Consider the following 72,089-nt stretch of genomic DNA (forward strand, 5'->3'; position numbering starts at 1 on the left):
TGGAAGGGACACTCATTTGACAAAGGGAGAAGCCTAAAATAGCAAACAACTATCCCCCCCATCGTGCTTTATGAAAATAGTGCATGTACAAGTGACTCAAAAACAATGTTTATGACCCCTGGAATGCAAGAGTGGCACTTTATCTAAGTGTGATACATAAAAGTTCTTCAAAATGATAGCTAAAATGATCAAAACTAAAAACAAGCTAATACAAAACATAGTACAGCCTAAAACAAAGGAAACCATGCTAGGAAAATAATCCTTGGGCTTAAAACACTCAAGATATCCACCATATAGCAAAAATGCCAAAACTATGATAGAAAAAGCATGGGCCAAAATCTTTAAAAAAATGACCACATTTCTAAAAAGGTGACAAAACCAGCTTTCCAAAAATATAAAGTTTTCAAAAAATAGGCATGGGATGCAAAAGATATGCTTGCCGGAGTAAAAAAAATAACTTCAAATTTTGACTAAAAAAATGAGCAATTAAAAAGCATCAAAACCTAAAAATACCTGCACCAATGTCTCCATCTTGGAACCAACTTTTTGGTGCTTCTTTTAGATTGGAAAAATACCTCCATATGCAAAAGTTATGGCCAAAAAATCAACAATAAGTCAAAAACTAACCTAGGAGAGGTGCATGCAAGGTCTGATGATGCAAGTGCTGATGTCAGCAATTTGTTGCATTAAAATTGATGGCCCAAAGCTTGTCAATGCAAAAAAGATGCCACGTGGTAGCCATGTGGCAAATAAGCTGATGTGGCAGGGGCTACATAGCAATACGCCACATGGAAACATTGCCACATTTTTCACGCAGACTAGGTTGTTGGAATTATCTGTGATTCAATTGCTACTGACTAGGCACACCTATCATTGTAGAGATGGGTGCTGATTGGATGCACCTGTCCACATGTCACTGCAGACAAGGCGAGCTACACAATTGGAGGAGCTTGGGCGAACTGGTGGCACGCCAGTTGAAAAACACCAGCTAAGCGATGATAGAAGGTTACACAACTAGAGGAGGAGGCTCGTAGGCCGAGGGTGGGCTGAGGAGGGCGGATCAGTGGCGTAGCCTGCAGCTGTTGCTGTAGGCCGCGCTCGGGTGGCTGCTCGATGGTGTGTGGGTCGCGCAGTGGCGGTGGCCGCTGGGTGGCGCACCTTGCAACAATTTTTTTTTTGATAAAATTGTCTGTACAGTCCGTACAGAAGGGCTAAAACCAAAAAAAATTTGCCTCTCGGAGCTCTGTCTCCAAAATTGAAAAGTTTTATATGAATCCTGAATGTAAATAGCCTTCCAAATCTAATGGTGACGTCCATTTGCGTTGAAAGTGCTCCAAAAATTTGCTAATCCCCCAATTTGAAGAAAAAATACACAAACAAATTAGGGTTTGTGACTTCAAATCATGACTTCAAAAAGCCTTCAACCAAGCAACAACAGAGAGGCTCTAATACCATGTTGGGGTTCATGAAATTCAACTCTGAAAATGCCCAAGATCACCTGCATATGAAAACCTGTCAAAGGAAAGCCAAGGAGAGAAGAGCGTGGAGCAAGGAAAAAATCCTAAATGGACATGAGAGACCACAAGATATTGCAAATGAGAAAATATGTATTTACAATATGCAAGAAGTGATATAAAATACAAAGAGGGAGCCTGAATATAAAGAGCTCAAAGAATCTTCCAGAACAAGCTAGAAGATGTTAGGAGATAAGTGTGACAACTAAGCATACATCCACATTAGGTGGAAAGTCCTCGAACAATGTGAGAGGATAAGTATGACTTAGAAGAGAAAAAATTTCTATATTGTCAACTTATAACAAACTCCTAGACTACAACTAATAAATGAAATGCATTTACTTAAGTAAGCTTAAGTACTAGAATAAATAATTAGTAAATTAATTATTTACTATAACAGAAATGCATTAAGAAAGATAGAATTCAAAGGGAGATATAAAAGTAAGAATGAGATATATTAGAGAGAGATTGGAAAGAAAACATTACCCTATATAGAGGAAGGACACATACTGGTAGAGGGAAAGTTTCAAAGGTATTAAGTTTCTTGTTGGTATTGTTGTTGGTATTGGTTTTCCATCAATGCTAAAGAGGGAGATTGTTGAAAAGAAGATTGTTCAAAGAATTGGAACTTATCATGGAACAATAATTATTGTGTCATTGATGTCAAACCTGCTACTTGCTAGTAAGAAAACTTATTTTTGGGTTGAATGCTATCATTTCATTGATTGATGAAGAGGATTTGAAAAGATAGGATAACAAGAGTACATAGAGAAATGTTGAGTTATATGGTGTATAAAAGAAGCACTAAAACAAGATAAAACGTTGATAATATGATGTATTATTTATCTACTTAAGGCTAAAGTAATTGGCTACTTAAGCTAAGACAAGATGAGTTTACACAAAATGTGTCTACCAAGCCTAATCAAGAAAATAGTGGAAGTTGGGTAACTTAGTTCAAGCCAAGAAGGATTCAGTATGTGTCAAGTGTCAGAAAAAGTAAGTGTTGAGAATCAAGAAAATAATAGTTATGACCAAGAAAGGAAGACTTAGTTCATGCCAAGAAACCTACTATTTGTCGAGCATCAGAGGACTATTATTTTTGAGTGAATAGTGTAGATGGCGAGTGAAAACAAAAAGAGTTTAATCAAATATTTGACTAATCTAAGCCAACAAAGTTGATTTCTTGAATTGTGTGAAGCATGTTGAAGATAAGTATGATGATTTGGTGACACAAAATTTAAGATAAACCATTTTGAGGCAAATCTAATGAGGATTATAAGATAAGTTTCTAGATGGAACCTAATAGAAAGAGGGAGGATTTGATGAATCTAACCTAACCCTAAGATGGACGATTGTGATTGAGCAGAAAAAGATCAAAATTCTCTTTATAAGGGGATACAAGACTAGAAGTAATAAGAGTTGTTGAAATTTGGAGGTGTTGCTTCATATGGTGGCCAAAGGAAAGAACTTGCTATTGGCATACTAAGAAAGAAGGCTTAAGGAGTTGAAGGTTTAAAGAGTGAACAAGAATTCAAAGATGAAGGGTATGAATGCCAAGAAAAATGGAGGATTTAATTGGAGATCTTTAATCTACAAGTGAGCTATTATTTTTATCATATCAATTCCTACTGCTACTTTCTAGCTATTGTATCAGTCTAGATAAATCATTTGGATTAAGGTTGACCTAACAATCATTTGTAAATCCTTTAACCAGGTGACATTCTAATGGAATGTTCTAAATTCATATAACAATGCTCACTCCTAATAGGGTTATTGAAATCCTTTAATCAAAGTCACATTTAATAATATGCATTGTAACCTTTAACATGGTTGGCTCCTCACAAGGATCACTTCAGAAGAGTGAAAATTGGTAGATGTTACTTGTGGTTTTTCCCAAATTGGGTTTTCACTTTAAATCCTTGTGCCAAACAATGTGAATGAGTTTGTGGTGTTTAATGTTTACATTTCTACAAAGTTATTTTGACCTAGGATAGTAACCTACTAAGTTATGGAGTTATTTGATGATCTAATCAATGCATGCACTTATATGGTTGGTCAATACTAAAAAGTTTTATTTGTACATTTGGACCTTGGATATTTGATTCACCCCCCTCTCAATTATTCTAAATATTCCAACAATGATGACCTTGAAGCTATTGAAGCCCTTCTTGCAAGAAGTTTTTCAAAAGGTGAAGGTAAATATAAATGCAATATCCCATTGATTTTCTTCTCTTGTAAATAATTTTGTCACATTGCTACAAGGTATCCAAACAAGGAAAGAAAATATAATAGAAAATCCAACAAGTTTAAACGCAAGAAATATTTCAAAGGCTAAAAAGACTACAAAGAAAAAGGTAAGAAATATGACAGCGATGATGAAGATGAAATGGTGTATATTTCTATTAAGAATGAATTAGATGATGAGGATAATGAAAAGATGACACTCATTTCTCATGTCAGTAAGAATGATACATGGATAAAGGACCATGATTATTCTCATCACATGACTGGTGATAAAAGTAAGTTTGAACAGTTGGAGCACTATGATGTTGGATGTGTTAAATTTGTAAATAATGAACTATATTGTTAGAATTATTTAGAATAACTAAGAGGGGGCGTGAATCAATTATCCAAGGTCCAATGATGTCCAATATAGCTTTTTCTTCTAATCCTTAATGGCACATAACTGAAATTATCATGCATGCAATTGAACATTAAACAATCATGAAAGGTAAACATGCATCACACCATAACACTAGGGATTTTGATGACCTAGAAACCCTCCAAGAATAAGAAGGTAAAACTAGGTTGGGGATGATACCCACTGAATAACTGTGCATTCAATTTCAAACACTTCTGATGGTTTGCCCTGTTAAAGGCTATAGCACACTGTTAAATGTGATCTTGTTAAAGAATTTCTACACCCTGTTAGAGGACTTAAGAACATTCAACTTGAAATGTCACCCTATTAAAGGATTTACATAGAACTATTAGGCTAACCCAAGTCCATGGGACTTATAGTTACGTTCTCAAAAGAATCTTTCATCCCTCTCTAAGGATCTCCTATCCTCCTCCTAAGGATCTCTTATCCTTCTCCTAAGGATCTCTTTATCCTTCTCCTGGGGATCTCTTTATCCTTTTCCTAAGGCTTATCCACCTAGTTGTTAAGATAACCTAGCAATGTAGGGTTTCAATGTCTAATACAATGGTAAGAAAGCATTAGAAAGGTTTTGACCTAATAAAGATTGCAACTTCAACCTTGCAGATTTCAGATCGCTCTTTAGTCCTTTTCTTTGCTTGGCTTTCCTCCCTTGCAGTGCTGACATCTTGTTCACCCTTCAAGATTTATCTCCTTAATTTCTTCCACTCATTATGCCAATGCATTCTATGGTCACTTGATCAACTCAGAGTCTTGATGCTTTGTTCTTACTCCTCTTGGCTTCTTTGCACGACCATACTTTATCACCAACTCCCTCTCACACATGTGCATTTGATCTCTAACCTGTAACTCCTTATAAAGAAGTTATGTACATCATTTCTTGCTCAAATATTAATTTGATCTTGAGAAAAATTTTCCTCCAAATTGTTTCTTCTAGAAACTTCATGATGAATCCATTAGCATTCACCTTGAATTGGTTTGCATGGTTTACATAAAATTCTGTGACATCTACTCATCATCCTTATCATCCAACTAATTCACAAAATTTAATGTAACAAACTTATCGCTTCTAATCTAGCAAATATTTGATTTAACAAATAATGCAGCAACTCGGCATCATTGATTTACTGATGCTTGGCTCCTTCTATGTTACTCGGCTTCTATTTTATTTTACTGGCGCTCGGCACTTGAAGAAATTTTGTGTTGCTTAGCACTTGAAGACTCGGCACTTAAATATCACTCGGCTCCTGTATCTTGCTTGGCAAATGAAGGTCACTCGGCATACACTAAATTTGAACTTGCTCAACTTCAACTGAGAATCTGTTCGACACTAACTAGCTAGCTTGGCTCTCTCCAATGAACTTAGTTAATCCTTACATCTTTGATGTGTCTCAATGTGTCCATCCTCTGTGTCTTAGAGTATGTCATCAATACACTATTTCATCAATGGATTATCTAATCCTTATACTTCATTACAACATCACAACTTCAACCTTTCTTTAGGTACTTTAGTTACATCTTATTGATTGCCACCTCCTTGTCAATCAACCAATTGATAGTATTTGGATCACTTAAAAAATTGTTATTCCTGCAAGTAGCAAGTTTGACATCAATGACAAAAAAATGATTGAAGATATTCTTTACCAGTTCCATTACTCTTCATTCAAAATTTTTTCAATCATTTCCAACAATCTCCCTCTTTGGCATTGATGGAAAACCAAACTGATCAATTGATCAACTTAGTTACCACCAAAATTACATACAAACTGATACAAACTAAATCCTTTGTTCTGCTTCTCCCTCTAAACTACTACATCCTTACTTTGTATTTCTGATCCTTCATAGCTACTTGCTAATTCTTATTTCTTCTGAATCTCCTTTTGTCATCTCTTTCTTTCATACATATACATCTCCCTCTTACCTTTCTTTGATCAGTTTCTCATATCTCCCTCTTTGACATAAATGCCAAAGATGTAGCATCTTCAACATGCGAAATATAAGCTTTGCATTTTCATGTTTTCTCCCCCTATCACCATGCTTGTGACTGATCTAAAATTTATGTTCCTGTTGTCATCCTCTGCATCACTCTTTTGATATTTCAATGTTCTACTCCTATTGATGCAAGGCAGCTTCTTTGTTCCTTTAGACTGCTTGAGTTAGGGGCATTACCCCCAACTTGCTTCTAAGGTATTCATAAGGATACTTGGGCAATGGTTTGGTGAAGATATCTGTAGTTTGTTCTTTTTTCTGAATGTACTCCATCTTCACTTATTTTTCTTCCACCAATTCTCTGATATAGTGATACTTGATTGCAATATGCTTGGTTTTTGCATGCATTACTAGATTCTTGGATATGTTTATAGCACTTGTATTATCACAATATAGTATCATAGGTTTGGTTACCTCTTCTTTCATTCCTTTCAATAGATGTTTAAGCCACACAATGTTTGTGCAATCGACTACTGCTACCACATATTCTGCTTCTGCAGTGGACTGAGATGTGCATGTTTGTTTCTTGCTAGTCTAAGTAACTAGCCTTTTACCTAAGAATAATGCTCTCCACTTGTGTTTTTCCTGTCATCAATGTTGCCTCCCCAATCTATTTTTTTGTATGCATTGAGCTCAAATTTTTCATTTTTTCTGTAATATAGGCCAAAATCATCAGTTCATTTGAGATACCTCATTATCCATTTTACTATCATGAGATGATTTTCTCTAGGATTATTAGAGAATCTAGCCACTATACCAACTGCTAATGCTATGTCTGGTCTGCTATGTACAACATATTATAGTTTTCCAATCATGGATATGTACATTATTTGATTGATTTCAGTTAATTCATCATTTTTAGATAGCTTATGTCCTGTTGCCATTGGTGTACTAACTGGTTTGGAGTCTTCCAATCCAAACTTCTTGAGTATCTCCTTGATGTATTTTGATTGTGTTACAAATATGCCTTGTTTTAGTTGATGTACTTGCAATCCTAAAAAGAACATGATTTCTCCAAACATAGACATCTCAAACTCATGTTTCATTTTGTCAGCAAAACTTTTACAAAGTACTTCCTTTCCTCCAAAAACTATGTCATCCAAAAATATTTCAGATACAAGAATATCCTTACCTTCTTCTAATTTGATGTACATGTTGCTTTTGTCATTAGTTCTTTCAAATCCTATTTGCACTAGATACTTGTGAAGTCTCTCATACCAAGCTCTAGGGGCTTGCTTTAATTCGTATAGAGCTTTGTGAAATTTGCATACCTTATTTTTGTTTTTTTCATCAACAAAACTTTATGGTTTCTCTATGTCAACTTCTTTTTCAAGTATACCATTCAAAAATGCGAACTTAACATCCATCTAATAAACTTTAAATCCTTTGAAGGTTGCATATGCCAGTAAGGTCCTTACTCCTTCCATTCTGGCAACTGGAGAAAAAGTTTCTCCATAGTCTAGTCCTTCTTGTGCATACCCTTTACAAACTATTCTTGCCTTGTTCCTTGTGATTTTTCCATTCTCATCTAACTTGTTTCTGAACACCCACTTGGTTCCAATTACATTCTTGTCAGTTGGTCTTGAGACTAAGGTCCATTTCTTGTTCTTCTCAATTTGTTCTATTTCTTCTTTCATAGCATTGTACCAATCATCATCTTTTATGGCTTCACTTACTATTTTTGGTTCCATTTTTCTAAGCAGACATGTTTCACTTCTTAGTCTATTCCTTGTCATTGGTCTTGCCTCTTTGTTTCCAATAATTTGATCTGCATGATGATGTCTTTTCACATACTTTGCCAGTACTGGTTCCTTCCTTGTTTGCATGTTGTCTCTTTCAGAATCTGATCCCTTATGCATATTTTCATCAGGTATTTGTTCATTTTCTTCATTTTGGTTGTTCTCAGAATTTGAATGAACATTCTTTGCATTCTGTAACTTGGCTTCTGAATGTGTTTGTAGTTCAGCATTCACTATCTGTGACTCGATAGATGCTGAATTTTGTTGTTGATTTTCATTCTGAGTTGCAACTTCACCATTATTAGGTATACCTTCATAAAAGAATACAAAGGTCTTGTATTCTTCTACTTTCTTGGTATTCTCAACACTTTGAACTTATGCAAGCTCATCAAACTTCACATTTGTGCTTTCTACTACTTTGTTAGTGTTAAGATTCAAACACTTATAAGCTTTGCTTCTAGTAGAATAACCAAAAAATGTGTCTTCCTCACTCTTTGCATCAAACTTTCCATTTCTAGACTCTTTATATATATATATATATATATATATATATATATATATATATATATCATTTGCACTCAAATATTTTTTACATTAGGAGAATGCCCATACCATAATTCAAAAGGTGTTGCATTTGTACATTTCTTGACTTGAACTCTTTTGAGTGTGTAGACTATAGTACTTATAGCTTCTCTCCAATACCTAAGTACAACATTTTTCTCCATCATTGAGGTCCTAGCATAGTCAATAACTGATCTATTCCTTCTCTCTGCTATACAATTCTGAGGTGGAATCCTAGCTGCTGATGTCTGCCTTTTGATTCCTCTTTAATTGCAAAACTCTTCAAATTCTCTTGATGTGAATTCTTTTCCTCTATCAGATCTGAGGCATTTTAGGCTCTTTCTAGTCTCTTTCTCTACTCTAGCCAAGTACCATTTGAACATTTGAAATGCATCTAATTTTACTTTTAGGAACATGATTGTCATCATCCTTGAATAGTCATCTACAAATAGCATTATGTATCTATCACCTTTGTAGCTTTGTACTTCAATAGGACCACACAAGTTAGTATGAACTAGCTCTAATATTTTATTAGAAGTATAAGTCTTGCTTTTGAAAGTTGACTCGGTCATCTTCCCTAGTTGGCATTTTTTGCACATGGTGTTATCAGGTTTCTTCAACTTTGGTAGACCTTTGACTTTCTTTATTTTGTTGATGCTTATCAAATTGTCAAAATTTACATGACATGGCCTCTTGTGCCATAACCATATGTCATAAGTTTGAACAATGAGACAAGAAGCATCTTCCATGTCAAGGTAAAACAAATTACTCTTAGTTTGATCACCTTTTCCTATTAGACTTCCTTGAGAATCATAGATCTTAGCAACTCCTTTTTCAAATTCAACCTTACATCCTATGTTGCCTAACTATGAGACACTTAATAAGTTATAGTTCAAGCCTTCAACATAGTATGCATTATCACATGATATCCTTTCAGTAAGCTTGACACTACCTTTCCCTTTGATCTAACATGGTGCATTGTTACCAAATCTAACACTATTTTCTTCATATTGAGTAAAGGTAATGAACTTACTTTTGTCTCTAGTCATGTGATGAGAGCATCCACTATCTATGATCCATCTATCATTCTTGTTCATGTAGGTTACCAGGGCAGTTTCTTCATCTTCATCTAATTCATCTTTCATAGCCACATAGACTACTTCATCATCATTCTCGTCAGAGTCTTCTTCAACAATGTAGAATCTTTTGCCTTTACCTTTGTAGTCTTTGTTGTCCTCTTTCTTGTTCTTGAAGTTGCCTCCATCCTTGTAATTTTTCTTGTGTGCATTTGGCTGCAATGTGACCAACTTCATTACAATTGAAACAAATGATTGGCAACTTACTTTTGAATTTGCCTCTTCCTCTGTGAAATCCTCTTGCTAGTAATGCCTCCAATTGGTCCACATCATCTTCATTAGTGTTGATGTCACTAGATACATACTTTCCTTTTCCACTCTTCTTCTTTGTTTGCATCTCCTCATTGTCTTTTAATGTCATCTTGGCTTTGAATGCAGATTCAAAGTTTTTTGGCTTGTAGTTATCAAAGTTGGATAGCTCAAAGGTAGTGAATCTTCCAATTATTCCTTCAAATGATAATGTGTTTCCTGGTACACACCTTAGTTCTTGGATGGCTGATACTCTTATAGCATAGATGGGAAGCAAAGTTCTCAAGTATTTGCTATATACGGTTTCTTCTGCTAGCTGTCCTCCTAGGCTTCTTATGGCACTTACTACTTCCTTCATCCTTGCACCATACTGAGCAGCATTTTCTCCTTCTTCCATTTTCATGTCATCAAACTTTCCTCTTAGGCTCTCTCTGTTGGCTCTCTTGATATTGTCATCTCCTCCATAGATTCTTGACAATGTTTCCCACATCTGATGTGCAGTATCACATCCTTTGATGTCATCATATTCGGCATAGCTTAGTGCTGAAGCAATATCTAACATCACTTGATTGTGCTCCTTCTTCTTGCTCATGTCATCTGCAGTGAGGGGTCTTGCAGGGTCTACATGATCAACTGTGATTGAGGTTTGTGCATAGTCACCTATTGATCCAAGGTGTAGCTTCATCAAACTTTGCCATGCAACAAAGTTGTCTTTGTTTAGCTTGGGAACTTCTCTCTTGGACATCTTGATCTTCCTAATGCTAGTACCTTGAAACAAATCAACAACTAGCTCTGATACCAATTGTAAGAATTCTTTGAAATAACTGAGAGGGGGGGTGAATCACTTATCCAAGGTCCAATGATGTCCAATACAACTTTTTCTTCTAATCCTTAATGGCACATAACTAAAATTATCATGCATGCAATTGAACATTAAACAATCATGAAAAGTAAACATGCATCACACCATAACACTAAGGATTTTGATGACCCAGAAACCCTCCAGGAATAAGAAAGTAAAACTGGGGTGGGGATGATACCCACTAGATAACTGCGCAATTGATTTCAACCACTTCTAATGGTCTACCCTATTAAAGGCTACAACACACTATTAAATGTGACCCGTTAAAGGATTTCTACACCCTATTAGGAGTGTGCCCTATTAGAGGACTTAAGAACATTAAACTTGGAATGTCACCCTGTTAAAGGATTTACATAAAGCTGTTAGGCTCACCCAAGTCCATGGGATTTATAGTTACCTTCTCAAAAGAATCTTTCATCCCTCTCCCAATGATATCTTATCCTTCTCCTAAGGATCTCTTTATCCTTCTCCTGGGGATCTCTTTATCCTTTTCCTAAGGCTTATCCACCTAGCTGTTAAGCTAACCTAGCAATGTAGGGTTTCAATGTCTAATACAATGGTAAGAAAGTATTAGAAGGGTTTTTACCTGATACAAATTACAACTTCAACCTTGCAGATTTCAGATCCCTCTTCAGTCCTTTTCTTTGCTTGGCTTTCCTCCCTTGCAGTGCTGACAGCTTGTTCACCCTTCAAGATCTATCTCTTTGAGTTCTTCCACTCGTTATGCCAATGCATTCTATGGTCACTTGATCAACTTAGAGTCTTGATGCTCTGTTCTTACTCCTCTTGGCTTCTTCGCACGACCATACTTTATCACCAACTCCCTCTCACACATGCGCATTTGATCTCTGACCTATAACTCCTTATAAAGAAGTTTTGTACTTCATTTCCTACTCAAATCTTAATTTGATCTTAAGAAAATGATATTGTTTTCCCTCCAAATTGTTTCTTCTAAAAAATTCATGATGAATCCATTAGCATTCGCCTTGAATTGGTTTGCATGGTTTACATAAAATTCTATGACATCTATTCATCATCCTTATCATCCAACTAATTCACAAAATTTAATGTAACAAACTTATCACTACTAATTCAGCAAATCTTTGACTTAACAAATAATGCAGAAACTCGGCATCATTGATTTACTGATGCTCGGCTCCTTCTGTGTTACTCGGCTTCTATTGTTATTTTACTGGCGCTTGGCACCTAAAGAAATTATGTGTTGCTCGACACTTGAAGACTCGACACTTAAATATCACTTGGCTCCTATATCTTGCTTGGCACCTGAAGGTCACTCGGCACACACTAAAGTTGAATTTGCTTGGCTTCAACTGAGAATCTGTTCGACACTAACTAGCTAGCTCGGCTCTCTCCAATGAACTTAGTTAATCCTTACATCTTTGATGTGTCTCAGTGTGTCCATCCTCTGTGTCTTAGAGTATGTCATCAATACACTATTTCATCAATGGCTTATATGATCCTTATACTTCATTACAACATCACAACTTCAACCTATCTTTAGGTACTTTAGTTACATCTTATTGATTGCCACCTCCTTGTCAATCAACTAATTGATAGTATTTGGATCACTTAAGCAATTGTCATTCCTGCAAGTAGCAAGTTTGACATCAATGACAAAACAATGATTGAAGACATTCTTTACCAGTTCCATTACTCTTCATTCATGATCTTTTCAATCATTTCCAATAGTTATGTGAAGGGAAAGGGTTGCATGACATTAACCGATGAACTAAAAAGTGACAATGCTTACTAGGGTGAAGGACTATGACATAATCTTCAAAGTGTTGCATAGATGAAAAACATTGGATTCAAAGTAGAATTCATGAATGGGAAGACTGGGCTTCTAGATGGTAAAGGAAACCTAGTTGCAACTAGCAATCAGATAAAAGGTAACCTATTTTATCTTGGTCTAACTAAAAGTTCATGCTTTTTGGCACAAGTAGAGGAAAGTTGGTTATGGCATAAAAGAATGTGTCATGTAAAATTTGATAACTTAGTTACTATAAGTAATAATAGAAGAGTAAGAAGTATTCACAATCTAAAGAAATCAGAAATGGCCATATATAAATAATGTCAGATTGGAAAGATGGGTAAAACTAGCTTCAAAAATAAATAAAAAATCAATACTAAAAAAGTCCTTGAACTAGTACATACATATCTTTGTGGACCAATAGATATAGAGAGCTACACTAGAGATAAAATTTTTGTTTTGTTTTTTTATGATTATTCTAGAATGATGATAATAATGTTGTAAAAGAAAAATATGAAGATTTTTAAAAGTTCAAGTGGTATCTAGTTATAGTTGAGAAAGAAACATGAAGGAAGTTGAAATGTCTAAGATCAGATAGAGGAGGAGAATTCATCTCTAATGAATTCAATGAATTCTACAATGAAAGAGGAATCAAAACATAGGTATCTACACCTGATACATCCAAATAGAATGTCATAGCAGAAAGAAGGAATAGATCCACCATAGATTGTGCAAGGAAACTAATGATAGAGAAAATTTTTACAACCAAATACTAGAAGCAATCAGTGCAATAGTGCATACCCTGAACATAGTTCAACTGAAGAAAGGTACATATCAAACACCTTATGAATTATGGTATGACTATAAACCTAATGTTTACTATTTCAAAGTATTTGGAAGAAAATGTTATATCTTAAAAGAGAGAAGGAAATAAAATTTTGATGTGAAAAATGATGAAGGCATATTCCTAGGGTACTCCAATAAGAGAAAAGCTTCTAAATGTTTGAATCTTGCCTCTCACAAGATTATAGAAAGTGCACATGTACAAAATGATGAGTTTGTAGAAAAGACTGAAGAAATAAGCAACAAGGAACCTAAAGACTACAAAACCTTTATTTACTTTGATCTTGATACTCTACCTATAGCTCAAGAAAATACAATTGGAATTCAACAAAATTCACCACTCGAGTCCCCAACATCTTTAGCTCAACCTAAGTTGCAGCCTGTGCAACTTGAGTCATAGTCTCAAGAACCTGAGTCATAGATAGAGGAACTTGAGTCTCAAATAGTGGGACCCAAGCAGAGTCAATCGATCTCAAAACATTTGAGGATGGTGAATCAAGTCTAGAATTCAAAACGAAAGTACCTATACTTGCTAGATATGTAAGAAGGCATCATGCACCTAAGAAAATTATTGGATAGCAATTAGAAGGAACAAACTACAAGGTACATGTTTTCTTAATGAGTTTGAACCTAGAACTATTAAAGATGAATTAAATAATAAAATTTGGATTGAGGGAATGAATGAAGAGATTGAAAAAATTGAAAGGAACAAAACTTGGACTCTTGTTCCTAGACCCAAGGACAAAAATGTAATTGGCACAAAGTGGGTAGTCAAAAACAAGTTGAATAAAAATGGAGAAGTCTTAAGGAATAAGGCAAGGCTAGTGTGCAAGGGATATGCTCAAGAAGAAGGTATTTACTATAGAGAAAAAATTTCTCCTATTTCTATACTTGAAGGTGTAAGGACACTACTTGAATATGTTTCATTTAAAGGATTCAAAATATATTAAATGAAATGGGTGTAAAATTAGCTTTCTTGAATAGAATTCTAGAAGAGGAAGTTTAGATTGATCATCCTAAAGGTTTCTTTGATCCAAAGAAAAGAGACATGGTCTACAAATTACAAAAAGCTTCATATGGTCTAAAGAAAGATCCTAGAGCATGGTATGAGAGACTACATGGATATTTGATAAAGATTGGTTTTCAAAAAAAAAATGATATAGCAGTCTATATATCAAAGAAGGACCACAGAACAAAATTTTGTTAGCAGAAATATTTGTGGATGGTATCTTGTTCACAAGTCATGTTGACTTATGCAAGTCATTCTTTGAAGAAATGAGGAAAGAATTTGAAATGTCAATATTAGGATAAATAAAATTCTTTGTTAGCTTGCAAGTTCATCAAATGAAAGATGGAATTTTCATCACATAGTCAAAATATATTAAAGAAATAGTGAAGACCTTTGGAATGGACAATTCCAAACCAGTTGGAACACCTATGTCTATTGGACATAAACTATCCAAGGATGATGATTTTAAGGAGGTAAATAAGAAAACCTATAGATATATGATTTGGAAACTTTAGTATGTTGTTCACATGAGACCTGATATTGCATTAGTTGTTGGTATAGTTGCAAGATTTTCTACAAATCCTAGAGAAAATCATATGATGTCAATTAAAAGAATCATGAGATATCTAAAAGGCACTGAGGTCTATGGTCTATGGTACAAAAAAGAAAGAAACTTTGAGTTGAAATCCTTTACTAATATTGATTGGGCTGGAAGTATTGATGATAGGAAGAGAACTAGTGGAGGGGATTTTTTTCTTGGAAAAAATTTAGTATCATGGGCAAACAAAAAGCAGAACTGCATCTCTCAATATACAACAGAAGATGAATATGTTACAGTTGCAGTTAATTTTTCCAACATAATGTGGTTCAAATAGCTATTTTCAGGAATGAAAGAAGAAATCAAGGATCCACTAGTCATCTAAGGTGATAACACAAGTATAATCAACATATCAAAAAATCTAGTGATGCACACCAAGACAAAACATATTGCAATCAAGTATCATTTTCTGAGAGAATTAGTTCAAGATAAAGAGGTAAGATTGGAATATGTGAACACAAAGGAGTAGGTTGCTGACATATTTACCAAACCATTACCTAAGGATGCATTTTTGTATCTAAGAGGAAAGCTAGGGGTCATTCCCCTATCTCATGCTTAGTAGAGTACAGATTAGTGATGCATCAAATGAACTATATTAAAGATCTATCAAGTTGATGCAAAGTAGTAAAAGCTCATTGCATATGAATAAATACATTAGGTACATCATAAAAATATTGTATCAAGTCAGTGGCATGTAATGTCAAAGAGGGAGAGATTGAATCATGTCATGCACTCATTTGAGGGAGAGATTGATGTATTCAAAGAAGAATCAGAGGAAGTGATTTGCATATCAGAAGGAGGGAGAAATTGATCTAATGGATTTTGAAGCTAAGATGGTAGAAGGAACTTTCATGATTAAAGAATCATAATAAAACTAAGGATATTTGCTCCAATTTTTTCTTTTCATATGACATGTTATGTTTCCATCAATGCCAAAGAGAGATATTGTTGATAGCAATTATTAAATTGTATATTGTCATTGATGTTACACAAATTTTATACTCTAATCGAGCACTACCAGTTGGAACCAAGATCAGAAGACTCTTGTATTAGTCGAGAAGAAGATAAGTTTAGCAATCTAGATGAAGCCAAGCTAGGTTAGTTATCAAAGGAGTTCATTTATAAAGAAGTTAGAAGTTTAGTGTAAACTAATTCAGGTCGGTTACCAAAGAACTCAGTGGTAACCGAGTGACTTACTTTTAGTTCAAGCCAACCCACATTAGAATAACTTTGGACATATATTTTGTTTATGCAAGATGACTTGATGGATGATAAATATTTATTTGTAAGGATATTCAAGCTGACTTGACATTATATTCCATATATATGAAAGGTCAAGTTGTGGGTTGAAATATGATAAGTGGTGAAAAGAAGATAAGATGTGAATTAAGAAGGATATATGATTAAGGGCAGAATATCCAAGGAGCTACAAAGATTATTTTGATTAGAAAGGATCTAGAGGATAAACTAGAATTATGATCTGAATCTACAATCCAGTTATTTTTTCAATCAAGTCAATCATTGTTACTTTCTAACAATTGTAGCAGTGAAGAAATCTCTTAACTAAGTTGACTTAACAATCACTTTGTAAATCCTCTAACATAGTGGTATTTCTAGATTGAAGTGTCTTAGGACCTCTAACAAGGCCACTCCTAATAGGGTGATTTAAATCCTTTAGTAGGTTCACACCTAATAGTGTGTTTTGTAACCTTTAATAGGGTTGGCTCCTAATAGAGCTTACTTTAGAAGAGTGAAATGTTATAACTTGCATTGGTGGTTTTTCCAAATTGGATTTCCATGTTAAATCTTGGTGTCTCTTGTGTTCACATTATTTTCTTACTCCTTTATCTTTCTACAACTAAGTTACTAAAGGTTAATGCACATTAATGTTTCAAGATTGCTTGGTTAACCAAGTTACAATGGACTTTTAGTTCTAACCGAGCTATGAGTTAAAAGGTGAGTATTGTATTGACATCTAAGGGATTTGAAATTATTTTAGAGGTAATTTATTTACCCCTCCCCTCTCAGCTAATCCTCTTATATTTACAAAAGCACCAAGAAAGTTGACAAAAAGAAAGAAAATGATTTGATGATGAAAAAGAGTAAAATGGTCACTATTTACAACAAAAATATGAAGGTTTTGAATGTGTGCACCCTGATTTCACACTTTCCATTTTTTTCATCTTTTTCTCCTCTGACCTCCAAGTTGCCTTCACAAACTTCAAGAAAGTGCATTTAATCATGAGAAATATGATAATTCAAAGATAATAAGTTGAAAGAGTTGATTCCATACAAAATGACAACTCATATCATGCAATGAATCACATGCAAATAAAGAACAAGCTAATCACCAAATGTTCTCTTCTTAAAAAATAAAATTGACCTAGTCAACAAGATTGGATCTTTATGCTATGATTTAGGCTTCAAAGATGGAAATGTAAAGAAGATACCTATTCTAATATTTAGAGATATTTTAAAAATGCAAGAATTTTAGGGATATCTCTTAATTTGTGCCATAGGAACCCCTTTTTTTTAAAACATATCAGTTTTTGTAAATCAAGTTTTTGAGCTAAATTATTGCATTTAAATTAAAATCTCAAAGAGGAAACCCTCTGTATAATTCCCTAACTTTTACGAAAATGTAATTTTTTTCAAAAAATTCTCTGATTTGTGACCAAAAAATATATTTTCCTAAAAAATAAAGAAAAAAATATAACTTACACAAATCTAATAAGAAAAACATGACTTTTGGACTATGTAATCTTTGATCCGTCTCCAACCTACAAATAAGTTTCAAATTTGAACACCAATTTGTTTCGAAGATATGATCAAATCTTTCAAAACTTAAGCTTTTTTCCTTCAAATCAATCTACACAAGGGTTAGCCTAAAAAACCAAAGTGGAAACCCTGCAAAACCACTTGATTAGATTTAATAAGTGGATGTGAAAAACTAGAAATAAGTAATGCAACTACAATTCAAGAAAGTTAAACTACTTGAAGGATTTGATGAGAATAAATCTGCATATCCAATAGAACACCTACATGCAAGAACCTATCACAAAGAAGAAAAATAGAAAAGAGAAGGCAAGGGTTTGGCTCTGAAAATATGCAAGAATATATTGTTAGTGTAGTTTTTTATTTTTCCTATATTGCTAGGTTTTTCCCACACTTTTAATATTCTCGCTTAGGTTAATAAAGTATGTCTTATTAGGTGAATGGTTGTGAGGTGTCACTTTCCTACATGTGAGCATCCATTAGCTATCTTGGAAAGATACTTTTCTATCTTTAGTCTAATAGATGGTTGTTCCTCATTGGTTGGTGTTGCCACCTCCTCCCTCTTCCTAGCCTATATAAGCATGCTACTTGGTTTGTATTTGCATCTCTTGTTTTTTCATCCTCTTAATGCTATTTTGCTTCTAGCATTTGCATTACTCTCTTGGAGACTAACTTTGTGTTGTTATTTTGATTTTGTATCATTTGCATTCATAGTTTAGAAATTTATTCTTTGCACTAGTTTTCTAAGTTATTAATCTTTTCAGATTCTAACATAGTATCAGAGCTTTTCTATGTGCAAGAGTAGATTTTAGTTTCCTTATTTGAGAGATTCCGGGGGGGGGGCTAATAAATCTTATTGTAGTTTTTTGAAAAATGAAGAATACTCTTCTCTTGCATCTTTGGATGATCTTGAGAATCAGAAAAGTTTTGACAAAACGTTTTTAATTTATGGGGTTTCAATCTCAAATCTGATAACCAACATGCATATTTGAAGTTTTCAATCAGTATTGCAAGTTCCAGCATGCAATTGATGAACTTAGGAAGCTAATTCAACATTTTCATGTCATTTTTTGGTTGCTAGGGTCATTTTTTGGTTTTTGGAGCCATTTTTTATTGTTAAAGGTGTCTAATTTACACTATAGGTACATCTTCTGTACATCAGCAAGAAAAATACTTTCTGGGTTTTGTTTGCAGCCCCGAAAATCCATTTGGGTATCTTTTAATTTGTGCATGCAATCTACATATTTTTCATAATCGAGCGTGGAAAGATATAGCCTACCCCTCTCCATTGGCAGTCGTAGATTTGAATGCAGTTTTCAAATGTCTCGTTCTTGCTCATACGAATTTTGATTTCAATGATTCTTGTTATGACCTTGGCTTTTTTTGTGCTCTATCCACTAGTGGAGTTGTTTTTTGATTTTCATGCATAAATTTTTTAGAAATTGCTGATTCTTGGCCATAACTATGTACAGTTCTCTATTTGAAAACTTTGGAGGATCATAACTTTCTCATACAACCTCGTATCGAGGCAATTCTTTTTTTGAAAGTGCATAATTTTTTGAGTAGATCACAGTGATGCTATTTGTTTCCTTGATTATTGTACCTAAGTTTCACTTTCAGCATATGCTCTTCATGAGGGTTTGTAATGCATTAAAATCAAGACCACTAAGTATTTCTTTCTAGTGGTAGTTGTAAACGCACTAAAATAAAGTACCAAATCATATTTCTTTTGGGGGGGTTTTTGATTGAGTAAAAAGGGGGGGGGGGGCGCATTGTCATGGCTAGGTTCTCTTCTTTTTAGCATTTTTTCTCTGCATTTCTTCATCATGGATCAAACAAATATGCCCATCCTAACTCCATACAATTGCTTTGAGTAGAAATCACACATGACAATTCACTTAAGGAAAGCTAGATTAAATAGGATAACTATGGGACTTGAAACTAAACCTAATAAAGATGAAGATAAGCCTAAGTGGTTTAACAAATGTGATGAGGCATATGGAACATTGTGTTTGTCTGTTTCTCCTAACTTGCTATTTCACATTGAGTCTTTGGATACACCAAATGAAATATGGACAAAGCTAGAAACACTATTTGGCACACAAGATTCAATGAGGGATCATATGTTGGAAAATGAATTAATTAGTTTAAGTCCAGGCAATTTCAACACAATCCAAGATTTTTTCACCAAATTAAAATCACTAAGGCTGTAGTTAAAACAATGTGGAATTGAAAAGAAAGATGAACAACTGATTCTTAGTATTCTCTCTAAGCCAAGTTCAGAATATTCTATGTTTGTCTCTACCTTCTATGCTACTAAGGGTACACTTGGTACTCAATTCACCATGCCATCTCTAGATGATTTTACTATCAATCTCACTCGAGAATAGGACAAGCTAATCCACATGTGCACTCTTAAGTCCTCTAAGTCACATGCCTTAGCTGGCAACCAAGGCACAAAAGAACAAAAAGGAGACAGTAGTAACAACAATAGTAAGGATGAGAAACAAAATAATAGTGAGGAAAAGAAGGATTAGATACCAATTGCTTCAAAAGCAACTATTGATACCTCATCCTCTAAGGGTGATAAGCCTAAGAAAGAAAAGGTTAAATGTGCCTATTGTAAAAGACCCGGTCATGATGAACATAAATATTTGAAGAAACAAATTGATCACCTGACATAGACTCCTGAGAAGAATAATATTAGTGTTCTTGAGTCTATCAAACAAAGTTCTAATGAAGGGTCTAACAAGGCAAAAGAAAACAACAAGGGGAAAGGAAAGGCCAAGGCTCTTGTTGCAGTTGCTTCCTCACCATCCACTTGGGTTCTTGATTCGGGTGCTTCGCACCACATGGCTTCATCTGAGGAAGAACTTGCATCCTTGGAGCCATGTACTATGCCTTCTATTTTGATGGGTGATGATACTCCTATTGAGGTGTGTGGGAGAGGGTCTGTTGATGTGGGGGATGGCACATTCCATGATGTTCTTTGTGTACCCTCATTATCAACTAATCTCCTATCAATATATCAAATCACTCACATAGGTTCAAGCAAGCGGGTTGAGTTCACTTCTAATTTAGTGGAGATACGTGAGTTGCATAGTGATTCTATAGTTGTAGTTGGGAGAGTAGATCATCAGTTACAAATCTATCCATTTTCTCACTTTGTTCTTGATCCCCCTTCATCTATTTTTCTCACTCACTCTAATGATGTGAGTAAATTATGGCATGAGCGGTTTCACCATCTTAACTTCCGTTATTTGCATTAACTCAACCAGCAGAGCATGGTCACAGGGTTACCTTCGGTTCAATTCTTAGGAGGTGTTTGCCAAGGTTGCATTCTTGGTAAGCATCCTAAGGAAAAGTTTAACAAAAGTAAGGCATGGAGAGCTTCACAGATACTAGAGTTAGTTCACAGTGATCTGGCTAGTCCATTTCAACATCCTTCTTTTAGCAGGGCCCAATATGTCGTCGCATTCATTGATGACCTTTCTCGATATACATAGGTGTACTTTCTCAAAAAAAAGTCTAAGTTATTTGATCATTTTCAAGACTTCAAAATTTTTGTAGAAAAGAAATCAGGGAAAGCCATCAAGGTTTTGCACACAGAAAATGGTGGTGAGTATGTCAACCATTAGTTTGAAAGATTTTGCACTTCAGAGGGGATTAATTTACAGCATTCAGTTCCATACAATCCTCAGCAAAATGGTGTTGCAGAATAGAAGAATAGATCCTTGAAGGAAATGGAAAACTGTATGATTCACTCTAGATCTCTTGTACTGCAGTATTGGGCAGAGGCCATTAACTGTGCTTGTTATATCCAAAATCGTGTTCCTCACCAAGCCTTGAAGAGAGTTACTCATTTTGAAGCTTGGAGCGATCAAAAACCATCAGTTAAGAACTTTTGAGTTTTTGGCTCCCCTACATGGGCCCACATTCCTACAAAGAAATGTAAGGCCTTGGATCTACAAAGCAGACCTTGCATATTTGTAGGTTATCTTGATGGTGTGAAGGGTTATGGGTTGTTCCACCCTACTACACATGAGTTATTCATTGAGAGGAGTGTTCATTTTGAGGAGGGATCTTCAAGATCACTTTCTATCACTTCTCCAACTCCTTCTACCTTGACATTAGAGTCACTTGGAATACATGACAGATCTTCTGATGAGTCAAATTCACCTTAACAGTCTTCTACCTCTACTTTTGATGTAGAAAGTGATCCAGAGAACTCACCTCCTTCCTCTCCTAGTCATCATTTAGAGGTTAATGATTCCCCTCTAGATTCTCCATCTTCCTAGCCACTTTGCACTAGATAGACCTTGCAGTCTGCAGGTGATTGGGTTGGGGATCCATCAGACACTAGGTGAACTCATTCACAATTCTAGGATGCTCCACATGTCTTCATTGCTACTACCTCAGATCCACAATCCTTTCATGATTTTTTTAGTATTCCTAAGTGGGATACAGCTATGCAGGAAGAGTATAGTTCCTTGATGAGGAACCACACTTGGGATCTTGTCCCTCTTCCTAAAGGAAGAAAACTTGTTCGATGTAAGTGGATCTATCAGACAAAATTTGCAGTAGATGGGTTAGTTGACAAACACAAGGCTCGCTTGGTCGCCAAAGGATTCTCCCAGGTTCCTGGGATTGACTACTCTGAGACTTTTGTGCTAGTTGCCCGAATGAATTCCATTCAAATTGTTCTTGCCATTGCTACAGCTAATTGTTGGGAAGTACATCAATGGATTTGAAGAGTGTTTTTCTTCATGGTGACCTTCATGAGGAGATCTACATGGAGCAACCATAGGGCTTCCTTTAGAATTCTTCACTTGTGTGCCATCTTTGGAAGTCTCTCTATGGCCTCAAATAGGCTCATCAAGCCGAGTATGCCAAGATGGACTCTTTCCTTCTATTAGTTGGGTTCACTCAATGCCATTCTGATCTTAATGTCTACATTTTGCAATAGGGTAATTCACTTCTATTTTTGGTTTTGTATGTTGATGACTTGTTGATCATAAGAAGTTCTTCACCCACTATTAAGGCTATCAAAGTGGCCCTTCAGGATAGTTTTTTTATGACTGACTTGGGCTTGTTGCATTACTTTCTCAGGATTGAGATCCTTTAGTCTCCTTCTGGGATCACCATCACATAGTCCAAGTATGCTCTAGATTTACTCTCAAAGTTTCATATGGTTGACTGTAAGCCTGCTCTGACTCCCTTCCTTTCTAGAGTCAAACTTGAGGCTCAATGTTCTTCTCCACTTGTTGATGGCACTTTGTACCGCCAACTTATTGGGAGTCTCATTTATCTGACTCATACGAGACCTGACATCTCCTATGTTGTAGGCATAGTCTCTTGATTCATGCAGGAGCCCCATGAGTTGCACTGGAAAGCAGCCAAGTGGATCCTTCACTACATTCAGGGTTCTCATAGTTGTGGGATTCACTACGTAGCAGGTATTGAGCTTGATTTGGTGGGCTACATAGATTCAGATTGGCAGGTGATTCTGAGGATCGCAAGTCTACTTCAATGTATAGCTTCTCACTTGGGTCAGGTCATGTTTGTTGGTCAAGCAAAAAGTAGTTTTCTATTGCTCTATCTTCTACTGAGGCTAAGTATTGGGGGGGCTATAAATGCCGCCACTGAGGCCATTTGGCTTCAATATCTTCTCACTGAGTTTGGTATCCGGATTAGATGGCCATCAGTCATATTTTGTGACAACTAGAGTGCCATTCAGATCTCACAAAATTTGATTCAACATCAGCAGACCAAACACATAGAGGTCCACATGCACTACATCCGAGAGCTCATCTACGGTCATGTGATTGACCTTCACTATTGTTCGACTTTCGAGCAAGTTGTTGATATCTTCACCAAACCCTTCACTGAGAGAAAGTTCCTTTATTTGTGAGCTTTACTGGGGGTGTGGGATGCTTCATCTTTTGGGAGGGCCTCTTCCTCTCACTCGAAGTCCTAGCTTTTTTTTTGGAGGGTCTCTTTTCTCTCTCTTTTGGGAAATCTTATGTACATGGGTACCTCATCAAGCTTGACTTGCGGGGACCCATTTCTACATCCACCTAAGCTTTGCTTATGGGGGGGTGTTAGTGTAGTTTTTTATTTTTCCTATATTGCTACGTTTTTCCTAGACTTTTAATAATATTGCTTAGGTCATTAAAGCATGTCTTATTAGGTGAATGGTTCTGAGGTGTCACCTTCCTACATGTGAGCATCCATTAGCTATCTTGGGAAGATACTTTTCTATCTTTAGTCTGATAGATGGTTGCTCCTCATTGGTTGGTGCTGCCACCTTCTCCCTCTTCCTAGCCTACATAAGCATGCTACCTGGCTGGTATTTGCATCTCTCATTTTTGTATCCTCTTAATGCTATTTTGCTTCTAGCATTTTCATTACTCTCTTGGAGACTAATTCTATGTTGCTATTTTGATTTTGTATCATTTGCATTCATAGTTTAGAAATTTATTCTTTGCACTAGTTTTTTGGGTTATTAATCTTTTCAGATTCTAACATGGTATCAGACTAAGAGAATGAATATAATATACAATTGATCAATCCTTATAGAAGGAGATCATAAAGCCTAAAAGGGAAACCATAAGAGGTAAATGATATTTAATAATTAATATATAATTATTAAATGGGAATGCATGTTCATAAAGTAAAATCTTAAGAAGGGAGTAAAGGTAATTTAATAAAAGGAAATAAAAGTAACCCTTTACTCTAACACCTCTCCTTTAGATGAGAAATAGTGCAGCTATTGCCAATAATTAAAAAGAAAGGAAAATACAACACTGAAAGCATAAATGGGTCCTAGTGGCATGGCCTAATGAGGTACCCAACACAACTAAATCTCTGAAAAATGGAGAAATAGGGAAAACCGCATGGGAAAAATCCTACTCTAAAAAGAAATAGAAGAATGCTAAAAACAAAATGAGGAAGGAAGAACTCATCATTGAGACCCCCCAAGGAAAAATTTATTCACCCCAAGCATAAAACGCAGCTGAAGATACCATATGGATGCAAAAGGTTTAGTGAAGATGTCTATACTCTGCAACCTGCCCAACAATGGGGATATACTCTAAGCTAAGAGAGACATCTTAAATCAAATGCTTCATGAAGTGCATATGAAACTCAATGTGCTTGGTGTGCTGATGTTTAACTGGGTTATGAGAAATGTGTATAGCACTCTGAGTGTCACATCAAAGAAAGATATCAGCAACTGTCAAAGCAATAAAACCTTTTAACTATATATACAACTGTTGTGTATTTTGGCTCTATAGATGATAATGCATGAGCATGTAACTTCTTGCAAGATTGTGTGATAGGATGAGAACCAAGATAGAAAATAAATCTAGAAGTAGAGTTTCCATCATCAATATCACTAGCTCAATTTGAGCTTGTATAACCAACAATGCGAAGATCCTTTGATGTATAGTAAATGCCATAAAATGTACTACCCTAAATGTACCTCAAAATACATTTGGAAGATTTCCAATAACTCTCATGAGGATCATGTGAGAATCAAGAGATAGAATCAACCATAAATGAAAGATCAAGATTTGTGTGCATTAGGTACAATAAACTATCCACAAGCTATCTATATAAAGTTGAATCCACTATAGAAGTAGAGAAAGTGGTAGATAAACAAAACTTGACTAAAAATGTATGGGAATAGGCTTGCAATCAAGAATGTTGAATCTCTAAATCATATCAAGAGCATACTTCTTCTAGAGTATGGCTATCCCATCTGAAAATTGAAAAACCTGTAGGCCTAAAAAATAATGTAGAAATCCAAGGTCTATCATCTCAAACTGATCTCTCAAAGCTTGTTGAACACTTTGAATCTTAGAGGGTGAGCTACATATGATAATGAAATCATCAACATATATCACAAGTATCAATAGATCATCCCCATGATGTTGAATGTACACTCTAAGATTGAAATAATAATGTGTGAAGTGAGATGCAAGAAAGAAGGAATCCCTCTTCTCATACAAAGCTCGAGGAGCTTGTTTGAGACCATATAAGGACCTCTGAAGTCTTCGCACCATACAAGAGTCATGCACAAAACCTTGAGGCTACTCCATATAGATCTCCTCATATAGGTCTCCATGCAAAAAGGAACTCTTCACATCCATCTGAAATATTGTCCATCCCTGAGAAGCTACAAGAGAGAGTACAAGGCGAATAAAAATCATCTTTATTAAATGAAAAAAAGGTCTCAGAGTAATAAATACCCTCCACCTGTGAAAAGCCCTTTGTAACCAGAAATTTCTTCTACCTATCAATAAAACCATCTACAACACACTTATATGGTACAATCACCTACACAAAACCAACTTTCCTCCATTTAGAAGAGGAAAAAGATCCCAAGTATGGTTATTCATCAAGGAAGAGTACTCATCATCCATAGCCCTATCCAAATCTAAGTTTCCTATTGCACATGAAAAAATGCATGGATCATAAAAAATGGTATGACTCAAATATATAGCACCAAATGTCTGAGCATGAGTGCGATGAGAATCTAAAGGATCTCCTACAATAAGTCTAACTACATCAACAATATCATGAGCCCACTTGGGTACTTGAAAAACATTAAGGGGAGGAGGGAAAGGTGGATCATCATCAAAATCTTCCTTAAAGGATAAATAATCTTGTACAGAAGAATAGGAAGTAGTAGGCAATGAAGGAGAAGTTGGTGATGGAGGCTCCATCAAAGGATAACACTCATTAAAATGAATATCTCACCAAAACAAGATCTCTCTGAAATTAGGATCAAACAACATGTATGCCTTCACATCCTCACAACAGCCAACAAATATGAGTGGTAGGCTCTTCCTCTCCATAGCTTTCCACTATGCATTTGGAATAAATGCCCAAGCCTCATTACCAAAAATATGGAATGTAGAAACATTAGGCTTGAAATGAGTCCAAGCCTCCTCATGCCTCAATTGTTGCAATGCCTTGTGAGGCATCCAAGTTTGAATATACTTGGTATAGTTGATAGCCTTACCCCAAATAGAAGGAATCATATCTGAAGATTGTATCATACAATTGGCCATCTCCTATAATGTTATGTTTTTTTTCTTAGCAACTCCATCCTACTAAGGGGTCCCATAGTGTTATTTTTGTTCTCTCAACAAATCCATTCTGCTGAGGGGTATGGAGAAATATGAACTAATGTTGCAAATAATTTTCAGTGCAAAAATCTTTGAAATATTGATTCACATATTCCTTGCCATTGTCAGTGTGTATACACCTAACAGAAAGACTATACTGCTTCTCCACAAATGTCTTAAAGATTCAAAATAAATCAAAGACATTATACTTGTACTTCAAGAAGTACATTGATGTGCATCTAGATAAGTCATCTATGAAGGTAAGTACATATCGGGCACCGAAAAAAGATGGAGTGGGGAATGACATAAGATCATTGTGAATCAACTCCAATGGTGCCTTAGCATGTGTGGATCTACCTACTAGAAAAGGATCTCTATGATGTTTTCCAAGTGCACAACCTTGAGAAACGCTATCAGTACAAGAGATCTGAGGAACCCAGTCATTATCTCATTTTGTACTCATCTATTGTAGATATCTATAATTGACATGGCCAAAACTCTCATGCCAATATTTTCTCACTGTGTCTACATGAGAAACAAGAGAAACACTAGTAAAATAAAAGATCTCAAAGCCATCAAATTGATATAAGTGAGACTATAAGTCAACACTCTCAATAGAAAACACCAAATAAGGATCGTGGAGGTCCCAAATAACCACATGTAGTCATGAGAACTCAACTATCTTACCAAAGCTAGAATGAAAAACTTGATAGAAAAACAAGAGGTTTATAGAAATGGATAGAACTAATAGAACATCCTATGGGTAATCACTCTCCAAAGAGATAGTGCTAGAACATAAAAGTAAAAGTTTTGTGGCATCACCAACTAGAATCTATTTAGTAACACTCTGAGAAAGTGAGATAACCAAATTAGGTGAGTTTGTCATATAGTAGGAAACACCTGAATCAATCATCCAAGTAGTAGAAGAAGACAAAGATCATGCAAAAAGAGCATATCCTTTCCCTAAATGGTGAGCTTATGACTTCAGAGAAGTAATAATATGCTACTACATGGCCTCCTCTAAAGCCTCAAGACATTTCCAACACCTAGAAACTAGATTTCCTTCCTTGCCACAAAAATGAAAGGATCACTTGTAAACTTCTTAGTCTTGTAAGAAGAGTCATTAGACTTAGAAGGTTTACCCTTCAGAGTGGATTTTTTAGAATCTAATCTAGGAGATGGATTTTGTAATGTTCCCATCATAAAATAAATAAATAATCAAAACATTATTTATGGCCTGATTGATTTAGTATATCTCAGACCCATTTTTTATTTTATCTATTTTCATAGGTGAAGCTGTCAGCTATCTTTGTAAACCCTTGGGAGTTCCTATGAAGGATATTTAAGAAAAACATATAGGTAGTAGTTGGTATGAAATTTAGATTATTTCTTTGTACTATGAATTAATGTTGGAGTTCAATATTGTTCGCCATCTCAGAAGTGAAAGATCTTCCCTATTTGGCTTTCTCTAGTTTTCATGAGATTTAACCCTCACCTTATAATACCTGTATTGTTTGGCTTATATTTGGGAAATCTGAGCACTATCATTATTTAAAAATATAATATAGTTTTGATTCCAAATTGATGTCTTGTATGTATTAAATCTTATTGTGTATCTTACTTGGAAGACCTAAGGCTACTAACATCTATGCATCTATGCATCCATTCATACATTCTCTACTCACCATTCTTGATTCCACTATACACCACCATATAACATCCCCCTGATTTCACTGTGTGTGGTTTCCTCCTACACCATATGACCATCCTCCCCAACTGTACATTTTTCCAACTACACCATATGGCCATCCTCCCCAACTGTATGGTCTTCTAATTGCACCGTATGACCATCTTACTCAACCCTGTGGCTGTCCCCATTATACCATATGACCTTCCCATTCTAGCCATACAAATTCACACCCCTATACAATATAGACATCCTAAGAATCATAAATTTCCACACCTTTGTATTGTATGACATCTAAAGTATCCTTCCACCCATCATATGACCAACCATTGCATTGAAAGTAAAAATCATAGCAAAATGAGACATAAAAATTACAGTGGTATTAGAGCCAATGATTATGCTAGCCTATGGAATTGAGTGCAAGTTTATACCTGAAGGAGAAGGTGAAATAACCTTGTTGGTAGAATGGAAGATCCTCAAGATTATACAATAGAACTCGTGAATCTTTTATTAGAGCTCAACAAAAACCAAATGAAAATCAATGAAACCCAAAGGCTTATGTAGGAAACACTCAAAAAATTGGTTGAGGAAAAGACAATAGGATAAATTAAAAAATGGGCATAGCAATGACTATTACGGGAAGGAAAAACTCTCAATCCTCTCTCTCTCTCTCTCTCTCTCTCTCTCTCAAACCTTGATACCCATCTTCCTTCCAAGGATAGAAGCACCACATAAAGAAAGAGAGCCCACTTTTCAAGAAATGCAAGAAAATCTATGGGAATATTTTAGGAATGAAAATATGGAAGGTGATATATCTTACAGAGACTTTGTTGATCTAAGAATGAGATATTTAGGTGGGGAAAATTGTGATTATTTTAAGGATGATCTAAGGAGAAAGATCAAAATGTAAACTTATCACCATTGATGGATCTAGAGTCATCATTGCATAAGCATGGGGTCCTGAAGGAATACACATATTTCCAACTCAACTTGATGCCCAAAGAGGAAGCGATCAAGTTTTGTAGCACTCCATATGGAAGGAGTGGCGCAAGAGTGGTGGCACCATGGATTGGTCACTCTTGGTTGCAACCAAGTAACCTCTTATGTCAAGTTCACTAAGAGACTCATTGACCATTTCAATGGGAAGGATCCTAAACTAAACTTTAAATATCTAGCTTAGCTAACAAAAATAGGTATGATATAAAATTACATCACTGAGTTCCAAAGATTGTCAGTACTAGTTAAAAACATCTCTAAAACATGTCGAATCATGTTATTCATGGGTTGGCTAAGAGAGCCTTTAAGAGGTTGGATCAAAGGGTTCAAACTATGTGCACTCAACAAAGATATTAAGAAGGTGCATTACATGGCTGCATCTTCCTTCAACAATCACATAGCTACACTACACCTTCCCAACAAGAAGACAAAGACAAGAAGCTAATTTAGAAAAAAAACCTTTGTTGGATGAAGACTCTCAGCAAGAGCTCTAGAGGAAAAAGATTTTTTTCATGTGAAAGGAACCATGTGGACCAAGTCATAGCTTCCTTGGGAAGGGAAATATTCATTATATTGAGGTGTTTCTTGATGAGAACAAAGGACAAGTATCTATAATGACTAGTAAAAAATTAACCAGCAAGAGAGAATAAATGCCCTTATACAAAAAGTGGGTTCCATTGCTACCCTCACTACAATGGTTGGAAGTAGTATTTTTATGGTTTGTGGTACACTTTATGGGAAATGATTCATATTCATCATTAATAGTGGTGCCACACTCAATTATATCAATTTATATTTGGTCACTAGTAAGGGATTGCACACAATAGAGCATGGAGGATTTGAGGTTAATGTTGTTGGAGGAACCTTGTTACCCTGGACTCATGTGATCCCATGGAAAAATAATTCCATGAGAAATTATACCTTGACAAATGATTTATTAGTCATAGATTTGGTTGATACTAATATGATATTGGGCATCCAATGGATGGAGACCCTTGATCAGTACAATCAAAGCTTCAAGAGTATGGACTTTTCATTTGAGATAGATGGAAAGAAGGTGTTGCTAAGAGGAATATCGAATAAAGGACCAATGAAAGTCACAATGAAGAAGATGGAGGCCATTTTTAAACATGATGTGATCCTAGATGTTGCAAGTAAAAACATGATAGTCAACAATTTACCCCATTCCTTAGATAATTGGTTGGCACATCTATATTTGGTTGAGTACTCCAAGAATTCTTTTACATGTCAATTGATGAATGGTTATATACATGATGAAAGATACAAATTGATGATAAAATTTACTATGGTGATAAGATCTACTTGGTATCTGACTGAAAATTGAAGAAGCTAATTACAGAAGGTTTTCGAGAAATAGATTTGCATTTGCTTGAGGATAAGAAAATTTTGAGACAGGAGGACAGTAATGTTCCCGTCATAAAATAAATAAATAATCAAAGCAATTTTTATGGGCCAATTGATTTAGTATAACTCAAACCTATTTTATATTTTAATTATTTCTAAAGGTGTAGTCATTGATTGTCTTTGTAATCCCTCAAGAGATCCTCCAAAGGCTATTTAAGCATGACATGTAGGTAGTACTTGGTATGCGATTTGAATTTTTTTTTGTATTGTGAATTCATATTGGAGTTCAATTTTCTTTGTCATTTCAGAAGTGAAAGATCTTCTCTACTTAGCTTTCTTTGATTTTAGTGAGATTTAATCCTCACCCTATTCTATCAGTATTGTTTGGCTTGGATCTAGAAAATAGGTGTGCTATCATTATTTGCAACTATAATATAGTCTTGGTTCCAAATTGATGTCTTGTTCTTATTACATATTATTGTGTATCTTACTTGCTAGACCAAAGGCTATTAACATCTCTGCATCCATTTGTACATTCTCTACACACCATTCTTGATTCCACCATGCACCACCATACATCCCCTTGATTGTACTCTATGTGGTTTCCTCCTACACCATACAACCATCCTCCCCAACTATAAGGTCTTCCAACTACACCATACACCAATCCTCTCCAACTATACAATCTTCCAACTATAGTGTATGGCCAGCTTCCCAACTGTATAACCCTCCCCATTATACCATATGACCTCCTCTTTCTATCTATATGCCTTTACACCCTTGCACCATGCGTACATCTGTAGGATTGTACAAAAATCTTAAGTAGCATACAACTCCATATCTTTGTACACTACAACATATGAAGTAACCTCCCACCTACCATATGACTAGTTGTTGTGTTGACGGTAAAAATCATAGCGAAGTAAGACAAGAACATTACAGCTTGGAGGAACTCTCATTGCCTACTGAATCTATTTTGGGCTTTAGTTTTTTCTTTGGATTTTTTGTGGATGTCTTAGAAACCAATGAATGGTTCTTTGATCTTGTTAGAGAGTCCAACTGTGTAAGCTTGTCCTACTTTCTAGTTAAATGATCACAAAATACTTCAAATGTGGGCATGATAAATTTGGGATCCAAAGCATCAATAGTGGAATGGAAGGCAGAAGATAAAATCTGAAATTTTCCTCGAAGATTTGAAAAAATTAGATAGATGCACTCCTTATTAATCTTTACTTTTCCAAAATTATGTAACAAAGATTTATATTATTTAAACTTCATCAAAAAGTCCTCAATGGAGGGAAAAGCATTACATACAAGTGATGTAAGCTCTGTCTCAATCTGAAGTGCCCTGAATTCATTAAGTGTACCAAATAAGCCCTCTAACTTAGTCCACATATCTTGAGAAGTAGTGCACCCATCAAGATGAAACTATAAACTGTTAGATACTTGTAAAGTAATCAACCTTGTAGCCTTATCTATCTTGTTTTGATGATACATGACCTCAAAAGCCCTCTACAAAATTGGTTTCACATCATCTGAAGAAGACCACAATCCTTTTGAATGGAGAAGTTGTGTCATTAAGGTTTTCAATGTGTTATAGTTATGTGGGGTCAGAAGTGTTAGAAAAGAAGGGATCTTGGCCATTGTTTTAGAAGGTGTTTTTTTTTATACAATTCTAGTTTACTCATATAAAATTATGGAAACAAGAATAAATAACACCCCCCACAATGCACAAATTTGAACCCCATATGCTAGAAGGAATGATTATAAAAGTAAGAGAGAAAATAGCTTCATTTGAGTATCATGTGTACCTTTAAAATTTCTAATGAAAATAATAGAGAAACTAGAAAGAGCTCAAAGAGAGATTTACAATGCTTAATTTGGGTTAGAAAAAGGAACCAAATGAGCTATCTAGGCCCCCAAAATGTAAGAACAATCATCTAGCTTTGACTGCAAAAAAAAATGTCATATTGGAAAAAAATTAATACTGGAATTAGCTTTCTAATGATATCTCATTTGCCCAATTTTGGTACTGTATGCTCAAGATATCACAACAAAAAGATAGGTAGGTATGGAAGGCAAAAAAATCACAAATGACACCTTGAGGAAAAAAAAAAAAAAAAGCCCTAGTCAACCATGTGACCATAGGTGGGATGTTAATGTTAGTATTAACCACAGATAGAAATAAAATTTACATGCAAATATAACCAATATCATAAAATAATAGATTGCACAAATGACAACACAAGATACAAGGATTTAACATGGTTCACCCAATCATTGGGCTATGTCCACCAACAACAAGTCCAATATTATTATTATCTAGTGATTACAATCTACAATCTCTTACAGCACAATACTACCACAAGAAGCTACAATATCACCATACATTATGAAACCCTAACCCTAAGCCCTTTTATACAAGTTTTTTCCACTTATAAAATTAGGGCTAGAATAAGTCGTCCAATAGAAAAGTAGTAGCTAATGCACTTTACAATTTATGGTCATTTTTGGCATCGAGGGCATTGCCCCCAAAAACCTCCGCTAGGGCATTGCCCCTTGACCTTTCCCTATACTAAAATAGAGACCACACCTAGGGTGCTACCCCAAGACCCTGCAAGGGCACTACCCCTTGACCCTATCTTTGGGGCACTACTCCCAAACCCCCATAGAAATAATATGTGGAGAAATCACACCAAATAAACCTTTAAGTCTAATTAGGCTCCACATAACAATATTTAGGGGGCTAGAAGGGGTCCAATGATGCTCAAGCAACACATGGATTGTGAAGGCCAATAGAGTAACATTGCTTTGGTGTTTTAGTGGAGAGCAAGTGGTGATCTTAGGCAAAGACACTCGATGGTAGAGATTAAGAGGTGAAGTCAAGGGTAGAGAATGAGTCCTATATTGACTTTATGCACAAGAATATCAACTAAGAAAGACCAATGGATATGTTTAAGAGACAAACGATGTGTGGAGGAGAATAAAGATTCCACCCACCTTGGAAAGAGTTACCTTTCATGTGAGACACAAAATTCCTTTTCTTTTATTTTGAATTAGGATTAATGATTTTCATGTGCACACTTAGGATAAGTGGGACTTTGTGAATTTTATTTAATTAAAAGGGAGAAATTTCTTTCAATTAAATAAAAGACTTAGGATACGGTGGCCAAATCATAGATTATAATCAAATAAATTATAGAAAATTTGATGATTTGATCAAGAATAAGCAATGGATAAATCAAGAAAAAATTGCTATAAAAGGAGTTCATAGTCTAGATGACCCATTTTGGGTAATTACAAACAACACCTAGAAAAGTACACCATGAAAATTTTAGTGAAGGACGATAGCATATGAAAAGATGCGATCATATTTGTTTGTAGATTTAGAAAAGTTATTGTCTAAAGAGAGAGACCACCAATTTTGAGAAGACATAACCCATTTGAAAATGGTAATTTTTTCATTTGGTATTGATTTTGAATATTCTTTTAAATGAAGTACGTAGGTCAAAAAGTTATTTTTAAAAGATTGGAGGAGAGTCAAAAAAATAGTAAGATGATATTGTTGTGAAATATTGAGAGATTTAAAACATTAGTATTTCTGAATACCAAAGGTGTTCATATCTATCAAAATCTACAAAGAAATATTGAAATTTTTGTTTAAAGAACTATAAGAGGAAATTTATGGATGTTCAAAAAATTTAGGTTTAGAGTGAAAGAGTAAACTTAAGCCTTCAAATAATGGAGATTTGGATTTCAAAGTATATATTTTGTGAGGAGAGAAATATAATAGTGGAAAACATTGATTTGAGGACAATTCCATCTAGAAAACAAAGTTGGGTAGATTGTTTTAATGAAGTAAACTCGAGGAGTTAGCAAAAGGAAATTTTGTTGTGATTAGTAGTATACCTACTAAGGTATGGAAGGTAATGATCTTATTATTTATAATGAATTAATTAGTGTGTACTATCAAATGAAAAGACCAATTTCAGTAGAATAGCTTGATAGTAATTTCTAGCTTAAGATTGAAAGGAGTTCAAGTGAAGTTCTCAAGAGGTGAATAGAGTGCAAAAGCCTAGAAGACTGGGGAAATACCATAGGTTCCAAAAGAGAGAACCTGTGTGACCAAAAATCCAAGTTTAGAAGGGAGAAACTTGGTGAAGTACTTATAGAAGGGTGAAAAAACTTGTCAAATAGAGGCTTAGTGCAACTCACAAGTGGATGAGGGAAAGAGGAAGATTGAAGATGAGTATTGATGGTCATTAAAATAGTTTATATGCAAGCCACAATAACATGAAGGAGAGTGAAAAAAAAGATGGCTTAAAGTTGAGAAGGATGAGTCAAGAGTAATTTGAAAAATAAATTATTTAGATGGAGGATCAACTCATTTAATAATGAGGTTGTTAGGATTAAAGAGACAGAAACAACAGTTACATGAAAATATAACCAATATTAGAAAATAATAAATTTCATAGAATAGAAAAAAAGACACATATTTAATGTGTTCCAACCAATCCCTAGGCTACATCATCAACAATGAGTCCAATATTCTTATTATCTATTAATTACAACCTGATTACAGTCTGTGATCCCTTACAACTCAATACCTCTATGAGAGGCTACAATTTTACCATACATACATTATGGAATCTCTAACACTAAGAATTTTTATACAATATTTTTTCCACTTACAAAGTTAGGTATGCAGTAATTCATCCAATAGAAAAATAGCAGATGACACCTTTTACAATAATAAATTTAGTTGAGCTTTTGGGGCACTGCCCCTGAAAACCCCTACTAGGGCATTTCCCCTAGACCCCCATCTCATATCATGATATGGAGCACACCTAGGGATATTCCCCATGACCCTTCAAGGGGTTCTACCACTTGAACCCACCTTAGGGATGCTTCCCTTAAACCCTTGTAGAATAATCTAGTAGGAAACTACGTCAAATGAAGTAGGGAGAAATAAAACATTGGGTTTGATTAGGCTCCACATCACAACAAAGGTTTCTCTAAGAAAGTGAGAAAGACTAGAGATATGGATGGACAATGAAAAAGTGGGTTGCATGAATTGATAAATAATTATTTACATGAAATTTGAGGAGGAAGATAAAATACATGTTAAGCTCTCAATTAAAGGAAGAACTCAAAGAAAATTAGTTTATGGAAGAAGTTCACTTTTTGAACTAGAAAGAGGATCATTCCTTGGAGCAGATGATGATAATTTTTAAAGGAGACTTGTTGACTGGTGGAGGTATAAATAGGATAGACAAGATACTGAGAGGGGGTAGATGAATTAGAATCTTAAACACTTTTAACTTTTCACCAATTCATTCACATCTACAAATAAACTTGTGCATGTAAAACTTGTAATGTAAATCTTCTGTAACATGTAAATCATATGCATGAAAATAAACACATAACACAATATTTTCTACCTAGAAACCCTCCAAGGTGAAGGTAAAACAAGGGTGGAGATGACACCCAAAAATCTTCACTACTATAGTAATCAAGTTAACCTATGATGATTATGATGTTTACTACCCTATGAGGGGTCTACCCTATTCAAAGCTTAAGAGATTGTTAGATCTCACCTTGTTAGAGAATTTAACACTTACAAAAAGTAAGGACTCTATTAGGAGATTTACAAAGATCTTTTAAGATCACTCTATTAAGAGATTTACCCTGATTCAATTTGGTTAAAAGTGATTTGATACCTGACTCTCGATATGCTCTATAAGCTCATTTTGAGTCTTCTCCTTGCTAAATGATCCTCTCCTATGATCTAATAAACTTGTATTTCCCTTTGACTTTACTTCTATGAATAGGTCACTATCAGATGATAACATAACCCTTCATTGACTTCTAATCTGTTCTCAAACCTTCACTATATATTGCTCCATGTTTGCACATATAATCTTCTTATCTCCCTCTCACATTCCACATGATCTATGTTAATATCATCGCTATTTAAAGAATTTTGTAAATATTTTTCTAGATTCTTTTTTAATAGCCTCTTCATTTGAATTGTCAATTGCACAACATAGAGATATGTAATCCACATCATTTAAATGTTTTGTAACAACCTCTTCATGCATTAAATTTTCTACAAAAACATCTACATACTTTAAATGTTCCTTCCCTGTTGGCTTGTAAAGTATGTTACCTCAAATTTTGTTTCATTTCTGACTTTTATGTAAACTCTACATTGCATGACCTTTACTATTTTATGATGATTGGTATTGTTGTTGCTCGACATGTATTGCACTCCACACACACTATGTAACTCGACACTTGTATTCTTGAAACTTGCTTGATCACTATTGAGCTTGCCTCATATAGAAATTACTCAGTGACCATAAACTTACTTAGCTCCTATAGAACTTAGTACATACTTGTTTATGTACATGACTTAGCCTATATAGAGTAGTTCAATCACAGTGATGATTGTCTGACTCTACCTTGTAAATAACTAAGTGTTTGTCACAAATAGACAACAATGGTTAGAGATACCAACAATCTCCCCTTTTTACATTAGTGGAAAAAACACTTTTTCATATTTACATATTTACAATACAATCTGATAAATGTCTTTCCCCCCTAAGTCTTATGACTTATGCCATTGAATAAATGAATAAACAATGTAAAAATGAATGAAAAATCAATTTCACCTTTGTTCAAATATATATTTCTCCCTTTACCTTTATTTGACATCTCATTTCCCCCTTGAGATTAAATCTCCCCTTGTTCTTGAACACCAATGTCATAGCTACTAGGGTTGAATAGGTGGAAGTAATCTACATTGCTCAATACGTTCCTTGTGAACTCTGGTAATCATGGACAATACATGATCCCATGTGGTTCTTGTTACATCCAAAATATTAATCTACAACTATAATCTTGTAGCCGGATCAATTAAACTATCAACCACTAAGAGATTATGATCTTCTATGATAAGATCATGAGCTATTTACAGTTCTCTCTACATGACCTCTAAATGAGTTATCATCATTTCCTGAATAGAGATCAATTTGGATCTCATATTGTTGTCAACTACCTAAAGCTTGACCAATGTGCCTTGAGAATTTAGTAGATTATTATAATGATCAATAATTGATCCTATTGACTCAGAAATAATGTTGTTAGATCTCTTCATCTTAGCCTAAATTTGATTTATTTGTGCTTAGATGTTATTGGTGAATCTTGACATATTTGACAAAATTGTGTACAAATGTTGTATATTCTATATAAGATCAATCATAACATGTACTCTCTCTTGTAGTTGCTCTTTCTTCTTGGCAATGGTTATGGAAACTTTGTCCACAACCTTATTTTCAAGTCTTCTCATTGACCAATCCATCATTTGTCTCCATATTTCCAACATTGACTTGATCAACTATATTTACAAGTTGGTTGATGATTGATGCATCTTCATCAAAATTTTGAAATTCAAAAGCATCAATAAAAATATTCTTTACATCATATAGTACTTTCTTCTATTTAAGTTTTCTCCTTAACTCTTCTTTTCTCTTCTTCTTTGCTAAAACTTCTTGTAGAAAAATTATTTGCTCCAAGATGAGATTTTTCAGGTCTAATTGTGCCATCTCAATTATTTCATCTACACTAACTTCAATATCTAGTGAAAAATATTTTATTTCTCTTTTCTTGCTTAGTGTAGGAGTATTGGTGTTGAATATTGCTTTAGGAGTTTGTGAAGCGGTGTCACCACTCGATTGTTCTTGTGCATCTGTGCTTAAGAAAACAATAGTCACACTTAGTTCAGCTTTACTAGATTCTTTACTTTCCTCAATATGAAGTGTTGAAAAAATATTATTATTTATTTTTCTTCTCTCTCTTCACCTTCTACATCTATACCTGTGAGCCTTGACTACTCAGCCTCGAGAGTGTCAGTTATCCAAGGTTCGAATGTACAAATAAAATCTTTGAGTACTTAATAGATTCACATCTGCAAAACCAAATCATGCATGCATCCATTAGAACATCCAATACCCTAACTTACTAGGTCACTATCCAATAAAATAACTTTGCACAAATATAAGTACAAAATATCACAAACTCATTCACACAATTTGACAGAAAGATTTTACATGGAAACCCAATTTGAGAAACATTGCCAATAACATGCTACCAATTTTTACTCTTCTAAAGTTATGACATGTTAAACACCAACCTTATTTAAGGTTATAATACACACTATTAAATGTGACTTGGTTAAAGGATTTCAATCACCCCATTAGGAGTGATCCTTGTTAGAAGAGTTTAGAATATTCCATTAGAATGTCACCTAGTTAAAGGATTTACAAATGACTGTTAGGTCAACCTTAATCCAAAGGATTTATCTAGACTGATACAGTTGTTAGAAAGTAACAATATGACTTGATCTGATAACAAAATACAACTCACTTGCAGATTATAAATATCTGGTTTAGTCCACCATTATGGTTGGCATTCATACTCTTCATCTTTGACAATTTGTTCACCCTTCAAGTATTCATTCTCTAAAAAAACCTTCTTGATTTGTATGCTAATTGTAGACTCTTCTACTTGGCCACCAAATGAAGCATCACCCTAGACTCCTTGTCTTCGTTAGGTTCTTGCACATGGTAATAGTTATTTCTATCCTTGTATCCCCTTATAAAGAGAATTATGATCTTTTGTGGCTCGATCATAATCATCCATTATAGGGTTAGGTAAGATTCAATGAATCTACCCACCCTTCTATTTTAGTCCCTCTAGAAACTTCTCTTACAATCTTCCTTAGATTTGCCTCAAAATGGTTTATCTTGAATTATGTGCCTCCAACTCATTATATAAATCTTTTGCACATTTCATATAATTGAAGAAATAAAATTTGCCAGCTTAGATTCTTCAAATCTTCAATTTAACACTTTTTGTTGTCACTCATCATCCATATTGTTCACTCGGCAATAACAGTCTTCTGATGATTGGCCAACACTAGGTTGCTTGACATCTACTAAGTCTTCTTAGCTTAGTAACCATTTTTATTTCCCTAGTGCTTGGTACATACTAAATTTTAGTGATGCTTGGAACCTACTTATATTTTTTGACACTCAACACCTACTAAATTCTGCTCATCATGAACTAAGTTTTCTTAGCTTACACTGTTTGTTTGGCCAAGCTTGGTAGATACTTTTTATGAAAACACTTCTTCTTGACTTAGCTAAACTAACCATTTACTTTATCCTTAAGTAGATCAAAAATACATCATATCATCCATATCTTACTTAGTCTTAGAGCTCCTTTTTAACACCATATAACTCAACCTTTCTCTATGTACTCTTGTTATCATTATTTTCAAATCCTCTTCATCAATCAAATAAATGATCGCATTTAGACCAAAAAGAAATTATCTTACTAGCAAGTAGTAGGTTTGACATCATTGAAAAAATAATGTGTTGCATGATTGTTCCACACTTCAAACAATCTCTTTCTAATAGGTGTCAACATGTATAGGGGACATGTTGCCTTGTGGACTCAGCATATCTAAACATTCTCCACTGTTGTAACCATCTTCAATATTTATAGTGTTTTTCTTTTCTCTTTTTTTTGATAATCCAAAAATTCATTTCTAAAGAAACTCTATTTTTTCTTTTGTAACTTCCTCTTTCTTTAGTAAGATAAAAAATGTTCTATACTTTGGAACAAATCTACTTCTATACTACTCCAAAAATGTATCCTCCAACTCTTGGGATAGATCAAATACTCTAACTAATGTGTTATTCCTTATCTTTTTCTCTTCCTTCTCTTCTTGTTCCCAACTTATCTTCAATCTATCATATAGATCTTGAGGTATCTATTTCTCTATTTCACTAGGAGCTAGTTTTAAGTTTGAGATTATTTCTACCATAGCCTCCTCAATTTTATTTCTATCATCATTATCTAGTATATCATATTATACAAATCTAAAACTAGATAAACCTAGGGAGTTCCTTACGTCTGCCCATACCTCATCAATTGACTTAGATTGGCTTCTACAAAGTCCTCTAACCAATCTCCTTCTTCTGGTTTTGGGAGCATTGGGCTCGATAGTCTCTGCTACTTTTTGCTTTGGAGTCTTCTCAAAACTAGCAACTACCCTAGTCCTTGGCTTGTTTGGTGGTGGAGGAGAGTGGGGTGTCACTTTCAGCTTTTTCTTAGTTCCTTGGGCCTTCTTTCTCAATGGGATGACAACAACTAGGGATTTTCCCTTGTCATCTTATTCTTCTTCCTCTTCCTCATCACCGTTGTCTTTTTCTTCATCTTCACCAAGACCTTGTGTCAACTAAAATATTTCTTTACCTTTGCCTAAGATGTCTAGTTTAGCTTCTAGTCTTAAATCATTTTCTTCCTCTTCTTTTCCTTATAAGCTATCTTTATATTTATAGTTATTCTTACTTTAGCTTCTTCATATTTACTAAAAGGTTCAGCCTCAACATCTATCTCGTCTTTCAATAGTGCCTCATTGTTTGCACTTACTATATCACAATCTATTTCATAATAAAAAAATTGTAACCAAGCCTTCCTTGGCTTCACTACCTATAGAAAATTTTTGTCTATATCCACAAGAAAATATGTCACTATAATATTATCTGACCAATTCTTCATGTATCCTCATTCTCCTTTTCACCCTTTACATAAATTCATCAAAATAAGTATCTATTACATTCTCATAATTTTCTACCAATTGAGTAATATACTAATTTATTTGTCTTGTCACTGGATTGTCTTACTCCCACACAAAATTACCAATACTAGGAAAATACTTCTATATATAAAAGAAAGTACACATAATGAGCGATCCAAACTTATACATTAAATTCTTTTCTTTTCTTATCGATGTCAAATTCTCTGCAAGTTGTAGTTTCTGCTACTCGACAAGATCATACTCATGATATTTCATTACTATCTTCTACGCTTGATCTACAACCATACATGGCACACTATTAAATTTTCTTGATTGATAGAATTTGTGAGCAATGACTCTCATTGTAATTTCAATTAGTGGATCAAAAATGTTTGTGATGGACATACCACATCCATTCCACTCAGCTCTCATGTTTGCCTTAATTTTCTCTCAGCTCAAACATCGCATGGTTTTCTTCTTATCTAGGGTTGGATAGCTTGTAATCTTGTGTATTATTTTCTTTGTAATCTCTATAGGCCCATTTTGTAGCCAATACGTCATGCCATGAATTCTACTCAAAATGAGTGTAATCCATTCAATCTTGAAATTCTTTGAGAATTCTAGGGCACATGTTAACCCTTTCATTTTAACAATTTTGAATTTGTCTTTCAAGATTCCTCCATTGTACAACTTTTCATATGCTTCTCTAATCTTGTAGTCTTCCACTTCTCTAGTTTTACACATATAATAGCTTCTAAAATCATGGATCATAACAAATTTAGGTGGTATCAAAGATAGCACACCCATTGAATCTACTTTCATTGCAGTTTCTAGAATAGCACAAAACTTTGGTGAAGGACAAGTGTCACTCTTCACGAGTTGGATTTTACTAACCTCTTAACTCATTCCAGTGGTTGATGAAGCTGTTGGAATTCTTTATAATAACTAAGAGGGGGGATGAATCAATTATTCAAGGTTCAGATGCCCAAATAAAACTTTTATAATTCAGTGAACTCATAAAACTTTCTTAACCATGCATGCATTCATTGTGTGTAAGCCAAAACAAATATGTTACTATTAAGCTAACATGTAGAAATGTAAAGTATAAAATACAACACATCCATCAGTACACATGACACAATGATTTAACATGGAAACCCAATTTGGGAAAACCACCAGTAACATGCTACTCTTTCCTCACTCTTCTAAAGTGATGCCCTGTTAAAGGTTACAACACACACTGTTAAATGTGACCCTATTAAAAAAATTTAATCACCCTGTTAAAAGTGAGCCTTGTTAGAGGACTTTAGGTCATTCACTTGGAATGCCACCCTATTAAAGGATTTTTGAATAATTGTTAAGTCAACCTTTCTCCAAAGGATTTACCCTAATCTAATACAATTGTTAAAGAGTAATAGTAGAGTTTGATCTGATACAACTTACAACCTTACTTGTGGATTATAGATCACTATTCAGTCCTCAACTCTACTTGGCTTCAAATCTTTGCATTTCTGACAGCTTGTTCACCCTTCAAGCATTCATCTTCATTAAGCCTTCTTGCTTAGTTCACCATTGCAGACTTCTCCTCTTGGGTCATTTGATGAAGCAAACCCTTCTTCCTTCACCTTGTCTAATTTTTGCATCCAAAAACTTTTTGACCTCTTAACCTTTGCTTCATGACCAGGCATCCCTAGATATAGGGAATTAGAACTCTTTTTCCCACTCATTATCCATCTCAAAAATTAGGGTTTTTGATGGATTAGGTAGGATATAATGTATCTACCCCATATCTTGTCTTCTCTAGAAACTTCTCCTAAATCCATTTGAATTCGCCTCCAAAATGATTTACATAAGATTATGTGCCTCCAACTCATCAATCTTATCTTCCTCCGGATTCACAAGTTCCAAGAAAAAAAACTTGTCAACTTTTATTTGGAAAATCTTTGATCTCTTTTATAATGCAACAACTTAGCATTATCAATTTACTGATGCTTAGCACATACTGTGTTACTCGGCATCTATTGCAAAATCACTCAGCATCAACTAGATTTTACTGGTGCTCGAAACATACTGAAATTCACTCAGCATCTACTAACTTTCTCAACACCTATTAGTTTGCTTGACATCCACTAGAAAACACTTTCACTTGGCTCCTACTGACTTTTTGCTTGGCTTGCACTAACTTTACTTGGCACCTTCTATCAACTTAGTCAAGCTTAGCAAATGAACTTTATTCAACCTTTTTCATCTGAACTTTCTAAGTGTAGCCAAACATTTTGTAACCCCAAGTAGATAATCAATACATTATGTTATCACTATCTTAACTGATTCTTGCACATCAATACATAGTCATAACTCAACCTTTTCTCTAGGTATTTTTGTTACATCTTGTTGATCAAATCCTCCTCATCAATCAAGTAAGTGATAGTGCTTGAAACATATAAGCAATTGTCTTACCAACATATAGCAAGTTTGACATCAATGACAAAAAAATGATTGAAAACACTTCTTACAAAAATTTTCTAACTCAAATGTTTGAACAAAGAGTCCAAAGGATGGAGTTTTCCCATCAGAATTCGGTTATTCAAGTGATCGCTATGTTGAATGCCCTAAATGAGAATAGTAACCATCTGGGTGAATCGCTGATGAGTACTGGATTTAGTGGGGAAAAGATGGAGAAGGCCAGCTTGGACATTGCACAGGCTAAGGATGATCTGAAAGAAACTAGGGACCAGGCAAATGCTCAAAACCAAGACCAGGAGGATGCAGATGATAGGAAGACCAATGAAGCTACAAAGACCCTGCAAGTTCTTGGTAGAGAGAACTAATAGTTAGTGCTTCTTTGTTATCTCATATTTTTTGTGTTGCTCATTTTCTAGTGTAGCTAGTTTTTTGTTTCCTGGTTGCAAACCTATTGTTTAGGTTTGGCTTTTGTTAAGCAGATTCTCTGTAGCTAGACTTTTCTTAATATTTCTATTTCAAATATGTTGTAAAAACTTTCGAGTTTCAGGATCCCTATAAAACTTATTTTACTTAATCAAAAATAATTTTCTAACTCAAATGATCTTTTCAATCATATATCAACAATCTCTCTCTTCGGCATTGATGGAAAACCAAACTGATCAACCAATTAAACATCAAATTAACTAGGTTAAATAGTAAGGCAATACCAAAAAAAACTTATGAATAAAACTTATCCCTCTATTAGCAACTCCTTCTTAGTTTACAAAATCTCACCTATCTAATTCACTTTTGTCATGGATTAGAATATCTCCCTCTTTTATTTTTCTGCTTTCTCCCTTTTTCTTGCTTCTAGTCTCCTGATCTTCTAATGATAAACCTCTACTTCATTGTTCTTCTTTTAGTCTCCCTCTAACTTGATTTTTTGCTTTGGTTATCTTCATCTTGATCAATATGCACTTGATCAATTTATTGAACATTCTCCCTCTTTGACAACAATGTCAAAGATGAGTACTCAACACTTGGCATCTTTGTATATGCAGATATAAACTTTTGCAATCTCTTCAATTTTCTCCCTCTGTCACCTTGCTTGTGACTTTTTTGAAATTCTAGCACTATGATTACTTTAGATAACTTGCTAAAGTAAGATCCACTGCATCAATTTGTATGAAATAAATGTTAGTTTGTTTGATGCAGGATACTCCCTCTATCTTTTATATAGCTTTTGATAGGGGTACCACCCCTAATTCACCTCTCAGATACTCATAAGCATCCTTAGGTAATGCTTTGGTGAAGATATCAATAATTTGTTCTTTTGTGTTGATATATTCCATCTTCACCTCTTTTTCTTGAATCAACTCCCTTGCATAATGATACTTTATTGCAATGTGCTTTGTCTTTGTATGCATAACAAGATTCTTTGATATTTTTATAGCACTTGTATTATCACAATAAAGTGTCACTAGTTCAACGATTTCTTCCTTCATTCCTTTTAACAATTGTTTGATCCATACAATGTTTGTTCAATTGATAGCAGTAGCAACATACTCTGCTTCAACAATAGATTGTGAAATACAACTCTGCTTCTTGCTTGTTCATGTAACAAGTCTTCTGCCTAAGAAAAATTCTCCTCTACTATTGCTCTTCCTGTCATCAATATTTCTAGCCCAATTAACACTAGTGTATGCTTTCAGCTCAAAATTTCCATTCTTCTTATAGTATAAGCCATACTCTTATGTTCCCTTCAGGTATCTCATTATCCTTTTCACTACCATCAGGTGATTTTCTCTTGGGTTAGCAGAGAACCTAGCAACTATTCCCACAGCTAATGCAATATCAGGTCTATTGTGTACTAAATATTTCAATTTTTCAATCATGGATATGTACAATGCTTGATTGACCTCAGTTGATTCATCATTCTTTGGTAGCTTGATTGTTGTTACCATAGGTGTACTTACTAGTTTTGAATCCTCAAGTCCAAAAGTCTTCAATATCTCCTTGATATATTTTGATTGAGTGATATGTACACCATACTTCATTTGATATACTTGTAATCCCATAAAGAATTTTATCTCACCAAACATTGACATCTCAACCTCTTGCTTCATCTGATTTGCAAAATCTTTACACAAAGCATCTTGTCCTCCAAATATTAAGTCATCAACAAATATCTCAAATAAAAATACACCTTTTTCTTTATTTGTCTTCATGTACAAATTGTTGTTATCATATGTCATTTCAAATCCAATCTTAACAAGATAAGTATGAAGTCTCTCATACCATGCTTTTGGTGCTTGTTTCAATCCATACAGGGCTTTGTGCAGTTTGCATACCATATTTTTATTGTTTTTGTCTATAAATCCTTTTGGCTATTCTATGAAAAACTCTTTTTCTAATATTCCATTCAAAAATGTAGACTTGACATCCATCTGCTAAACTTTGAAACCTTTGTAAGCAACATAAGCAAGCAAAATTCTTACTCCTTCCATTATTGCAACAAGGGCAAATGCTTCACCATAGTCAATTCCTTCTTCTTGTGCATACCCTTTACAAACTAATCTTGCTTTATTTCTTGTTACTTCACCATTCTCATCTAGCTTGTTCCTGAATACCCATTTTGTGTCAATCACATTCTTGTCTTCTAGTCTAGGAACTAGGCTCCAAGTCTTGTTCTTTTCTATCTACTAAATTTCTTCTTGCATAGCCTTGTAGCAATCATCATCTTCCAATGCATCTTTTATTGTCTTAGGTTCCTTCATGCTTAGCAAGCATGCTTCACCTCTCAATCTATTTCTTGTCATTGGCCTTGCATCTTTGTCTCCAATGATTTGGTCTGCAGGATGGTGTCTTTTGACATATTTGGATAGTCTAGGCTCAGTTCTTGTGGCTGCATTCTATCTCTCAGATTTAGTATCACTATGTGCATCTTTGTCAGGTATTTTAGCATCTCTTTCATGTATGCTAATCTCAGAGTCATATTGTGCATTCTCCTCATTTTGTAATTTGATATTTGAATGCAACTTGGCATTCATAGGATGTGACTCGGTAGTTGTTGAAACTTGTTGATTTGCTGCATGTTTTGTGACATCTTCTTCAATAGGCATTCCTTCATAGTAGTATGCAAATTTCTTGTATTATTCTAGTTCTTTTATAGGTTCAACTTCATGTGCTTCTATAAACTCATCAAAATTCACATTTGCACTTTCCACAATTTTGTTAGTGTTAGCAATTAAACACTTGTAAGCTTTACTTCTTGTGGAGTAACCAAGGAATATACCTTCTTCATTCTTTGCATCAAACTTTCCACTCCTAACATCATTGAGAATATAGCATTTACTTCCAAATAGCTTAAAATATCTCACATTAGGTGGATGACCATACCATAGTTCAAAAGGTGTTGAGTGAGTACATTTCTTTACTTGCACACGGTTCAGGGTGTATACTGCAGTACTTATAGCTTCTCTCCAGTATTTCAAAATAACATTTTTCTCCATCATTAGTGTTCTAGCATAGTCCATTATAGATCTATTTCTTCTTTTAGAAATTCCATTTTTTGGGGGAGTCCTCGGTGCTAATGTCTATCTTTTAATTCCTCTGTCATTGCAGAACACTTCAAATTCATGTGAAGTGAATTCACCTCCTCTATTTGATCTCAAGCATTTCAAGCTCTTACCTGTTTCTTTCTCAACTCTTTCCAAGTACCATTTAAACATTTGAAAGGCATTTGATTTTTGTCTTTGAAACATGATAGTCATCATTCTAGAGTAATCATCAACAAACAACATTATATACTTGTCTCCTTTGTAGCTTTGCACTTCAATAGGTCCACACAAATCAGTATGAACAATTTCAAGTATTTCCTTAGAGGTATAAGCTTTACTTTTAAAGCTTGAATTTTTCATCTTGCCTAGCTAACATTATTTGTACATTATGTTTTCTAGTTTCTTCAACTTAGGCAAACCTCTAACTCTTTTCATGTTACTTATGCTAATCAGATTATCAAAGTTAACATGACATAATCTCTTGTGCCAAAGCCAAACATCATCAAATTTTGCAATAAGACAAGTAGCATCTTCTATATCCAAGTAGAATAGATTACTCCTAGTTTGATCACCTTTTTCAATCAAATTTCTATTTGTATCCTATATTTTGGCTGATTTGTTTTCAAACTCAACTTTGCACCCCAAATTGTTCAATTTTGACACACTTAACAAATTATAATTCAATCCTTCAACATAATAAGCATTTTCATATGAGATCTTTTCCATAAGCTTAATAGACCCTTTTCCTTTTATTGAACATGGTGCATCATTACCAAATCTTATAGTATTTCCATCATAACAAGTTAAGGTAATGAACTTACTTTTGTCTCTAGTCATGTGATGTGAGCATCTGTTGTCAATGATCAATTTTTCATTATTGTTCACACAAGTCATAAGTGAAGTAGCATCATCCTCATCTAATTTTCCTCATCAAACCACTTCATCATCATTTTCCTCAAAATTGTTTTCATCAGCAATGTAGCATGACTTCTTGCCTTTATCTCTGTAGTCTCTTCCATCTTCTCTTCTAGTTTTGTACTTGTTCCCTTCTCTAGAGTTCTTATTTTATGTACATCTTGTTGCAATATGACCAAATTTATTGCAATTAAAACAAATGATAGGCAGCTTACCTTTGAATTTACCTTTTTCTTTGTGAAATCTTCTAGCCAGCAATGCTTCCAATTGTTCAATGTCTTCCATTTGTACTGTTGTCACTGGATGCATACTTTATCTTAACTCTTGAATTGCAGATACTCTAATGGAATATATAGGCAACAATGTTTTCAAGACTTTACTCATCATAGTTTCATCATCTATTTTACCAGTTGCACCTTTTATAGCACTAATAAGCTCTTTTATTATAGCAACATATTGAGCAATGTTTTCAACTTCTTCCATTCTCATGTCATCAAATTTACCTCTAAGGCTCTCTAATTTGGCTCTTTAAACATTTTTGTCTCCTTCATAGATGGTGTTCAAGGAATCCCACTTCTGTTTCACACTTTTAAGGTCTTTGATATCATCAAACTCAGCATAGCTCAAGGCAGAGGCAATCTCCAACATCGCCTAATTGTGCTCTTTCTTTTTCTTCAAATCTTCAACAGTTAGGACTCCTATTGGATCAACATGTTTTTCTATAATGCAAGTTTGTGCATAGTCTTCAAGTCCTCCAAGGTGTAGCTTCATAAAACTTTACCATGTAGGAAAGTTATCTCTATTCAGCTTGGGTACCTCTCTCTTTGACATCTTGATCCTTATGCTTTTAGTACCTTCAAACTAATCCTCTTAAGAAACTATGCTCTGATACCAATTGTTAGAATTCTTTAGAATAACTAAGAGGGGGGTGAATCAATTATTCAAGGTCCAAATGCCCAAATAAAACTTTTATAATTTAGTGAACTCATAAAACTTTCTTAACCATGCATGCATTCATTGTGTGTAAACCAAAATAGATATGTTATTATTAAGCTAACATGTAGAAATGTAAAGTATAAAATACAACACATCCATCAGTACACATGACACAATGATTTAATGTGGAATCCCAATTTGGAAAAAACCACCAGTAACATACTACTCCTTTCTCACTCTTCTGAAGTGATGTCCTATTAAAGGTTACAACACACACTGTTAAATGTAACCCTATTAAAGGATTTCAATCACCCTATTAAAAGTGAGCCTTGTTAGAGGACTTTAGTTCATTCACTTGGAATGCCACCCTTTTAAAGGATTTTCTAATGATTGTTAAGTCAACCTTTCTCAAAGGATTTACGAGTTTGATCTGATACAACTTACAACCTTACTTGTGAATTATAGATCACTATTTAGTCCCCAACTCTGCTTGGCTTCCAATATTTGTAGTTCTAACAACTTGTTCACCTTTCAAACATTCATCTTCATTAGGCCTTCTTGCTTAGTTCATCATTGCAGACTTCTCCTCTTGGGTCACTTGATGAAGCAAACCCTTCTTCCTTCACCTTATCTGATTTTTGCATCCAAAAACTTTCTAACCTCTCAACCTTTGCTTCATGACTAGCCATCTCTAGATATAGGGAATTAGAACTCTTTTTCCCACTCATTATCCATCTCAAAAGTTAGGGTTTTCAATGGAATAGGTAGGATACAATGTATCTACCCCATATCTTGTCTTCTCTAGAAACTTCTCCTAGAATCCATTTGAATTCACCTCCAAAATGGTTTACATAAGATTATGTACCTCCAGCTCATCAATCTTATCTTTCTTCTGATTCATAAGTTCCAAGAAAAAAAACTTGTCAACTTTTATTTGGTGAATCTTTGATCTCTTTCATAATGCAACAGGTCAGCATTATCAATTTACTAATGCTTGGCACATACTATGTTACTCAGCATCTATTAAAAAATCACTTGGCATCAACTGGATTTTACTGGTCCTTGGGACATACTGAAATTCACTTGGCATCTATTAACTTGCTTAGCATCTATTAGCTTGCTCGACATCCACTAGAAAACACTTTCACTCGGCTCCTACTGACTTTTTACTTGGCTTGCACTAACTTTACTTGGCACCTTCTATCAACTTAGTCAAGCTTAGAAAATGAACTTTGTTCAACCTTTTTCATCTAAACTTTCTAAGTGTAGCCAAACATTTTGTAACCCCAAGTAGATCATCAGTATATTATGTTATCACTATCTTAACTAATTCTTGTACATCAATACATAGTCATAACTCAACCTTTCCTCTAGGTACTTTTGTTACATCTTGTTGATCAAATCCTCCTCATCAATCAACTAAGTGATAGTGCTTGAAACATATAAGCAATTGTCTTACCAACATATATTAGGTTTCACATTAGTGACAAAACAATGATTAAAAACACTTCTTACAACAATTTTCTAACTCAAATGATCTTTTCAATTATAGATAATTTTACTAACACTCGACAACCTTTCACAAAAAAACTCTTGTGCATCTTTGTATATGAAAATATGAAATTTTTGCATATTTTCATGTAAGGAAGTGATGTATGGTATATCAATTAAGTATATAGTTCCATACATACCTCTCTTTCTTAGTTTGAGATGACATGATCACCTTCTCCATTGGATTGGGTGACCTCTACTCCACTAGTTCCATCTTCTACTTTCTTTTTCCTTTTTTTATTAATTTCCTTCCTAATTTTCTCAATGTCCACTTTGCCTTTGCCTTTGTCTTTTGTCTAATTTTTTGAATTTACTTGAGTCCTACAATTCTTTCTTAGATGTCCAAACTTGTGACATTTGGAACATGCATTGTTAGGTACATACTTCTTCCTTTGATTTGTCCAATAAGGTTTTGTCTGTGATCTGTAGTTATATGATCTATGCCCATACTTCTAATAGTTATAGAAATATCCTTCAAATCTAGGTGTAGTAGATACATTCCTCATTCTTGACCTACACTCATGTATTTGATGTCTTTGTTTCTTGCAGTAAAAATAATAACTAGTAAACTTAGGTTTAGAATTTTGCATACCATATTTTCTTTGACAGATATTTGTAGTATGACCAATTTTTTGATAGAGATATCATGTTGTTTTGTCCTTTGACTTTGTATTCCTTAATTATCCATTTCTTGGTGATTTTCCTTTCTTAGTGCATGAAATTCTTGACCCATCAAAACAACTTTATGACTTCATAAGTTCTTCAAATTACTTCATTACCTCTTTTGGTTTATTGAATCTCTCCATGGATTCTTTCTTAGTTTTCAATTCATTCTTTAGTATGCCCTTCTGTGATATGAGATTTACAATTTCCACATCCTTTTGATTCAATTTATGATTTACAAGCATTAGTTAATTCATCATGTCCAGTTGAGTGTTTTTGAGCTTCTGCACATCTGATATCCTTTCTTCAAGTATGGTATACATTACCCTTTTGTCTTGTTCTACCATAGTCTTGTGGTCTTCTTCAACTTTCTTCTTTTGTTCAGTCACTTCACATAGTCTAGTTACTAATTGAGTTTCATGTTCTCTTTTCAATCTTCTTATTTCTTTATTTAAGAGTTTGTTCTTGTCAAGTAGATCTATAATGCTTTGTCATTTGGATTTATTGATTCAAATAGTTCTTCAGTCTCAACTTCTTCATAGGAAAATTGTTTTATTTGGATGGAAATTTCCTTTCTCCTTTTTAGGGAATCCTTCAAATCTCATATTTCCTTCTCAAGTTTCTACTGTATGAGTTGGACGCCAATCACCTAATTGTCAGTAACCTTGTCAAGTTTAAAAGCCTCCATCTCCAAGATCTAATCTCCAAGCTATTAAACTTCTCTCAAAGAACCAATGCTCTAATACCAATTGTTGACTAATGGAGGTATAAATAGGACAGACAAGATATTGAGAGGAGGGGGTGAATAAGAATCTTTAAAATACTTTTAACTTTTCACCAATTCATTCACATCTATAAATAAACTTGTGCATATAAAACTTGTAATATAAATATGTTGTAACATGTAAATCACATGCATGAAAATAAAAACACAACACAATATTTGTCACCTAGAAACCCTCCAAGGTGAAGGTAAAACTAGGGTGGAGATGACACCCACATATCTTCACTACTATTGTAATAAATTTAACCTATGATTATTACAATTTTTTATCATTACATATGATCTACCATGTGAGGCATCTGCCCTATTAAAATATTAAGAGATTGTTAGGTCTCACCTTGTTAGAGGATTTAACACTTACAACAAAGCAAGGACTCTATTAGAAGATTTACAAAGATCTCTTAAGATCACTCTATTAAGAGATTTACCCTAATTCAAGTCAATTAAAAGTGATTCAGTACCTGACTCTTTATATGCTCTATAAGCTAATTTTGAGTCTTCTCCTTGCTAATTGATCATCTCCTCTGATATGATAAACTTGTCTTTCCTTTCCACTTCACTACTATAAATAGGTCACTTGCTCTGTTCGATGATAACAATTAACCCTTTACTGACTTTTGATCTATTCTCAATCCTTCACTATTTTTATTCTCTATGTTTGCACATATAATCTTCTTATCTCCCTCTCACATTTCACATGATCTAGGTTAAGATCATCACTATTGAAAGACATTTGTAAAGAGTTTTCTAGACTCTTCCATAATAACCTCTTCATCTAAATCATTGACCACACAACATAGGGATATGTAATCTATCTCATTTTTAAAAAAATTGACAACCTATGCATGTATTAAAAATTTTGTAACATCCTCTACAAAATTTAAATATTCCTTCACCGTCAACTTATAAAGAGTGTTACCTCAAATTTTGTTCCATTTTTGACTTTATGTAAACTCTGCATTCCTTGACCTTTACTATTTTCTGATGCTCGACATTACTATTGCTTGGCTTGAATTGTGCTCTTCTAATGCTTGACATTACTATTGCTCGACTTGAATTGTGTTTTTTTGATGCTCGGCATGTATTGCACTCGGAATACACTATGCAATTAGGCATTTGTATGCTTGAAACTTTCTTAATTTCTATTGAGCTTGCCTCATATAGAAATTACTTGGTAACCATAAACTTACTTGAATCCTATAGAACTTGGTACATAAGTTTGACTATGTACATGACTTGACCTATATAGAGTAGCTCAGTCACAGTGATGACCATCTGACTCTACCTTGTAAATGACTAAGTGTTTGACACTAATTGACAATAGTGGTTAGAAATACCAACAAGACTTTATTAAAGTATCATGGATTACTTAAAGAATTTCTAGATAAGGACAAAGATCTAACAACATAGATATCCAATAAGGCCAAAGATTTGTGTGTTTTAAAAAATAACAATGTGTGTGGATGCAAATTTTGTAGGTATTGAAAAGGATGAAGAATCATTGGAAACTATCATAAAAATGGAAGGAGAATGGAATCAAAATACTACCTCTAGAAAGAGAAAGGTAGAATTTCCTTATGAAGGTAATCACATTACAAATCATACTCAATGGTCAAATGCATATATTGGGGAATAATTACGAGAACCTAATATTACAATGAATATGAAAATTTTAAACAAAAAAATGAAGACACAATATTTGGTGATGAAGACTAGATAAAAATCACAGAGGAAGAAAGTACCAAACATCGTCAAAATACTATAAAAGATGAAGTAAAGGCTAAAAAGGGAATTAATGCATGTAGAGAGAAATAAGACACACGTGCCTTAGAAATATTTGAAGAAATTTTTGGTGGGTGAATGGAAGTTAAATATAAGTGGAAATGAAAGCCATTAAAAACATGTATTTTGAAGTTGAACTATGATGGAGCAATGTCTTAAGCATGAATAAACAAAAGGAGTTTGCTGGATATTGATCTTGAAAAGTGATGTATGTTGATGAATAAATTATCTAACAAGAACTATAATAAAGTGAAGAAGAAATAAAATGACAAAACTAATTGATCACAAGAGAATACATTAGTAGTGTAAGTGAAGTAATACAATATAGGATATGGTTAAGGAATTTTAGGAAATAGACAAAAATAATTTCCAATTGTAATATGCTTGTTATGGGAACCTTATATTATATTAAGGGGAACCATTTATGAAAAAGTTATAACATGGGAGAATGAATGAATTATAATATCAATTTGTATAATAATAATCTCTCTGAAATTTGAGGCTAGTATCAAGTTAAGATTATTTTGATTATTTGTTTAAGGAATTGTTACCGTCAATTGTGCACCAAATGTCATAGCCAAATGGGTATACACTAGCAGTATTCTCATGGATGAATCAATTTATAGCTAGTGCATCACTTACATTTTTAGCATGACTCATATTTGTAGTAGGAGCTTCATGTTCATTGTTAGCCTAGGATTCTTTATCAGAGGAAGAATCAAAAGTTGAGATAGTCATAGTCATGTATTCTTCACAAGAATCCATCCACCAAGTGATGATGCCTTTGTTGTAAATATATGAGGAGTAACTAAGAGAGGAGGGGTGAAATAGTTTCCACAAAAATGAATCCCAGATCCCTTAGATGTCATTGTGAAATATAAATATTTTTGTTACTCGTTTAACACATAGGCACTCGGTTAACACTAAAAATATGATGTAACTTTGTAACTATTGAAATAACAACTATTACTCACCAAATACTAAACATAAAGAACTTAAGATATTATCTATGATTAAGCTTAATTAACTTAGTTGCATACACATAAAAGAAATAGCATGAACACAAGTGACACCAAGATTTAACATGGAAACCCAATTTGGGAAAAACCACCAAACTAGTTACTAATTTTCACTCTTTTGAATTGATCCCTATTAGGAGCCAACCCTATTGAAGGTTACAAAACACACTATTAAGTGTGGTCCTGTTAAAGGATTTAATCACCCTATTATGGGTGGTCTTGTTAGAGGTCTTTAGATACTTCAATCTAGAAATATCACCTTGTTAGATGATTTACAAATAGTTGTTAAGCCAACTTGGTTAAGAGATTCAATACATTGCTACAATGGTAGAGAGTAACAATGATATGACCTAATATTAGATCTCAATTCTAGCTTGAATATTGGATCCTTCCTGATCAAATTTATCTTTGTAGGTCCAAAATGATATTCTAATTATCCTTCTAATTTGCTTCCTCTAAGAATATCTTATTATTTCATCCACTTACACACCTTCAATCCTCAACTTGATCATATAAGTTTATATCATACACAATGTCAAGTCAGCTTTAATAACTCTTAGAATAATTAATATACATCTTCCCAGTCAGCTAGAACCAACAAACAAATCAATTAAACTCAATATGCCAAAATAATAAAATCCTTTGTTATCTAACCCTTCTCGGTAGACACTAACTCAAGAATGATTTTTATATGTTAACAAAATGAACTCGATTAACACTACATCTTTGCAAACTTCCTTTGGCAACCAAGTGAGCTTGGTTAGCACTGGTTCCATCCAATTCTCCTTTGTTAACCAAGTGAGCTCAGTTAACACTCAACTTCTACTTCTCTTCAATGCCCAAGTGAACTCGATAGGCACTACCTTCTGAACTTGGAAAACACTAGAATGCTTGATAGACATAGGAAATTTTCTTCATTGCTTGAGTGAGCTCAACATACACTAACTTGTAAAGATATGACATTTTGTGTAACATCAAATACAATACACAATTGATCAATTATTTTTAACAATCTCCCTCTTTGGAATTGATGGCAACAAAACATGCCATAATACAATGAAATTTTAGAGAAAAATATAGTAAGAAAAATATCCTTAGTTTCATATTAAATCCCATCCATGAGAACTCCCTCTATCAATGTGAGCTCCCTCTGACTTCAATTTCTCCCTCTGTTAGCAAAATCTATCTTCAACGTCTTCTTCTAATATCAAACTCTATCATTTAGATATCAAACCAAGTTCTTCCTCTTTGACATCTTTAAACTAAATTTCTCTGACGTATGACTATGAAAATAAACTATCCCTCTTTAGAAAATTTATGTGATATATGACTGAACTCTGTGATATATGACTGAGCTCTATGATATATGACTGAAATCTCCCTCTTTGACATCTTATGCCAAAGATAATATTCAATGAATTCCAATTTACCTCATGTACAGATTCATATGCATTATACCCTTTCATTACTGCATCAACTTGATTGATCTTCAACATGTTTTGGTTGATGCATCACTAAACTTCATTTAGTGAGCTTTAGATAGGGGAATGGCCCCTAACTTATCTCTTAGATACATAAATGTATCCTTAGGAAATGGCTTAGTGAACATGTTTGCAATTTTTTCTTTAGTATTCACATATTCCAATCTCACTTCTTTGTCTTGCACCAATTCTCTCAGAAAATGATATTTTATTGTAATGTGCTTGGTCTTGGTATGCATCATAGGATTTTTTGATATATTAATTGCACTTGTGTTATCACAAAGATAAACATTGGATCCTTAATCTCTACCTTCATACCTACCAATAGTTGTTTGAACCAAATAAAATTGGAATAATTAATTGTTGCCACAACATACTCTACCTCTGTTGTAGACTGAGAAATGTAGTTTTGTTTCTTACTTGTCCAAGACACTAGTTTCTTGCCAAGAAAGAATGTTCCACCACTAGTGCTCTTCCTGTCATCAACACTTCCAACCCAATCAGCATCTATGAAGGCTTTCAAATCCAAATTGCCTCCTTTCTTGTACCATAATCCATAGTCTTCATTACCCTTTAGATATGCATGATTCTCTTGATTTCCATCATATGATTTTCTTTAGGATTTTCTGAAAATCTTGCCACCATACCAACTACAAGACCGATATCAAGCCTTATATGCACTACATATTGCATTTTTCTAATCATTGATTTGTATGTGGTTTGATCTACTTCTCTGGAATCTTCATTTTTTGGAAATCTTATTTCCAATAGACATAGATGCTCCAACTGGTTTTGAATCCTCCATTCCAAAAAAAATTAGTACCTCCTTGATATACTTAGATTGAGTAATGTAGATACCATCTTTCTTCTATTGAATCTACAATCCAAAAAATAATTTTATCTGTCCAAACATGGACATCTTAGATTCCTTGATCATTTCCTCTAAAAAAGCTTTGTACAAGTTATCATTTCAAGTAAACAATGTGTCATCCACAAAGATTTCTGCCAACATAATCTTCTTGTTTGTTCCTTCTTTGATGTATAGGTTGTTTTCATTTGTCTTTTGAAAACCAATATTCATCAAATAGTTATAAATTCTTTCATACCAAGCTTTGGGAGCTTGTTTGAGTCCATACAATGTTTTGTGCAGCTTGCAAACCATATCCTTTTTGTTAGGATCTACAAAACCTTCAAGTTTCTCTATGTAGACTTCATCTTCAAGAATGCATATTTCACATCCATTTGATAAACTTTAAATCCTTTATTTGCAGCATAAGCAAGGTCCTGACACCATCTAATCTTGTAACAAGAGCAAAATTTTCACCATAATCAATACCTTCTTCTTGAGAATAACTTTTGCATACTAAACTTGATTTGTTTCTTAAAACTTCTCCATCTTCATTCAACTTATTTTTGAAAACCCACTTTGTGCCAATTATATTCTTATCCTTGGGTCTAGGAACAAGAGTCCAGGTCTTATTCCTTTCTATCTATTCTATCTCTTCATTCATTGCTTCAATCTAGATTTCATTAGCTAAAGCATATGTAACTGATCTAGGTTGGAATTTAGTAAGAAACATGTACCTTTCAATTTGTTTCTTGTCATTGTACCATTTGACTTGTCTCCAATGATCTGATTAGGTGCATGGTGGCTTCTGACATATCTTGATAACACATGTACTTTTGATTTAGAACTTGTTCCACTTGACTTACCATGATTTTTTGTATCATGCTCGGGTCCCACTATTTGTGACTCAAGTCCTTCAAATTCTGACTTGGGTTGCACAGACTAAAACTCGATAGCCTCTAACTTTGACTTGGGTCCTTTAGACTATGATTTGGGTTGCATTGGGTGCAACTCGGGTGCTTCTAGAGATTTTGGGGACTCGAGAGGTGAAGTCTTTAGACTTCAAATTGGATTAGGCAATGTATCAAGTTCAAAATAAATAAACTTTCTATAATCTTCAAGTTCTTTTTTGCTCTCTTCTTCACTCTTTTTTGCAAACTTATCAATTCTTACACATGTACTTTCTATGATCTTATGAGTAGTCAAATTCAAATATTTATATGATTTACTTATGTTGCAATATCTTAGGTATATGCCTTCATCCCATTTGATATCAAATTTACCTTTCCTAGTCTCTTTTAGAATATAACATTTGCTACCAAATACTTTCAAGTAAATTATACATTAGGTTTGTAGCCATACCATACTTTATTAGGAGTTTGATTTGAGTCTTTCTTCAGCTATACTCTATTCAAGGTATGTATTGTTGTACATATTGCTTCCTTCTAGTATTTAATTGCAACATTCTTTTCTATCATCAAGGTTCTTGCACAATCCATGATTGATTTTTTCCTTCTTTCTGTTGTACCATTCTTTTGTGGTGTACTAAGGGTTGATTCTTGTCTTTTGATTTCTCTTTTAGTGCAAAATTTACTGAATTCATTAGAAATGAATTCACCTCCTCTATTTGATCTTAAATACTTTTTCTTCTTTCTTTCTTCTTTCTCTACTCTCGTCAAATACCACTAAAATTTTTGAAAAGCTTTAGACTTATCTTTAAGATACATTACAATCATCAACAAAAAGAATAAAGTACTTATCTCCACTATAGATTTCAATTCCAATGGATCTACAAATGTCTATAGAACCTAGCTCCAAGACTTCTTCATAATGATAATTCTTGCTCTTGAAACTTGTCTTGCCCATCTTACCAATTTGACATTTTTTATAGGCCCATATCAGGCTTTCTCAAACTAGGAATAGCTCTCACTCTTTTGTTTTTTCTAATCTTGATCAAGTTATCATGACATAACCTCGTATTCCATAGCCAAATTTCTTCTACTTGAGCAATGAAATGTGAACTTTCACTAAGATCTAGGTACAATAACTTACCTTTTGTTTGGTTATCAAACCCAACTAGATTTCCTTTACCATCTAGTAGCTTGGCTTTCACATTCATGAATTCTACCTTGAATCCAATGTTATTCAACTATGCCACACTTAGTAGATTATGCTTTAGCCCTTCAACCCAATAAGAATTATCACATCTATGTCATTGGTTAGTGAGATACAACCTTTTCCCTTTATGCAACATGGTTCATTGTTTCCAAATATTACACTTCACCATCATAGTGTTCCATATGTTCAAACTCTATTTTTTCACTAGTCATATGATGTGAACAACCACTATCAATAATCCATGTATCAATTTTTTCTAACATGATAAATAAGTTCTATTTTATCTTCTTCTTCATCAGGTTCATCTTTTACAACAATATAGACCATTTCATCATCATCACTACTATATTAATCTTTAGCCGTAAAAAATATATATACTTCTTACCTTTATCCTTGTAGTCCTTGTAGCTTATAAAATTCTTCTTGCCTTTGTACTTGTTGTTCTTATTTTCATCTTTGTTTTCTCTGTTTGGACACTTTGCAGCAATGTGACCAACTTCTTCACAAGAAAATAAGATTAAAGGAATTTTACCTTTCTACTTTCCTTTACCTTTGGGATACCTTCTTGCAAGTAATGCTTCAATAGATTCAAGATCACTATCATAACTATTTTCCTCATCACTTTCAGATTGTTTTCTTTTAGACTTTTTAACTTTCTTCTTGAGTGACAGCTTGGCTTCAAATGCAGACTCAAGATTGTTAGAACTAGGAACATAATTATCATAGTTATCTAGCTCAAATGCAGTCAATCTTCCAACTACTGCATCCAATATTGGATCATTTTTTGGATTGCATCTTATTTCCTAGATTATTGAAACTCTAATTGCATATATAGGAAGAAGTGTTCCGAGAAACTTACTTACCACCATTTCATCTTCAATCTTTCCTCTTGAGGCTTTGATTACACAAACACTGGCCTTGATTCTATCATTATACTTTTCAATGTTCTCATCTTCTCTCATCTTAATTTGATCAAATTGTTCTCTATGTCTTTTAGCTTTTTCTCTTCTTACATTATCATCTCCTCCATAGATGGCTTTCAACTTGATCCACATTTCATAAGTAGTTCCATGGTCTTTGACTTCATCAAATTTGACATAGTTGAGAACTGAAGCAATATCAATCATCATAAGGTTATGATTCTTCTTCTTTTCAATTTCTTTCAATAGGCATAGCTCTAGTAGGTGCCACATACTTGGTGTTGAGATATTTCAAACCTAATTCACTAATGTTTGCCAAATGTAGCTTCATAAGTTCTTGCCATGCATTGAAGTTATCTTTGTTCAACTTGGGGATCTACCTTCTATAAAACATCCTAATCTTTAGCTTAGGTCCTTGAAACCTTCTCTACAAGCACCAAAATCTCTTATACCAATTGTTGAAAATATATGAGGAGTAACTGAGAGGGGAGCGGTAAATGAGTTATCACAAAAATAAATCCTAGATCCCTTAGATGTCACTACAAAACATAAACATGGTTGAAACTATTGTTACTCAATTAACACACAGGCACTCGGTTAACACTGACAATATGTTGTAACTCGATAACTATTGAAAAATAATAACTGTTACTATGCAAATACTAAACATGAAGAACTTAAGATATTATACGTGATTAACCTTAATTAACTTATTTGCATACGCATAAAAGAAACAGAATGAACACAAGTGACACCAAGATTTAATTTGGAAAAAAACACCAATTGCAACTAGTTAGTGATTTTCACTCTTCTAAAGTGAGCCCTGTTAGGAGACAACCCTATTAAGGGTTACAAAACACATTGTTAGGTGGGACCCTGTTAAAGTATTTAATCACCTTGTTAGGAGTGGCCTTGTTAGAGGTCTTTAGACACTTCAATCTAGAAATGCCACCTTGTTAGAGGGTTTACAAATAGCTATTAAGCCAACTCTGTTAAGATATTTGATACACCACTACAATGGTTAGAAAGTAACAATGATATAACCTGATTTCTAATGCAACTAAATTGTTGATTTCAGATCTCAATTTTGGCTCGAATACTTGATCCTTCCTGATCAAATGTATCTTTGTAGCTCCTTAAGGATAATCTTCTTATCCTTCTAATTCATTTCCTCTAAGCATCTTGTATTCTTTCATCCACTTAAATGTTTTCAACCCTCAATTTGACCTTATACTTATATCATACACAATGTCAAGTTAGCTTGAATACATCTTAGATTAATTAATATTCATCTGGGTGAACCCACAATAATGGGTTCCACTTTAGTGGGACAAAGAGAAATGCAAAAAAAATTGCAAAAATGAAATCGGGTTTATCATATGTTTGCTACGAACATACTAAATATGTTTGCAACAAACATATAATAAAATAATGTTTGGTACGAACATATTATTATATAATAACGTATGTTCGCAGCGAACATACGTAATTAATATGTTCGTTGTGAACATCCAAAATGTCAATTTTCAGTGTTTAAAAATGTTGTTTTAACCCTTTTTTATCATTTTTACAGTGTTCACTATTCAATCAAGTGTTGGAGCGAACGTGTGGTCTCTGTCAGCATCATCTTGTCATTTTTCTTTAGATTCTCCTCTTCAAGTATGTCTATATATTATTATTTTAATGTTTTTAACATTTTTAATATTTTTAAAGTATTTTTTAATGTTTTCAAAGATATATTTTAATGTTCTTTATGTTTTTAATGTTTTAAAAGCATATTTTAATGTTAATTTGATATTTTTATTATTTATTTATATTAAACTTAATTATATTAATTTAGAAAACATTAGAAAAATATTATATAAAAAACATAGAAAACATTGTAAAAAACATTAATTTAAAACAAAATTAGAAAATATTAGAAAATTTATAATAATATAAATTTTAGAAAACAAATTTAGAAAAACATTAGAAAATTTATAATAATATTAAATTTAAAAAACAATTTTTTTTAAAAAATTAGAAAAACATTAGAAAAATTATAATAATATAAATTTTAGAAAACAAATTTAGATAAATAATAGAAAAAAATTAGAAAATCATTAGAAAATTTATAATAATATAAAATTTAGAAAAAAAAAATAGAAAAACATTAGAAAAAATATTAGAAAAACATTTTAAAAACATTAGAAAATTTATAATAATATAATGTATTAGAAAACAAATCTAGAAAACATTAGAAAAAACATTACATTTAAATATTAGAAAAACATTAGAAAATATATTTAAAAAATAATAATTTAGAATTTTATATTAGAAAACTACGAGAAAATAAATTAGGATTTAAACATTAGAAAACTATTAGAAAAAATATTTAAAAATATTTTTAAAAACATTAGTCTTGAAAATTAGAAAATATTAGAAAAATATTTAAAAATATTAAAAAAACAATAGTGTAGAAAATAAAATTTAGAAAAATATTTTCAATATTCATATAAATTTATTAATGTTAATGTACATGTTATTAATTTTTTAATACATCTTAATCTTTTATGTTTACTTATATGTTTTATTCATGTTTCTATATATGTTAATCATCTTAATGTCTTATTCATGTTTATGTGTATGTTATTCATCTTTATACACCTTAATCTAAACTGTGTAATTAACTATATTTAATGGCATACATCTTAAGGGGAGATCCTAAATTATACATAAGAATGCAGATTAAAATATACATATTTTATTTCATAGATATATGCATATATGTTAATGTTAAATGTAGACATGTATGTTTTCAATATTCATGTTTATATGTATATGTCAAATTCATCTTAATGTCTTAATCTTAGAAGTGTAATTAAATGACATGTCTTAAGGGTCCAGATCCTAAATGATACATGTAAGACCAATCCTAACCACTACTCCGAGTTTTTCTACCAATTAGGACTTTGTTGTCTTAAGATTTCTTTCTGATGTTATGATCGAATTTCTGTAGAATTTGGTTATAATACTGTTGTTGAATAATGAGACTGATGTAGAACGTATTTTTTGGGAAGAACTATGTTTTAGCAGTAAATGTGATTTAGGATTTTATGAATTGCATTTGGCATATCATTAAGTTCAAGTTGATAAATTAACGATTAGTTATTAAGTTTTTGATTCTTTGTTTATTGCATTATGTTTCATGCTGTATGATGACGTGATGTTGCAGATATTTATAAATGGTTATATGTTGCATTTAATCAGAATCATTTATTGTACTTTCATACATGTAACTATACAGGGATTTAATGTTTAGATTGTGTTAACCCTTAAGATGGTTTCGTTTCTTGACTCATGTTGGATTGTAATTGAAGGAACCATGGTTTGCACTTATATAAATATATTTATATATGTATTGTCTTATGATTAAGGTTCAACACCTTAGTGGAGCTTGGCATACATTTGTATTTGTTTTAAAAAGAGAGTTAAAAACACCTCATATGCAATTAGCAATGATGTAACCCTAAATGGGTATCGGTTGCTATGAAGGAGGGTAACATTGTTATTTTGTTTGGAGCCATTTTTATGGCGGTGGACTTGGAACTGCCGAACTTATGGCACTAAAGTTACAGTCGGCCATACCTTGATGAGAGTCGAGTTTTTGCTAGTTACGGGCTAGTTTTTGAGCCACATTGCTCTGTTGATTTTACATCTGTGGTTTCATGCTGAGATATCGGCATTTTAATGGGAATTGGTTGGAAGGTTAACATGCATATTTGGTTTAATTCGATGGAGTTATTTCTCAGAGTTTGGCTATTGTGGTTTATGGAGTTTTTGTTTTACTCTATTGTGAAGTCCTCTGCTAATTGTGTGAATTGACATTGTGGAGTTTTGCTCACTAGTGTTGGATTCTGTTTTGGGGTTTTAGCATCAAGTTGGTTTGTGGAATAGTATTCCATCTTCAGTTGTTCAGGTAGGGGGCAATTTCTTACCCTACTCTTTCACTCTGTTAGCAAATGCCATGTTGCTTTCATTTGCATAATGTAAAAGTTATTAGACTTGCATATTGTGAAATTTTACATTCAAAGATGAGTATGTTCATTGTGTGCTATGCAAAGTTCTGCATGTATTCACCTTTGAATGTGGAAGTTATGGAGAGATATGTTTGGAAGTTGTTTTATTTATGATTACAAAGCTTTGCCCAAACATATGTTTCCCACCAAGTTGAGTTTTGGGAGAAACATATGGTTGCGGCATTGAGCATGTCGGCTGTTGTGTAACAGCGAGCAAGTTTGTGCTTTCATTAGTATGGGCTTGTGAGAACCTATACCTCCAGCTTGCATGGTAATATATAACAAATTTTGAGAGGCTCAGCCTTAGACTTGAGAATGTTTTATATGTGCTCGTGTCTACTGTTGAGGGCAGAGACATTTTGTCAAATGGTTTGCGTGAAACCATAGCAATGTTAAAATTATCATGTTAACTTGCATAACATTTTATGAGTAACGAAATGTATGAAATTTCTTCATGAATCATTGTCGATTTATAGTCTAAACATAGTTGATTTGAATCTCTTATGACAGAGATCTTGTTTTATGATAATGATAAGTAATTCGAGGGTTATCTCATTTATTTATTTTTATTTTAGAAATGTGTCAAAACCGATAATATAGTTGAATTATTTATTGAAAACAATAACTTAGTAAACTGTTGATAATGGTTTTGGATATGACAATTTGTTAAATGTTTTAAAAGAAAATTTGTTTTGAACAGAAACTCTATGATAGTATAAATTTTCTTCATAATTTATGTTGGAGAATAGAGTTATGAATAACTATTGTTGTGAAAATTAGTTGCAAATAAACAAGACATTAATTTGAGAACATAGATATAGGAAGATGTTGTAGTATCACCAAGGTCATTATGCAAACAACTTGGGAGCATCTTACTGTTTTTGGGATTTTGCATTTTAGTAATTTTTGGTCATTATTGTAATATAAGTTATTTTACATGTTGTGAGTCATATTTCAAATTTGATTCAAATATTGTATTTTAAATGCTGATTGTGGTTCAAACAGGGTGATATCTCACCGTCAAATAGTGGTAAAAATAACAATGGACACTTGGATATTCATTAACCTAGTAAATTATCATTTGTTCAGCATTGATTGTACTTGGATTTAGTAATACTTGATTTTAGTATACAGTGTTTTTAATAAGCATTTTCAGATTGTTTTGCAATAAGATGTAATTCTGTTCTTAGAGAAAATGGAAAGTCATTTTAAGATAGGAGACAGATTATGATATATGTTGATGTGATGAAACAAGGGTATCATATGTTCATTATATTATTATCTTGGTCAATTCGGAGGTTAAGCTTGATTTGTTATGATAGTAGAGATAAGTAGTACAGTACTACGACTGGTAAATATCATTCAACTAATATAGCAATTTAATGATATTTACGAGATTGTAATATTGTAGTATTTACTTCTGTTATTATAATAACCTAAGTTACTTTCAAATTGACAGTAGAAGATGAAAGTTTTAAAAGATGAAGAATGTAATGTCATGACAAAATTGACTTGTTATTAGTTACATGTACATTCTTAGAATATCTATTTGATGTGTATGTTAAGGATAGTTGTAGTGAACGTATATCGAGGTGGATGAATATCGACTTATTCTATTCAGTTAATTAAATTCAGTGATAATTTTAAAATGAAATTGGGAGGGTTAATTATAAATAAAAGATAATTAGCCTTACCTATGACTTAAACCAGTAAGGTTAAGTATGGAGAACAAGGAAAGTCTCTATTTTGTCATTTAACGAGTATTATAGAGAACCCCACTATGAGATATCTAAGGGTGTACCATATATGGATGCAATATCTTAGCACCATAGTGATGACACCTCAGTATATATATGGTTCATTAACTAGTTATTCTTAGTGTGAGTTTAATTTTGCATTGTTTAGAAGGTATTGCTTCTTGCATAGTAATATTAGAATTGCACTATGTTATGTAGTTGGATATCTGCTTTAAGGTTTTATATATATATATGTGTGTGTGTGTGTGTGTGTGTGTGTGTGTGTGTGTGTGTGTGTGTGTGTGTGTGTGTGTGTGTGTGTGTGTGTGTGTGTGTGTGTGTGTGTGTGTTAAATTTTGACATGTATGCAGGTGGACTATGCTTTTTAATTGAGTGTGTACTAAGCCCTTTGTGTGTGTTGTGTTGTATGTTTGTGTTATTTTCAGGTGTTCAAGTTGAATATCTAGTTTGAAGGAAGACTGTTGAAGTTACTTCATGAAACTGAATTGGATACTTGTAAAATTTCATTTGTTGGACCTAGGCGTCTTTGAATGATATTGTTCATCCATATTGTACTGAACTCTTTTTGTATAGATATCTTTATGGAAACATATTGTGATGATATACTCTTTATTGTAGAGGTTTATATTTCTGAGAATGATTCAATCTTCGTACTTGATCTTGAAATCTAATGATTTAAAAATTCCATGGTTCTTTATGTTTGTTAATAGCTTAGTTTTTTTTTTTTTTTTTTTTGTGGTGTGTTACATCTTAATCTTAGAAGTGTAATTAAATGACATGTCTTAAGGGTCCAGATCCTAAATTATACATGTAAGAATGTAGATTAAAATGTATTTTTTATTTTGAACATAGATGTATTCATATTTGTTCATGGTTAAAAGTAGGTCCATGTACATGTTTTCAATAAATTCACATTTTTATATGTACATATGTTAACTATTGATCTTAATTTGTCTTATAACTAAGTGTAATTAAAATTATGTTTAATGACATGTCTTAAGGGGAGATCCTAAATTATACATAAGAATATAAATTAATGTATATTTTATTTCATAAATGTACATGTAAATATGTTCATGTTAAATATAGACACATGTATGTTTTCAATATTCATGTTTATCTATATGTTATTATTTTAATGCCTTAATCTAAGTATATAATTAACTATATAATTTAGTGACATGTCTTAAGGGGAGATCCTAAATTATACATATATAAGAATTTAGATTAATTTGCATAGGTAAGAATATGACATACATACATACATACATAAGAACATATAACTTAGAACATGTATGACCTTTAGAAGAATACATGTTACAACATTTAATTAATAAAAGTTAATTATAAGAACATAACTTGATTATATACAAACATAAAGAATGTACATCATATAATCTAACATGTAAATATTATATATTATAACTTAAATTTTAACTCTTAAGTTCCTTAATGCTAAACAATAGTCGTAAATACTAAACCCGGTCATAATCCTAACTACAAAACCCTAATCATAAATTATAACCCCTAATCTTAGATGCTCAACCATAACTCCTAAATCTCAATTTGAACCATAGACCTAAATGATAAACCCCAACATCAAATAGTAAATCATAATAATTGATTCTAACTTTAATTATAAGTATTAAAATTGTGTGTTAAAACCATAATCCAAAATCTTATCCCTAATACAAATCCTAACCCTCTAACCATACTTCTAACAATATGATGTAAACCCATACCCTAACCCTCTAACCATACTTCTAACATTGATGTAAACCCATAACTAGAGAACACTAATCATAATCATAAATCATAAATGTTAAACCATGACCCTAAATACTAAACCCTAATCTTTGTACACTAAGATCCTAAAATGTTAAATTTAAATGTTAAACTCTAATTCTAAAAGCTATAAACTAATTTTAAGTGTACTAAACCATAATTCTAACCCTAATCGTAAATTATGGTAAACCCTTATACTAGATGATAAGCCCCAACCATTATCCTAAATTATAAGCCCTAATCATAATCCTATCCATAAATTTAAACCCTGATACAAACCATATAACCCTAAAAATAATACTAATAGCAATGTCAAGTTCCCATATCCTAACCCTATAAATAATAAGTAATAGAAATGTAAACCCATACCCTAACCCTAATCATAACTATAACCCTAAATCCTAAATGCTAAAGCCTAATACTAACCCTAATTGATCTAGACTATAATTTGTACTCCTAACCTCCAACCATGATCCTAACCCTAACTGTGGTCTCAATCCTAAATCATAACCCTAACCATAATCTTAACTCTAACCCTAAACCTTAACTAAAATAATTATCCAAACCCTAACCCTAACCTTGATCTTAAAATTTAATTTCTAAACCCTTATATTATAAATGATAATTTACCCTAAATCATAATCTTGAACCAAATCATAAACTTCATATGCTAAACTCTTATCCTAAATTCTTAACCACATGTGGACCTTAATATTAACCGCTAAATAATGCTAAATTATACTCGTATAAACCCTAACAATTTGTCATAACCTATCCTAAATCTTACCCTAAAATTGACCCTAATTATAACCCTTACACTAAAACCCTATTTCAAAACCTAATTGAGGCCTAACTTACATAAAATTAAAACAAGTTGGTCCCCTAATCCTAAATTATAGTATTACATTCAAGAGATGCATGCATACATAAACACATGTACATGTACATGAAGTATGACCCTTGTTTTAAATGATCTATGTAACCCACTTGAAACCTAAACCTCAACATTATCCTTTAAGAGTAATATATAAATAATTTATTACCCTAATTGAACTCTAATAATAACCCCCAAAGTATAATAAAATCCTAACAATAAATTAACTCTAACCATTTAAAGTTATCTTCAACCCTAGCTATAAATCAAAGACTTTCCCTCTAATTTGCACAGGTTATCATACTTGCTAACCTTAACTCTAACTTTAATTTTCCTTAAATGATAACATTAATTAAACTAATATATCCCTATTTTAACCCTAACTATAATATAATCTAAACTATAACCATAACCTAAGTTAACCCAACCCTAACATTCATGATAACCATACCCTAATTTGAATCCTAACAAAAGCTCAATTTGAATCATAAGGACCAAAATCATAAAATCTCAAAGGTTGTTTGAACCTTAGTAGAAACATTAAAATAAAAAATTATTTAGCCGTCATATTAGACCTTGGACAACATATCTCATGATAAAAGATCAATTGAGATTCTTGTAAATGATTTAAAAACTAGTTTGGATAAATGTGGTTAAAAAAATTGAGTGCACATGCATTTTTTATTTCATAAATCTAAATTATAGTTTACAACATCTTTTTAATCAAATGATACTATTTTCACTTATTTGAAAGCAACACACATTAAAATACATTATTATATATTATGACATTGTGTTATTTCTATTTAAGGAAAATATTGAACATCTAGCTAATTAATTTAACACATTTTTAATTAATAATAAGTAAATATATTATTGAACTTTCTTATTATATGATTGAAAGTTTATTTTGAATAAATTATTGTTAAATGAAATATAGAAAATCTAAGTTTACTTATATTGTTTACTTATTATATTTACTTATTATTAATTAAAAATGTGTTAAATTAGATAGATTTTCTATATTTTCCTTCTAGAAATAGCGTGCAATGTCATAATATATAATAATGTATTTTAAGTGTACCTGGTAGACTTAGCTAATTTTTAAATAATAATAAGTAAATATATATAGTTAATTTAGCACATTTTCATGTTTGAAAGTTCATTTTGAATAAATTATTGTTAAATCTTTTCAAAACATGTCATAATATTGATAAACTTAGAAGACATTCTTGTGAGAAATGTATTCATGCGAATCACTACTCTTGAAACATGGGTCAATGATATTGACTCATATTTACTATATGATTAATTCCTTATAGAAATAACACAATGGACCATAATATATTAATGTATTTTAATCTAGAAAACTTGAATCAAAGTCTCATATAACTTTCAATGTTTTGAATTGCACTTCTTAGAAAATTATAAAAACATATTAGTTAAATATCTAATAAGATGAACCCTTTATATTTCTTATACAATTAGTAATCAAAAGCTATAAAATAGGAAAACTATTATATATATTTTAGAATTTAACTACTCCAAATATTTGATCTAGGGGATAAAATAAGATCTAATTTATCCTTAGATCATGTTAGATTATTTTATATATTTCTTAATTGATAGTTTATGGACCAATGCATTCAAATTTATAATTAATTACACATTTAAAGTTCTCATGTATGAATGTATATGCATTCAATCATATATATATTTAAAATTTTATCAGATCATATGTATATGTACATGTTACAAATTATCTAGACATGTGTGATGTGCGTTCAATTACATGTATAATTTTTAATTAAAAATAAAAAATTGTGTACAATAGACAGTTTAGCTCTTGATACATTTCTACATATATGGCTTCACATGATCAGGTTGTTGCGGCTCCTAGTGCAGCACTTGATGTAGTTCCTAAGGTGGCTCCTGCTATAGCACCTACTATAGCACAGGTTGATGCAGTGCCTGATGCAGTTCCTGTTATGGTTGCTCGTGCAGCTCATCATTTTGCTCATGGTGGAACTAGTGCTGCAGCTTGTGGTGGGGCTCGTGGTGTACCTCAAGGTAGGGCTCCTTGTGTAGCTCATGTTCTGGCTCCTAGTGCGGCTCCTAGTGCAACTCCAGGTGGTATAGGTCCTGTTGTGGCTCCTGTTCCAGGTTAGGCTACACCTACAACTCCTACTAGAGGTCCTGCTGCACCACCTCCATGCATTGATATCAATGCTTTATTTGCATTTTCAGAGCAAGAGGTTGCTAGACTATAACAGTCTATATCATCCTCTGATGATGGTCTTTATAGAGACATATGTGCTACGATATGTAGGAGTTTACATGATCTAACAGCTAGATTTAGAGCTCACCATTCATTTACTCTTGACATATTAGCTTCCATATCTAGGGAGCTTAGGGCTGAGATTTCAGGAGATGCATCATTTGATGATGTCAAGAGGGTAGCCCCCAAAGATGTCATCAAAAGAGAGCTCTTTCTAGGATATGAGGGAGCACAAGGTAGGGTGAGAGGCTACCGAGTCACATGATGCACACATCCTATTATTGCTAGCATGATCTATCCTCAATTTTTAGTTGCACATGGTCGTTATCCTAATAACGACCAGATACCTCTTTATTTTGTACACCAATTGTATGCTGAGTTCTGTGTGGGGCTCAATGTCAACTACTTGGATATTCCTAATTATTGTGGATAGGGGCATGGTCAAATTGCAAATCGTGACCAATATCACAGTGCACATTGTCTGCCACCTCAAGATGTCAGACAATTTATTGGATAGAGACTACCTCTTGTGACTCCAACACATGTGCCTATTGCAGATAGAGTTGTCATTGCTTCCTAAAGGGGAGAAATTGACACTATTGGACACATTGCATCCGCAGTTGCTAGTATCAAATCTGATACTATTGGTCATTATATTCATAGTTGACATCCTCATCCACCTGGTCGACCATCTTTAGAGGCATCTAGTAGCACTTCAGGCACCTCTGATGATGCATATAGAGTTGTTGGGATACTACTATCAAGTGATGTTCGTGGTCTTTCA

The sequence above is a fragment of the Cupressus sempervirens genome, chromosome 11 (genome assembly GCF_028749045.1).
Source record: "Cupressus sempervirens isolate cs-2001-9-10 chromosome 11, ASM2874904v1, whole genome shotgun sequence".
Lineage (NCBI taxonomy): Eukaryota > Viridiplantae > Streptophyta > Pinopsida > Cupressales > Cupressaceae > Cupressus > Cupressus sempervirens.